Source organism: Chroicocephalus ridibundus, chromosome 3, assembly GCF_963924245.1.
Source record: "Chroicocephalus ridibundus chromosome 3, bChrRid1.1, whole genome shotgun sequence".
NCBI classification, from domain to species: Eukaryota; Metazoa; Chordata; class Aves; order Charadriiformes; family Laridae; genus Chroicocephalus; species Chroicocephalus ridibundus.
In genome coordinates, this window is record NC_086286.1 from 70,267,353 (window position 1) to 70,327,540 (window position 60,188).

A 60,188-nucleotide genomic window follows, 5' to 3' on the forward strand; every position below is an offset into this window, starting at 1 on the left:
AGAGAAATGAGCTGGTTTGCTTGGGCAAAAGATGACATTCAACCCGGCCGGGTGACATTTTCCCATGCCGTGCTACAGAAAGCAGGTATTTCTTTGCCTTTTCCTCCAGCCATGTCTTGGTGGAGCCTGGGGTCAGCTCTGCTGGTTCCCACAGATCCCGCAGGAGGAGACCCTTAAACAACGTGGGCAGAGAATATCAAATCAACATTGTGGTAGGACTGGTATGGAGCTACCTGAGAAGAGCTGAGCCCTTTGTGGACATGTCCAGTGACCAAATCTTGTGTGGGATGCGGACATGTCCAGTGACTGAATCTTGTGTAGGAAATAATCCCAGTCTTGTGTGCTTTGATTCATGAGACGGACAAGTTCCTGATAAGGTTGCAGTCCCGAGGTATGCACGGTGACTGCCCTGTCCCCAACCAGCCCCTGCCGAACGAAATCAAACCAAATTTAACTTGGCATGTGGGGCTGTGTTTAGAAAGCTGCGGCAGCTCAGGGGCATCTCAGATATCCGCAGTGGGGACGGGACAGACAGCTGGGGCGGTAGTCTTGTTAGCTAGCCTGATATAAATTGTTTCTTCCCGTGAATCACAGCTGCCAGGCACCAACGGGATTTGGGAGCCTCCAGGGCTAGGCTGTGAGGACAAAGTGAATATCATGATTTTGGATCCCGAAATCTAAATTTTAGAAAGATTTCAGAAATCTAGAAATAGAATGCAGGTATCCGCATAATTTTTGTGGATGTAGTCTTTGGAGTATGCATTAGGCCGTCCTTTAGCCTGTTACACAGAGTTGATGATATTTGCCTCCTAAAAATTACATTCAAGGAACCCTTTATGAACTTGCGGTAGGGTTATGTGTTGGTTAGTATCCAATAATTCCTGAGATCTAAGCCCGGATCTGTCATCAGTTTGTTCCATGGCTTTGAAAAGGGTTTGTAAAAATAGCACCAGGGAGCTCTGTACCTATAGGAATTCAATATTTCAGTCTGGCAGTCTTGGATCCAAGAGTGAGGCATTGCTCTTTTAGCCAGCACACCGTCATCAGCTTCTGGGTCAGTGATGGGGAATGGGAACATTCTAAATAATTCAGGCGGTGACCTGACTCTCCTAGGGCAGTACTGCTTTAGCAATGCAAGCAGAAAGTGTTACTGAAATCAGCGGGATTATTTGCATGAATAAGAATGAGAAACTTTGCAGGATTGGGCATATTTTTCCTCTTTTTTGTTGTCTTTTTGGTCTTTTTTTTTCCTTCTTATTGTACAGTCAAACATGCAGGGAGTAGTGTCGCCATCCTGCTGTCGCCATCCTGCTGTCACCATCCTACAATAGTGTAAGGATCTTTAGTGTCTGTTTTCAAAGAGGATCCCATTTGTCTGTTCTTTTTCCTACAGTCCTCATTCTGCACTCTGAATGCTCCTAATATATCGTATTCTAATCATTATGTCGTATATGATACAATGCAATAAAAGCAAAAGTGAGGCAAACTGCCGTTTATGGAACTGCAGGTCAGGTTTGTGCTACTTTCACTAAGTGCTGCTAGGTGGCAATATGTTACCTAGAAAACCACGAGCTTCCCACCACCATCACTCTCCTCTGCTTCAGACCTAGCTGGGATGTGTCTGGCCATTGCTCTTCTCCAAAGGCGACAAGGCCTTGGGAGCAGGACCTGGTGAGAGCTGCTTCACACACACAGATTTCTAACTTGGTACTGAGATTTTCCAGAAACAAATGCAGAACTGAATCCTACTGGAAAAATCTCTCCTCTGTGAACACAAGAGGAAAAATTAAGAGGGAAGCCCGCGTGTTGCAGTATTTCTGTTTATATTGGGAGTGTCATAATAAGGGAATGAATCCTTCTGCTGTATAAAGATATTGCCACCTGGGACTAGAATATTTCATATCGTCATAGCATTCTCTTAACAATACAAAATTTAAAATATCTCTTCAGAGTGCAAAGATTTTGTTTTTCCAAATGTATGATTAATTGAAACCCTCTATAATTGAAACCCTCTACATATTCAATCATATTATTTCATCAACTGGACCAACTTCAGGATGTTTGTATTGACAGTCGCGTTGAAAAACAGCTTTAATAAAGGTGGAGAAGATGTATTTCCAGATACATCTTTCAGCCATGCTACAAATATTTAAAACTGAGTCATCTTATGTATGTGTATTAACAAGGAAGTAGTAATAAAGACTGGCTCATATTTGCATATTGCTTTGACTACACTAAGTGATCTGCACTGAAACAAGCATTTATTTCCCTTGGTCTGGCTCCTGGCATGGCAGCACACGTTCTTCCGCGGGGGAAAACCAGCAGCCAGGGGAAGGGCAGAGAGGGCAGGGCTGTGTGTGACGGTGCCATTTCATGCCAGCTTTAAGTTTGGACAAAATTATACCCAAAGGATTACTCCCTTTTGATGCCAGGGTAGTTTGCAGCCGGCTGGTCACTTTGTCCCAGCTGGCAGAGCATGGGTGCAGGTGAGCAGCACCTGAAGCTGGGGAGGCAGTGGCCAGGAGCAGGTCTGCGGGAAAGGGCTGACAGATAAAAAAGGGCTGATAGATAAAATAGATATATATGAAGATGAGGAGCCTGAGTCTCTCTTTGTGGCAGCATTAATGCCTCCCCAGCACGAGGCGGGAGGTCAGTGAGCAGCCCTTTTGCACCAGCTGAATCCCCCCGGCAAAGGCCTGTGTCTGAACCCCAGCAACCTGAGGCAAGATGTTGTTCTGGGACGGTGGTGAAATTAGCATCTTTAATTACACTGGCTTGGGTGGAAATCCTGGGCTTGCTTTTTAGCGATGCAGGCTACCGGGGCAGGAAACAAAAATAATAATGAGCTGCTTATGTGGTACTTAGCAACCTTGGAGCTAACAAGCACCTTCTGCAGCAAAACTGCTTAAATTTAGGCCGGTTTTGGTGTGTGGGGTCACCCCTAAGTGGATGTGGCATGGAGCAAGGGACACTGCTCCCCAGCTGCGGCTCAGGCCGCCCGGCTGCCGGCCCCCACGCAGCATCGGGCTCGCAGGGGCTCAATATTCTCTTTAATCGCCATTACTTCGCCCCGGGGCCTGCCCCGCACCTGCTGCTGCCCCCGGCGGGGTGGCTGCAGGCGCAGCCCCGAGGCCTCGGCCCGGCCCCGCCATCCCGGCCCGGCCCGGCCCGGCGCGGCGGCGGTTCCCGGCGGGGCCGCTTTCCCCGCAGCACCGACCGGCGACGGAAAGGGGAACGGCGGGGCCAGGTCAGTGCCCGGGCGCGGGCCTCTGCTTCCCCCGCGGCTGGCCCGAGACCTGCGGCGCTCGGGGGCTGCCCTGGCGGTTCGCCGGGGTCGCGGGGGGAAAGGGGATGGCCGGGGCTGGTGAGGCGGCTCGGGGCCTCTGCGGCGCCCTGGGGCGAAGGAGATGGGGAAGGGCAAGGGCAAGGGCAGGGGCAGGGTCCGGCCGGGGCTTCGGGCTGAGGAGGGGCCTGGGGCCTGGGCCCGGGCCGGGTGCGGCCCGGTCCCCGCGGGGCCGCTGGTGCTAAGGCGAGGTGACCTCGCCGGTGCTGGAGCGGCCGCTGGTGTTTCTGCCTGAAAATGTTATGCTCTTGCTCGGCTTCAGCCCAGAGACCTCGGGTGTTATTTTGGGAACAGCCGGTTATGGCCCCCTTCAGCTCTGCTGGGCACAGAGCTCTTCCTTGGCTGTGTATTTAAAATATATAAATACGTAAAAAATGGTCCGTGCCAGGAGTGCTTGCCCAGGTCAGGCCAAGTGCTACAGCACGCTTGTCAGGATTTTGGCATTGCACAAGGTCAGCGGCAAGAAACCTCTGCTGGGGAAGGAGCTTCCCCTCTCTCCCCCTCGAGCCTTTCTTCACTTTCTTCCCAGGGTGATACCATGCAGGATACCTTTGCTTCCCGAAATTTGGTGTGTAGAGCCAAGGAGCCAGGTGACAGGCTGTCGTGGTGGGCTTCTGCTGGTTCCTAGTGCTGTTACAGGGGAGCAGGAGATGCGCCCCTGAGAATCATGCTGCATGGCCACTTCCGACATCAGAATGCAGATTTCCTGCTGCTGTCAGCAGGAGCATTTATTCACTGGTGGTGATGGTGGTAAGGACACCAATAGTAAAGAACACTGTACCAAGTGAAATTCGGAGCAGTGCTCGACTACAAAACTTCTTACAGTTCTTAAGTCAAATTAATCCTTGGGAAAGCATCAGTATTTGCAGTTGCAACTGCAATGAATTCATCCTTATGCTTTTTATGCTTTAGGATTTAGCAATTAAAAAGTGAATGGTGAGTTAGTTGTGGTGATTTCCCTTCCTGTGAAGCAGCTCATCTGTTCATTTTAAAGGTGTCCAAAATACACGTAGCAGGCAGCGAGGTTTATGTGAACTTAAAAGTGTTTTCTGTCACTGTTACAGAGGCAAAGAGAACCTCTTTAGGTCAAAGCGTTAGAAAATAAAGGGTATGTGTGCTTTTTGCAGAAGATAACAGATTCCTGCTCTCACCTTCTGCTGTGAAACTCAAGATCTTGTACTCACCATGTGACCAAACCCAAATGTTTTTAGGTAGTGTCGTGTATTTATGGAAAGACTTCTTTTGTCAGATGTTTTGCATCCTTGAATGCCATTATTTTTCACTGGATGTGGGTATGTTTCTTTGTGATTTGTTTACTAGGTGTTCAAATTAATTAAAATGTGATTAAAAGAGTACATAATTGGTTAGGAATAGAGAGACAATTCACATGTAAACCTTATCCTGCAGGGACAGTTAAAAAATACAAAACTAAACAAAGAACAAGTAATTTGGAAAACACATAGCTTGCTGTCCCTGGAATTCAGCTGCTCAGAAACAATGGGAAAAAAAAAACCCAAGGAAAAAAGAGAGGTAGAAGCAGAAAAGAGGCATAAAGGGTAGGACAGCTTAAAACTGAAACCACAGACAAAGGGGGTTTTTACTTACACTGTTGAAAAGGGTTTTTTTTTACACAATTTATTTTTATTTCACATATGCATGATTTGAAGCCATTTCAGTTGGTTGATTTGGACACCTGACTTCTTGTTCTCTCAGTTTCTGAACAGGTAAACGTTGTTTCTAATGCTGACATCTAGAAACTAGGAGGCCTAAGCTTCTTGTTCTCTTCTCTAAGTAACGTAGAGGCTAAAAACCCTGTCCTTTATAATACCAGCTACTTCTAAAGCTGGCTTTTAGAGGAGTGACAAAGCTCTTTAAGTGTCATCACGCTGAATTGGAAAGACTACTGATCCCATCTCATTTGTCTACAATACGGTTACCAGAGACAATACACTAAAAACTTGAACGGGGTTCATCAAGTTTGAGAGCTGCAGTGTCTTGAGAAAGGCATGAGCTTGAGGTGGCTCCTGTTGAACTTAGTAGGAGTTCTGCTTTGTGTAGAGATGCCACAGACGAGATGCATTTTCCTTCTTGGGGAGGCAGAATTTCCCATGCTTTGTTTAGTTTCTGTATTTGTCAGTTGGTTTTCTGCTGCCGATCCTTAGCATGCTTAAGATCTGCTCACTGCTTTCTTCCAGCTGAAGGAAAGCCAGCTGGAGAGGTGACTGCCCTCAGCTTGCCTCAGCTGGTAATTATCAGAGTGGGAAGAACCTGTCAGGTAAGGTGTTTAAGTTAACCTAACCCACGCATCATTGAGGGAAAGAAGAGAGATGCATAAGCAGATGAGGTAGATGGAGAGCTCTGTAACCTTCAGGTGAGGGGTGGTGACAAGCAGCTGGCAACGGTGACCTGTTGAGCCACTGCTGGGGAGGAATCCTGCAGGTGAGACCTCCCTCCTGCACCTTTCTTGTGTCTGAAGGCAGGGTCTGGTGACTCCTGTTTGCTATGAGATCCATGCTGTTGTCTTGATTTGTCTCCAGGCTGGCCCCCTTTGATCTTGCTGTTTCTGAATTCCTTCTCTCTCTCCAACACTGGAATTATTTATTTTTATTTTTTTTCCTCTCCCCACAATAACCCACCAGCCCACTGGCCCAGGTTCCAGTCAGTTGGTGTTAATGATTTCCATGCATTTTCAACCTACTTTTTTTTTTTTTTTTGTACAGATAGACTATTTTCACGCTTTGATTATATTCTCTTTCACTCTGCTCTTCCTTCTTTCATGCGTCAGCTGTAGGGTCAGTTGTGCCAGTCCTCAGCACAGGGTCACCTCTTGCTTTCCATTCATTAGTCAGTCACTGCAGGAACCCGTTGAAGCATACCATAGTCACACACATTGCTCTGTAATACAGATGAATGCCTCGTACAGGGACTAGTAAAATACACAGGGTTGAACTGTGAGTCATATCATCATCATCTTCAGTTCACATCTTCCATCCCTTTCTCCATGCCCTGTCTTCACTCTTCTGTGCTCGTCACTGAAAGTGCAGCTGCTGAAGGTCTTAATCAAGTCAAATTCTGTGCTTCTTAACCCATCAGCTGCCTTTGGCAGTTTCACAAAAGTGGCTTTCTAATTGTTTTTTTGTTTTGTTATTTGAATATTTTCTTCTCCCTGAAATTTCTTTTGTGGATTTTGTGTGTTGGATCCCTTTATCTCTGCTACAGTTTATCTCAGTATACCTTCATCCAAACCCAGAAATGCAGCTGATTTTTTTTTTTTTTTGCAGGTGGCTTACAAGTCTGTATTTTGTGATACAGAGAGAGATACATTGCATCTCTCACTTCCTGCCCTGTGTGAAAGGCCATGCTTATTTCCCTGATGTATTAAAAACACATCCCTGCATCTTTTCTCCCCATCTTCTTGCTTGCGTCAATAATTCAGGCACTATCTTTGAGTTGGTTTTTTTCTTTTCTCCCCCCCCCCCCCCCCCCCCCCCCCCCGCTTGTGTATTTTAACTTGCCGATAATTTCTCTGTAGCTGCTCTGTAGGGCAGCATTTCTTGTTTGTGCATGCAGCTCAAATGCTTGTTTGGGCTCCCAGTGTCCAGTATTCTGGTTTGTCTTAGTTCTTCTGCCCACCCGGTAAGTTGCTACCTGCATCCAGTGCTCTGGCCGGCTATGGGTAAGATTGCTGGCAATTGCAACTGGCAACACTGCTGGAGGTCGCTGTTTAATCCAGCGTATTTTAAGAGGAAAAAATGGGGTTGCAATAGATTAATGGTGAACGGCGAGGGCAAATATTCAAGAGTTGGGGTTTATTAGTTTCCCAAAGAATCTGCTCAGTTAGGGAATATTAGTGCTGCTGTTATCCCTGTTATTTTTTTTATTAATGTCGTGAGAGCTGAATTTTAACTAGGCAGTTAACAGAGGCTTTCAGAAGGCATATGCATACACAAAAATACATATACTGTGTGTGAATATCTGCATGTCGATACATATGTTGCTCTTGTGTAATGTGTATCATTCCTTTGATACTGAAGTGCTGACATTGGATGTGTGCATATTAACCCACAGTCTGCTAGCCCACAGGCAAGGGTGTTATAAAATCACTTGAGTGCCAAATCGGATTTAAACTGTTTTTTTTATGTAAGAGGTACAATAACTGTGGAGTGAACAACTATTGATATCCATACTATCGGCTTATCTTAGTTATCACCAGTGACATGTAAAGCTGCAGCACTTCTTAAAACATTTGAAAGATGCTAATTGCCCACAGTGTTTGTTATTCCTGTACTGTCAGAATTTTTTTCACTGTAAAAACTGTGGATAAACTGTGTGTGCTACAGATGTTAATGGATATAGCATGTCTGACTTTAAAATTAGATTAAGACTTAATTTCTGTATCTAAATAGATGTAATTATGTTAAACCGAAAATCTGAAAATTTTAGTGTGATAAGTATCTCTTAGCTTGTCCTATACCATTGTGCAGGTTACTGCAATTTACTGGAGTTACTCTTGCACTGCTTTCACTTACAGTACAGAAAATCAATCTCAGTCATGCCGTGGATTGCAAGTGCTCCGTACTGATTGAAATTTTGGATGTTGTTTGTCAGAAGTCAGCAGAAATCCCTTTAGTTTGAGAGAGCTGTAGTTTAAATATCACACTTTTCCTGAGTGGTTAGCTTTCTCAGACTGAGCTGTTAAAATAATCTTATTTTTATTAAAAAAGTACTGGGTACTGGCCAGTACTGAAAGAGATGGTTTTAAAGAAAATAATTCAATGATAATACCTTGCATGAGTCATTAATCATGAGTCATGATCAGCAGGCAGCGATGTCCAATTTGTTTTCTAATCCCGCACTTGCTGATGCTCTTTATTACCATAGTGATAATATTAAAGAGCTGTTAATGCATATAACCACGCAGTTGAAAATGACAGACTTTTTTTTTTTTTTTTGTTGGAATAAAATTTCCATATCTTAAGTGTGTTTTCCTCTGTACGTTTTTATGACATGTGAAATCTAGGTGGTATAAAAGTGATCAAACAGCTATAATTTGGCAGAGTTCAGTTCACAGAACAGACTTTGCTTTGCTTTCAGGCCAATCATCGTGGCCTCCCAGAGAATTAAATCTAGCCTATCTTCTTATGAGGACTGGGGAGGCTTTGTATTCATTAAAAATTGGGAGCTAATTGTTCAAGCTACGCTTTGCAATGAGAGCCTGCACTATCCGTCTTTTTAATGTTTGTTCTTTCCTGAGCAAAAACTAGTAGCTGGATGGAAAGTTTTATTGCATGAATGTATGCTGGGGAATGACTACTGAAGTTTTCAAGAAAATGGAAGGCTGTTTCTCTTCTGAGTCTGAATATAAAAGAATCATTTAGCTGAGAAATGAGCTTTGGAAACCTGTTAACACTCTTAAATAAAATTTCACCAAGAGAAGCCATTTTAAAAGCTCTGCAAGGTGATGGCTGAAATATTGCAGACAATATTAGAGTGTGCATAGATGGAAAGTGTGGCGGGGTGCAGCAGCAGTCGGGTTATAGTCAAGAAGCAATGAATCTCGTATTCAATCAGATTTTAACTTGATTTAATTTTAATTAGTTTTGTTAGTTTACACTTGAGTGTAGGAACGTTGATAGTGACAGATTGAAACCTCAAATTTAGTAAGGAACTCAGAAGATCCTTTGAAGTGTCTTACCCGGTGTGAAAAAACGATCCCTTTAACTATTTCAGTGCATATGACGTTATAATGCATAGATTCCTATAGGCCTTACTAGTTTCTTTGTGTTGAACTTGTGAGATAGTGCTGTATTGGTGGATGTGATGTGACAGGACAGGTATGAATCTACTGGCATAGGTGGCTCTCTTTGAAATTGCCTGGTACGATGCATACTCCTCTGCAAGTTGTAATCTGGTTGCTGTGCAGACTCCCCTGTTTCCATGAGGATTATACCTGACCCAACAGAAGCATTTTCCACTTTAGTGTGGGATGGTGCAGCTAGAGACAAGATAAGTGTACACCTGACAAGATTGTTCATGTCTTTCATTAGAAACTAATTGTGTGTGTTTTTTTAACATGTGTTTGCTTGTTCATGTATTTCATAAATGTTTGAAAAACTTTGAGTCTGTAAACTGTAAGATGCCCTGAACACAGCACAAAATGTAGCTGTCACTGAATTCTGTCTCTGAATATGTTTGTGTCCTGGGTTCACCTTAGAAAAACTTTCCAGGAGCTTCTTGCCAATTTTGAGAGAGTCTTGTTTCTGCCGATACAAAGAAAGTCTTTTCCCAGTTCTCCAAAAGATTAGCATCTACGATGTCTTCTGAACAGCTGTATCCATTAAAAAGGGGGTTGGGGCAAAGCTAGGACTAGTCTAGCAGATTGCAATACTTAAATATAGTAAACATTTTTCTGTGTCCTGTGGTGGTTTTTTTGACTCCCACTCTGAGTGCCTTCTAAAGATGACTTGATTTTTTCAGATGAGCTGTCTCTGCTTCAGGCTTTACCCAATTTCTTTCAAATCACTTGTCAGCCACTTTCTCCAGTAGACCCATTTCCAAAGTAAAATACGGCAGAGCTGCTGACCAAGAATAATATTTGATAATGACTTCCATATTATTTCCTGGTATTATTTCCTGGTATTTTCCACTCTACATGCATACATTGTAGAGTGGAAATAGCAGAGGAATAAACCATGGGTGTACTTGTACATTAAAATAAACTACCGATATTATATAGCTGTATAAAAGGCAAATGTGATGCTCTGTGTATAATACTGTTTTTTCTCCTTTGGGTTACTGTACAGGTTCTAGTGTTCCATGTCCAAGTGAGATCAGTCCAAAGTGGAACAAGAACTACTGGAATAACTGGGAAAAACACATAGCTACCAGAGACTAGGAAGTCTAACTAGTGTTAAGATGGAGAGTGATAAATGTGCTAATGGAATTAGGTGACAGGGAACAGACCTCGATATAAGAATAGTCTTTGGTTCTTAAATTCTGTGTTCCTCAGGTATTTCTCTCAGAAGGGTCTTGAGGTGTAATAGTTGATAGTTGCTTACAGAAAATCAGGAGATCCAGATCCTGAAAACTAGGGGCTTTGATAGGATTTCGTCTCCAACACAGGTGTGTTGGTGGGGGTTGTGGGTTTTTTTTTTTTGTGAAAATTTTTGGAAGATTAGTACAGAGTAAATTGGTCTAATGGCATATGTAAGTGTCTTAATACAGTTTTTGAGCCTCTTTGATGTTCTGCACCCAAATACTTTTGGGTAATTTTTAGAAGACTTTAAAGGATGCTAATTTATTTTTTAACCACCAAAGTCACTTCATAAAACTCCTTCTGTTAACTTTGTGGGAATAGGTTCAAGCTAAGAGTTTTGCAAATATAGTCTGCAGTGATTTCTGTAGACTTTTGTGATTGCATCACCTTTATATTAGTTTCTGCTGTCCTCCTTCCCTCTCTGTCAAAGGACTGAGGTGAATCTCAAAGGGAATTTCCTGATTATTTTTTTACCCTCCGTTTATTTCCAGAAATGGCCATTTCTCTGTGGAAGAACTTACTTCAGACTACAAAGGAAAGGATATTACAACAGCGAAGGGTGTCACTGTATAATGGTGCTCATGGTTATGAGGAAGAATTGATAAAGAAGAAACTTCAGCAGTTTGCTGGTGGATCCATCAACCTCTCCAAAGAAGACAATGGCATTGGAATACTTACTTTGAACAACCCAAAGCTAATGAATGCCTTCACAGGTTCATTGATAGGGTTGCTGGTTTGTTGTTTTTTCTCTCCTGCAGTTCCCCATTTTAACATTTTGCCTAACCAAAATGAAAATCTATGCCTTACCGTTCCCTAGTTAGAAGAAGAAATGTTTAAGTTTTATTCAGATGTGCAGCAAATGCCCACTGTTCTGCGTAGTAGGTTTGCCATAAATGTCATAAGAATGTAAGAAATTCTCAGTGACACAGGGACTGTCAGGCAGAACATGCCTCTTCCCCCCCCCCCCCTTTTTTTTTTTTCAGTCAGCACAGTTCTGCTACTGTGCTCTTTCTTGTATCTCCTTTCATTTTGTCCCTACTGCTCTGGAAACATGTAGGGTATTTTTATGGGTGTGGGATGATGCCATCTTTGCTTTGTAGGTGGTGTAGAAAGAGTGAGTTTATTTCTTTATTCTCTATCTAAAGCCTTCCCTGTAACTTAAGCTTCTGTAATTTGGTCTTTTCCAGTCACTCAGACTGGCTTCCATTTCTTTTTAATTTGCCTTATGTCTTAAATACCAATGACTGGTTAATTAAAGATCGGATGAGCTTGGTATTCTCAGTTGTTACAGGTCAGGGATCTATTTAATATGCTTTTATACTGGACAATACTTAGCTATCAAAACCAAGTGCCCTATTTTATTAATCTTGTATTATGAGAGGCTTTGATCTCCAACATAGGTATATTTGCTTTCTCTCCTTAACTGTCTAGAATATTCCAATTTATGCCTTCAGACATAAGTGGCACAGGTTCAGGGTCTGCATCTGCCTGAGCCTGAGCTGTGCATAAGCCTTTACTCTAAGAACGCCTTTATCTCTTAATATTTTGAAGTGGATACATTTGTATCATCTTATTAATTTGTTTTTTGCTGTTCTGTTTTCTTGCCCACTTCTTATTGTTCCTTTGCTGTCAGCAAATATGTTTGCAACCCAGGAGCAAAGCATAGAGCTGTTTACATGGAGAATGTCAATCTGCTCCTTCCACTAATAATTGTTAGCTGAAAGGAAGAGAACGCAACAGAACAACAGTGTTAGTGGTAATGCACCTAGATGTCTCTGCAGTTTCTCTTTTGTTTCCCTTTAAAAGCTCATGTATAAAATCATTACCTAATTTGAGAAGTTGTAGCTAGAAGATATTAGCATGGAGATTGTCCTTCTGAATGCCTCCCTGTCAGCATACATATTATTATGCAATCATAATCACATTGTTATTTCCTCTTTTTCGACACATTGATTTTTATTTTTGACTCAAATCAGAGCTGTGCAATGTACAGCTCGTAGACTGTGTGTTAGCTTATTTGTTGTGTAAGTTGAAAGGGGCATGAGAAACGAGATGTAATAGCAAAACGAGAAAGGACAGATAAAGCCCAGTCTGCTAGGGAGATCAGATGTAATACAAGTCAAATTGCTTAAATCAGACCTTCATAGAAACTTACAACTTTGTTCTGTTTCCTGGGTGCTGGGCAGAAGGGGCTCAGAATTGATTTGTTGAAGTGCTGAGCAGTTGCAGCTGCTCTTTAGGCCACTGGCAGCTGTGCTTTGACTATACAAAGTGCTATATAATGTTAATGTACTGAAATCATATCACACATCTCAAGTTGAGCACCCAAAATCAGCAGATTATTTTCTCTCTGGCTCAGTTAGTGCTCTATAAAATATCTTCTCTCCTTATATGACTGCTGTGAAAATAAATTACTAGTGTATGTGAGTTGAATTAGATGCTCCAGTAGCAAAGAGGGGCTACAAAAACCTGTGAGTAAATTAATAGTTCTGTCTTTGTTGCAGACCCTGATTAGCATATAGCAAATGAGCCATGGGATCAGGCAGTTCTGTTTTACAGTAGTATGTAGAGCCCTGTAGAAAGCAGTACTCCATTTTGCTAGGTAATAGCCACAAAAATTTGCTCTGGAAGATCTTACTATGGCAGTTCAAGAGATTACTGCTGCTTTCTACTGTGCATTTCTGCCTGCCAGAGACTTTTGTTGTTACAGGCGGGAAGAGTAGAAGCAAAATCATGCTGGGCCCTTGGCCGCTGTCGTGGATGGTATGACATAGTAATTTATACTGCTCTTCATTTCATTTTAACGTTACTGTCTGTAAACTGTAGTTGCTGAGGAACTAGCAAGCACTTGATCCTTTTCCTTTTGTTGTGTATCAAGTAATACCCTTCAACAGAATTATGAAAAGGGATGGGATGCACAACCCCTAAATTGCCCTGGCAAGACCTGGTTGACTTCATCAGCCACAGTGTGTAAATACTCCCCCTCAAATACATTCTGTTGATTTTTGCCTCAGAGATTCTGGATAGTGGCAGATGTGAATTTCTGTATACGTGTAAGCTTCCTTTAGAAAGCTGCAAAACATCATTAAACTGTTCAGAGAAATCCTATTTCCTAGGCATTTACTTTACACAGCAGCTTTTTATCTCAAAGGAATTATGTTTATTCTAAGCTTGAGCAACTCATGGAACAAAAAGCAGAACAAAATTGTTAGCAAATTGCTAATGGGCAATGTGGAGGTTGTTATGCTTTTTTTTCTCTTATTAATTGGAATCTGATAGCCACCTGTTTGAAATGGTCTCTTTGGAAACAAATGCTAATAATGTCAGTTTAAGCCTGGTGGAACCAATTTCAGCAGCCCAGCCTCTTGCTGAACTAAGGTTGAGCTTAATTTAAAAGAGAAGGAAGCCAGCCTGCAGGAATTAGATAATAATGGTGATAATTTTATTTTCTAGAATTGACTTTAAAGCATTTATTCTCAGATTATAATTAAGATGCAAACAGATTATTATTTCAAGTGGATTTAGTTCTGTGAAGAGCACAGACTTACTGGTAACAAATACTGAAAGACCAAGACTGGCAGAATGAGGATTTGCTTTTGTATCTTGTCCTCATCATTATATCAAACATCATGGACTATGCGTGTTGGTAAAATAATAGTTCAGTGTTGTCAGTAATGGAAGGAGGATGGGACAGGCTCTGGCCAGTGTCTCTTGTCGCCTGCTGTTGCATGTAACTGGCTCATACGGTTCCTTTTTGTAAACTCCATTTTTCAGTTAACTAGATATTTGGCTTGTAATACTCCGTGGAAAGACTCTTTAATACCTCGCTGCTTTGATTATTAAAAGCACCACAAACAGTGGTTGTGCTGTATCTGACTCCAGTGAAGCTTGGATGCCAGCACAAGCACCTTTTTTGTAAGAAAACTTGGGAAATACGCAAAAAATTAAATCCCCGGGTTTCATGCACACCTATTTAAACAACAACATTTGCAGAAAAGTCATTGTTGAGTTTACCGTCAGGCTGGGAAAGCATTTCAAGTAAGACCCACAAAAATCTCAGCTAGGCCTAGTTCTGCTGGGTATTTTCATTCATGGCTTGGATGATGGAATAGAAGGTGAACTGCTGAAATTGTCAGATGACCCCAAATTGGGAGAGCTTGGAAGAAAATTATTATTTGGAGCTGAGGAGAGGAATTCAGTGTGATCTTGATTAAGTGCTACAAAGAGCTCAACATCAGCAAGGTTAAACTCAATGAAAGCAAATGTGATGTGCCACACACAAAAAGTATGACCGAATTATAAATGCAGAAGACAGTGCAAAAAAAACCCCGACCCAATGTCATTCTTGTATATAATACGTGATGTCCACTTAATTATTGCCCTCCTTGTGAACATTGTCAAAATGTGCTATTTCAATGCTGAGACCAAGCTCAAGGTGGAAGTGCTTGACTGAGAATTCGCTCTTGACCTGGTGCTGGGAAGTGTACTTCATAAGGAACTGCAAGGAAAACAAGCAGGAAGGGAAAAAAAAATAATCTCCCACATGAGGATGGCTGCTAACAGGCAATTTCAGAACAGAATGAGTTCTGTGCATGCGGGTGTGGGGTCAAAACACCCAACACTCTTTGCAGAAAAGGAAAGAGCCCTTGAGGGTATTAATGTAAAGCACATTTCTGTCTGAAGAAGGTAGGCCCGTCCACCTAAATTCTTGTCAAAGGAGTGTAAAGCTGAGAGTGTCATCAGCTTGTATGTAGCCTGCTTTCTGCAGTTAGTTTCTGTAAATGTTTTCTCTTAAGAATATAACTGAATGAGAGTCATAGACATTCAGAGAGGAAGAGCTTTAAGTTAATGCTGGGTAAGTTCAGTTGGTGTGGAAGATACTGCAGTCTAGGAAGAGCTCTATAAACAGGAGTTTGTAGAGTGCCATGACAGGAAGGGTACTTAAGCAAACATATCAATCCATATATTTGGAGCCTCAGATATACTTTGTAAAGACACCCTTTCTAGAAGGGTATCAGGGAGGGAATCAAGGATGTTTTAGAAAGATTTTTTTTTTTTTCATGTTCTTTTAAAAGATGAAAGGCACTTTACTCCTACTATCAAATATATCTTTATTTTCTTTTGCATGTATACTTCTAAATGTCTTTGTCTTCCAACATAGCCTGCTCTTTGGCCTTTTTTTTTAGGAATCTTTATTAACATTGACTGGTCGTACATTTACCCCACCTTGCACGTGATTCTTTTCTGTATACTTTGCCAGTTCTTTCAGCAGGGTGAAATTGCAGTAACATCAAAATGACTAGATGGACAGATTTAGATGGATATATACAAGTTCACGTGTCCTGAATGTATGCAATTGCAAACAAGAGTAAATCAGTTACAGTTTATGCTTGCCTCCCTGCACTTTCTTTTTTTTTTTTTTTTTTTGACAAATTTGTAACACAAATATCCTTCATGCAGAATATCCTTCAGAATTTCAGGAAGTGCATCTTTGAGGAAAAAAGTATGTCAGTGCTTGTGTGCAGGATTTAAGTTGATGATTTCCCTTGTGTTTTTAAGCCCATCGCTTATTAACGATAACTTGGTTTTGGTGGTGAAAAATGTAACATAAAACACGATGATGATAATAATTTCCTGTTAAAAAGTTCGCTTCTCCTCTATTGTGACAGGTACTATGATGCTAGAACTCCAGGAGAGGGTAACTGAACTGGAAAACTGGAAGGATGGCAAAGGCCTTATCATCTATGGTGCAGGAAACACTTTTTGCTCGGGATCTGATTTGAATGCTGTCAAAGCGATATCCAGCTCCCAGGCAAGTAGTGATACAAATTAAGTTTTTGGAGAAAAATGAGCTTTTTGATATTCTGAGATCCTTTTCAGACAGAGGTTCTATGGTTCTGCTGTAATTTTACATGCAAGTCACAGAATGCAGCTTTTAATGGTTGAAAAAATGCTGGCAACCCCTTTAAGCCATGGCTTAAGCATTATTGTAATTGATTCATAAGTCTGAATTCCTACATTACATACTCTGTTTAGCTTTTTCTTTTAAAAATGTCAGTTTAGTTTCTCAGAGAAGTTTATGGTGAATTTACACTTCAAATAAGCTGTACTTCAGTAGTTTGGCCTTTAGAAGCAGATGCAAGTAATGATTTCTCATATATTCTAAAGTCAAAAACAAATTTAAGTAGCATGGCTGCTATTACAGAAAGGTTTCGATTTTGTCAAAACTGTGCTTGGACCTGCATGAAATGGAAGGCCAGATGCAATTCTTGTGCTGTGGAGCTTTGGCATTGATCTTGTAGTTCAGTCAGGTGAGGTGAATCTTGAGTGTAACTATGCAGTTGAAGAGGTCAGGGTTTGATAGCAGTTCTTCCCTCGTGCCACCCGTCTTGACAACTTTGACACGTGCTGCAGTTCTTTCTGTGGGTTAGTATGTGGTTCTTGGCAATGTGTGAAATAGGACTTTATCAACTGCAGGGGAGGGGGGTCTTCCTGTGCTACTCTTACATCCTGGTTTGCAACTGTGGTGGTGATTTGTTTCTGTCGATGAAACTAAATATCATAAAAAACCCAATGTCTTAAATATTTCTGGCCTGATAGAATAAATACGATGGTCCAGTTTTCAAAAGGCGTAGGAGACTTTGTTTCCTTTGTGAAACACCATGAGAGGTAAGCTTTTTTTAATATGGAGACACCATGCTTTATAGATATAAATGGGTTTTTGGGAGTTTTCATTTGGATGCTTTATAAGCACTAGTAATTTAAAAAAAAAACCAAAACAATAAAAAAACGCCCAACCAAAATCACAGGTACATCTATATTTATAATCTGAACTTTAGTATTACAGCAACAGAAAAGGAGCTGAAACCAAGCATGGGCCAGTTCTTTTCTCATCTGCAGTCAGGTTCTTCTTCAGAGTTCTGCATTCAGTAATTCTCAGTGATACTGCTTCCATAGTCTCTTTGACGTTTAGTATTCTGTCTATATGTTTATACAAATTACTTGGAGCCACTGCAGTGGCAGAAAGGGCTCTTGTAAGGATTCGGGTCCATAACCAATCTACTGGGCAGAATGAAATGCATTAGCATGAATTATATCTCTGCTGAAAATTCTACACAAAGAATCTAGATCTCATGCTAGTACTGAAAGAGTCTCCAGAAATGCTCCAAGAGAAGTTAAACATGGTTGCTTTCTATTTCCTTGGGAGACTTCAAAATATTTATCCTGAACTGAAAGTTTCTTTATAATAGCCAACTCTTAACCCATCTGTTTTGTGGGATTTAATAGTCTTTATTAAATAAAACTTTAATAGAATAAGGAATAGCATTTGCTGCGCTTTGGTCTTGCAGAACTCTGCTCTCTAACTTGCTGCAGATGAGAAAGTTTTGTCTGGTTTCAGGTTAAAAGAACTTCAGGTTAAGTTTTCTGTCCACAGGCATCCCTAAGGCAAAAAAAAAAAAGTGAACAGCTTTGTGCCTGAACTGGTATGTTTTGCCTTTATTTTTTTTTTGCAAGGCTGCTTTACCTCATAGCTTTTAGTAATTACAGAAAACACTTTTATTTTATTCAGCTGGTTGGTTGGGGGAAGATTGTATTTCTTATAATCTATGATCCAGTTTGCCTTTCCCTGTGGTGCAGGAAAGGCAGAATAATGGACAAGAATGCTGAAGGATTTTCATGCCCCCTAGTGGCTCCTCCTCTTCCTCCTCCTCTTCCTCTTCATCCTCATCCTCCCATTTTCAGTTGTTCCTAACCCTGATATAAACCCAGGTCCCCTGCCTGGTCATCTTCGGTGAGTGCTAACATTATGTGAACAAATCACGGAAAGTAAATTAATAATGGAATTAAAAAAAATAAAATGTTTTTTTTCTTTCTTTCATTGTAATCCTGGCTCCCAAGAGCGATAACCTCATCCTGGAGCAAGTCTTGAAGAGCTGGCTAGCTTAAAAGCAGGAGCGGCTCTTGAAAGGGCAGCTGAGAGGAAGGAGGCACAAAGGAGAATTTCCACTTTCCTTGGTCCCTGTCTAGTAGCCCTAGGACAGAGGTTCCCAAGCAGTAAACTGCAGAGGGAGGACTTTTGAGCAGTTGGAGATGGTCTGGAAACACTGTTCTATCTGTAGTGAAAGCAGACTTTGAGCTCTTGCGGCAAAAAGAGCCAGTGGTACAGTTTTCTGCTTTGCAAAGTTGACTGTCTTCTTCCCTGCCTCCCCTAGCCCTACTGCAAACTATTAATCCTTTTCTTCCATATGCAGTGCATGCTGTATTTTACCTCACTTTCTGCTTGTTAGATTTCTTCTTACTCCAAGGACAGTATTAGAGCTGAAAATGTGATTATACCACTAGACTACAGTGAACACCTCTCTTTATTCAGGTAAAATACTCTGACTAGTAGCCTTATTTTTCTTATCAGGAAGGTTTGAAGGGTATGTTGGCCAGGACTCAAGTAATTGTAATTTTTGTTCAGAGTGTTTTCTGTGCAGGCATTTTTTCCATGTGATACGCAAGTAATCTCTCCACCACCTGAGAATATGAAGACCTTTCTTTTTGTCTGCTCAGCCATAACTGTGTTTATCAAGCTGGTCTGTTCTGGCATTAATCTTTAATTACCACTTTGGATCTTGGTATGAATTGAGACAGCCAATTTGAATGCAAGGGCTGTTGTGATGAAGTGAAAAATTACTTTCTCTGAAGAGCTTTATTGCAGCTTCATCCCGATGAATGTAGTACGGGAATTGTGCAAGTCCATGTCTGAGAACTGGTACCTTGTATGTTTGTGTGGGTTTTGAACTTACCTGTTAAGACAGCTATCATGGAGGATTTGATTGTTCTTTAATTTGGCATAGAAATACTGATACTGGTCTTAATGGCTGTACAAGGTAGCTACAGAGATAACTAAAAGCCGCTTTGTAAATCAGCATGTGCTGAAAGTTTCAAGCAGGCCTTTAATGTGGTGAAACTGAATTCACTGGTTCCTGTGTAGTGATTGTCGTGGCAGCTTATATCTGCCAGAGATCTGTCCCTAAACACTATAATGCAGGTTGGTGTAGGGCAGGGTAGGTCTTGGGAATGCATGCAAAAAAGGGCAATAAATCAGCTGAAGTTGATGTCAAGGTCTTATTCCAAGATGTACTGAAGAATTACTGCATATCTTCTCTTTCCCTGAGGTATGAGTCAGAAGCTTTTAATTAAGGCAGATTCTTTAACTTGCCAACGCCTGTAAAACTGTGTTTTAGAAATTACTAAATGCCAATAAAGAGACGTTTGCTTGTTCTTTTTCTTCCTACCATTTGTTTGGGGGTTTTTTTCGTGTTTTTTTTTTTTTTATCTGGATTAAATGGCACATGTGTAGTTCAGTGTACGCAGTTCAGTATGTATATGAACATGGTCATACTGGGTCATTTAGCCCAGTAATTTTTTGAGTTTCTGATTAACACCAGATATCTGAGAAAGAATATAAGAACAGGGAAGGCAGATAGATAATGATTTTGCTTCAAAATATTCTCTTAGTCCCCAGCAATTTGTGACTAAAATTGCTAGAACTAGATGTGTTACCTTGTATTTAATAATTTTTTGTTGATTTTTCTGTTGAGAGTTTATCTAGTTGTTCTTGAATTCACGTGGAGGTTGCTGTGTCCTGCTGCAAAGTGTTCCACAGTTTAACTACAAGTCGTAAGACCTAGCAGTAACTGAATTTGTAGCCCCTTCGTTCTTGTTCTGGAAGAGAAGGGAACAATTGTTCTCTATTCACTATTGTTTGCAAGCTGATGTAAAATATGAAGGAGGAGAGAAATAAGAAGAATCTTCTTTCAGGGTTGTTTGGTTTTTTGTTTGTTTTTTTTTTTTTTTTGTCTGAAGTGCTTTTGGCCCAAACAATAAATAATGAAGTTAGTAAATTGTATCTGTCTAAAACTTTATGGGTTTGGAACAGTAAAAAGTATGCAGTGGTCTACGGTCCTGTACAAACTTTTAAAACTTCAGCTTTATGGGCGTTTAACTGGGAGTGAGAAGAGGAAATTAAGAGGGAAGGATGTAAAATTTCACATCATAGAAATTCAGTTTGGCAATTACTCTAACAGTGGCTTAATTATAACTGAAATTCATATAAATTGGTTGAGTTCTGATATTTTTTTTTTAACCTAATTTATACCAGGGTTTCTATTTGTGCGTAGTGGGGTTGGGCTGGAATTTGGGCAAGATTAACCAAAGAGAAAAAACCCAGCTAGAGTAAATATAATGAATACTCCTGTCTACTCCATCTGTGTGTTTAATTGCTTCACATTAGGATTACTTAACATTTTTTAATTTCCTATTCGTTGTAGGATGGGATGAATATGTGCATGTTTATGCAAAACACCTTAACCAGACTTATGAGGTAATATGTTTTATTTACCCTTCTTTATGAAATAATTATAAGGATTGGAATATGTTTTGGCTAACTCTTTAACAAAATGTTTAAAGTTAAATACATAGTTTTGAGTATGTAATTTTGAATCCCAGAGCTTGTACTCACACGTGTTAATAGTGTGGGTATTTATGGATTTAAATTAGGTCTTGACATTTTGCAACTATTAGACTTTCCAGAGATTGGAACAGAAAAAAACCCAAACCTATAGGCTTATATAGTGTTAAGTTAAGCTAGAGTTAAGGAAATCTAGGACTTCAAAGTTTTTGAAGCTGACTTCTGTAACTCATTGGAAATCGGTAGCTCTTAAAAAACAAGCAGGGCCAGCTTATGCAGCCTACACGGGTAACATTTATTTAATATATTTATTTAATCTTCCCACTTCATAAGAGGAATGTATTCAGTTCTACCATCTGGTACTTCTGAAAAACATTTTTTCCTTTCCTTTATATTTAGCTTCCCTTCAGAAATCACATTTCTATTAAATCCATGTGCGGTAGTGTCTGTCTCTTTCTGCTCAGAGCTCTTTGAAGATAAATATTCTTTGTTTTCAAATAATCTATATGAGAAAGTGTTATGAGTTAACAGTATTCTTTAAAACTGCCCAGGAGATTGGAGACTTAGTAGTACTGTAAGGAATCCTCAGGATCGGAATCATTCGTTTAAGTTGGTCTCCGTATAATCAAAATCGATGGGGCAAGCAAAGACGAGGAAGATGTATGAAGGTTAAGCCCTCACCTCAGGTGTCTTGACTTAGAGTATGTTGAAGCTGTGGTTCAAGGGGAGCGCTGAACTGCTGTCTGGGGACATCTATTGTAGGTGGGATGATTCTCCCCCAGAGGGAGCTGAGACCAGCTGTGATCCTGGAGGAGGCACCTCAAATAGATCAGAGCGTGGATGTAAAGGACTTGGACCCATATCTTCTGATTCCCCATAAACCACAGGAAAAATGAGGTTACCTCCTTCTAGTGGGTTCACTTAGGCCATGTATTGTATGAAGTGTTCTGCCATAAGTGAATTTAGGCCAAAAGAAATTGTTGGTGCTTCTGTTAAAGTAGAAGTAAAACCAAACATGTGGTCATGATTGGGAAGCTCACTTCTGAATGTGGTTTCAAAACTGCTCAATGAGTTAAATGTGTCTTTGTAGTAAAAGACAAAACAGCTGTATCAGCATGCAAAGTCTGGGACTAACCAGTTAGCTGCATTTCTTAGGGAACTTGATTTATCCTAAGTCAGTCACTGTTCATTAGTATTCATCTCACAATGGCAGTGGGGAAAGAGGTTCTCCCTACACACTCTTCCTTCCCTCTGTCCTTTGAATTACCTTGAACAAGATTAAATACCTTAAGCATCATTAAATACAACACCATCAAAGGTAACAGATTGTTGCTATCCTCAAAGGATGCTTTTGTCCTCCAAAAAGAAGTTCTGTTGATGACTGATACGGTAGCACTCTGAAAAAGCTGCTGAAGGTATTATGCTGGATCTCATTGTTCTTAAATAACCCAACCATGCAGTTCTTCGTGTCCCTTTCTGCTGCTTTCTGTAGTGTACTGGCTTAGTGTAGGGTCTTGTGTCGCAGTGCTGTTACTCCTTCTTGCAGATAGTCTTTCTAGGTATAATCTGTAGGATGTATTTTTATAACATAGGCCATGTTCTTTACTTTGATTCCATTTGATATCTGTCTTGCTGTTTCATTTTAACATTAGTGGAATTGGTATTGTGCTACTTATCTGCAAAGGTGTAGTTATTTGAATGAGTTGGAACAGTATATTTTTCTGATCTTTTACTGTAGAGATGGTTTGCTTGAATCCTTTTGTAATTTCTAGAAGACTAAAAGCATGAATTTTTGTTACAAAACTCTCTTGTGTAGATTGCCTTTGATCAGTGTTGCACTAGTCCAAGGAAAAGCTGTTGGAGGGGGAGCAGAGCTTACCACAGCATGTGATTTCAGGTAAGATCCACAATTTGAGTAGCTGCCATGTTGGGTCAGTGATTTAATGACGGCACCTATGAAGTGTGGGAAGCCTGAGGGTACCACTTTTACCTGAATTCCAAGGCACTTGGAACTGGGCTGTCAGCAGATTTCATGGGGCGGGGGGGGGGGGAAGTTTGGGTTTCCTGATAGTACAGAGGAAAGATTATTTACTGTCATGTTACACAGTTTGGATCACTGTGTCAAACAAGAGCAGTGAGGAGCTTAGCAACTGACTGTGTCATAGACCAAGTGGGTTCAGCTTCTCACCCCCAAGTGAGAGGTAGGAGGACCACTAAATTGTATATCCTCTTATGTCTCTCTGTGTGGCTGTCATATGTGTGTATGGTTGGACTCGATGATCTCAAAGGTCCTTTCCAACCATGAAGATTCTATGATTCTATAAGTAAACATAAATAAGTAAAACTCTCCATTAGTCTAGTACTTTGTGTTCTGGGTTTATTATTTGTAACAGAACTTTGTGCTGTACAGTTTCTGAAACAAGAGTTTGAGATGCAGAGGAAGGCAAATGAGGTTCTGTCCCTGTTTTTTTTCCATACAGGTGCAGGGATTTGCAAGCATGAAACCACTAGTAAAAAACAGACGGCTTTAATTAAAGAGGTTGAATGCAGAACAGGAACTGGGAGAAACTAAAATAATAAAATGTCACTTTATTTAAACAGTTGCTAATGTGCAAACAGCCTACAGATGTAACAGGATAAGCACTGTGCACAGCCTCTCTGAAAATGAGGAGCTTTTAGTGCAATTTCTGTCTAAGAGAAGGAAATGCTCCCTTTAAGAGGGCCTCAGCTCTTGCAGTAGGAAAGGAATTGTCCAGAAGAAGCTGAAAGTACTTACATTCAAAAGTACTACTAAGCAAAGTAAACTAGAGCATTACACTGCTGTTCTAGTTATCAGGAACAGCCTTGATAGAGGAGATGGTATCTGCATTGGCTGAGATGCTTAGAAGCAATCTTCCTTTGCTTTGAGACTAGATGCGGCCAGATCTTTCTTCGTGTCTACACGGCAGCCGGTGAACTGCAACCTCAGCTCTGGCTATGGCTTCCGAGTACAGGCTGTATTATAAATGCCCAGTAAACATGCAGAGAGGTACCGGGTTTGACAGCAGCAGCGCTGACAGGAGAATGCACCTGGGAGACTTAGTAGACCTTTCTGTATCTGTGAGTCCAGTGACAGAAAGTGAGTCCTGTTATACCTAAAGAGGAGTTTAGGGAATGTGAACATAATGAAATGGAAATCTTTTGGCTTTCTAAAATATGTACTCTCTACTTTTACTGCAGCTATGTTGTTTGACATACTGTGTAATTATAGTCATTGTCAAGTAGCTCTTATTTGCATGAATTGAGCAGCTGCAATTCCTCTGATGTGCTGCCATAATTTTCATAATAACTACAGCTGTTGATCCCTCTTCCATTACTTTCTAACACACCCATCCAGTGCAACTAAATCATAGCAATTCAGGAGCAGGAAATAGGACTTAATTAATAACAACAACAAGAAAGAGAAACATACTCTGTGCTTCTATTGCTCCTGAATTGGACAATTGTAATACTAAGGGAGAAAATCCGGGGTTTTTGGAGGACTATCAGTAGATATTAGCTGAACAGGTATTCTTTCCTGAGTCACTAGATGCCAAAAGAGGAAACTGAGAACAGAAATCGGAGCGGTTTGTTTTCTTCCTTGAATAAACTGTTTAGACATTTTATTTTATTTTATTTTATTAAGAACAAAATGAGTGACTTTTAGCTGCTTTTAATTCTAAATTTTCAAATCTATTTTATTTTTCACAGTTACCGTGTAAACTACCAAACTGCATGGTATTGGCCTGAAATATTTTCTTATTTTTATCTCTGCCAGTTTGCATTATGTTAACTATACTGATATTGTGGAAGGGATTCACTTAAACCAAAATGGCTTATGTCCCTTCTCTGAAATGTCCCCTGGCAGTATGATACACATCTCTACTAAAGTAGGGGTGTGGACAAATCCAATTTTAAAATAGCTGGGGTGATTTATGATATTATTGATGTATTCTTCCAGTGGCAGTTCTTGTGGCTAATTGTCTCTTACTCTGTTTTAAGCCATCTCATTTAAAATTGGATTAGGGAGGGCTTGCATGAACTCTGGCACGTTTATTGCTGACACAAAGGAAGTGATGAAAAGTGAAAGCATCTTGGGTCACTCCACCTTTGATCTGGAGGAAGAGGTCTTCTCAAAACATCTTCTTCAGTCTTAGCTGCTTTATGGATTGTTGCAGTATGACTCTCCATAACAGCAACATCCTTATAAAGATCATAAACACGATTGGAAAAAAAAAAAAAAAAAAATCATTGTCCAGACAAGTGCAAGGTAATTAAAATCTTTTCAGTTTTTTTCTGATATGAAAATTGGGAAGATAAGGCTCTGACACTGTAATTATTTATCTCAATTGTTTCTGTAAAACAGTAATGTAAAACCATGCAGGTATGAAACTTGTTTGGACAGCTGAGCTTTTTAGTACAGTTTGAAGAAACCTAGACTTTTTCAGTGTGCCGTAGCCCATGAAGATGGCTCGTGGGTTCTGCTGCCAAATGTCAGTGTATGTTTTGGTTCCGCATGACACTTCAGTGAAGTGCACAAATAACTGATGTTGGATTTGGTGATGCAATTTTACAAATAATTGCAATGAAGTACCTGTTCTGAGTTCCCTATATGTAGAAACTTGAAGTGTATCTTGTACTTGCACAGTGCGTGAAGTTAAGGAGAACTGATTTGTCAGGGTTGGTTAAGGAATTTGGACAGGAATTGTAGTGGGTTGTTGGGCAATAAGCTAACAGTTAGATATGAGGCAGAGACAGTTTGGTAATGAATCTATTAGTGCAATTAGTAGATCACAGTAATCTCTGAGCACCGTAGGTGCAGAGTGCTACCAGCTGATAGCCAGAATAACTAACTTTGAACTATGAGCTGTCTTGTCTCCTATTTCACATTGGTGCCTTTGAGAAATCTCTCTGGGGCAGTGTCTGTGTAGGTCTTTTAGCACATCTACAACTTTGAAAATTTGGTCCTATATCACTTAGCGAATGGGCTTCCATTGTACTTGAGTGCTTCTGGAAAATATAGTCTCTTACCCTTTCCTGTCTAATGCTACTGCAGTCAAAATAGAGATATGTTGCTGCCTTGTGAATCCAATTTAATAGATGGTGTCTCCAGGTAGAGGATGAGAATGCAACGATGGAAAGCTACCTATTTCTCTTACCATTGACCTCAAAACGGGCTCATGGGTAGAGGCATCAGTATTTTCCTTTTCATTTTTAGAAAATAAATGAATCAACTATAATTTCTTCAGTTGGAGTTGATGTTGCACAGTGAAATCACAAAGGGACAGTTTCATTATTCTTGTTAGTGCCGAGCAGTATCCTGCTTTGCTTAGAAAGCAAGCACCTCTTTAAATCGATGGTGCTTTTTACAGACTCCTGACCTGTATCTGTAGGAATGGCAGAATCAAGCATTTAACATGGGATGAAGCTTGTGCTAACAATACTGCATTTATCAAACTGGCCTCACTGTGTTTTAATTGGCTATTTTCTTTATTTTTGTGAAATATATAGGCATGTTTAGTTTTATGTTTTAAGGCGTTAGGCATGTTCCAAAAAATGCCTAATAAGAGATAAAATGAAATGCACTATTATTGAATAGCTTTTGGTGTGTGTGTTCTTGTGATGACTTGTGTTTGTTTACTTTTACAAGCATGCGTTTAGTGCATTAAATGTAATTTATACAAAATGAAGGGAGCAGTAAGTAATATAACCACTACATAGATGTAGGCCTGCTATGACCAGCTTTTTAGTTGTTGCCCCTTTAAAAAAGAGGGGGGGAGAAACTGTAAAGACGTTATTTTTCTACAGTAAGCTTTTCCAAAAATAGGTTTCAGAATGTCAGAGCACAAGACACGAACATCTCTGGAAATATTTTGCTGTATGCAAGGATTTTGGCTTTTAGTTTTATCAGGAGGAGCTTTTAGGTGCACAAGATGCTGCTGTTTGAAATAAGGGTGCCTCAGTACATAGTAGCTCTTTTCACTGGGCAGAGCATGATATGAATGTAACAGGATGGGACTCCCATATTCATGAGATCTTGCAAAGTCCAGGCTGACAAAACACTTGTCATTAGATGTGACTCCGTAACGTTGCTGCACATCATCAGGAAAAGAATCAGTAGCCGAATCTGAGAGTGGGTTCTCACAGCTTCAGGTGCTTGCTATATGCCACAGATAACTTTATTTTAACTATATAAAATTTTCCTCTCTACTATATATATGTATGTGTATATGTGTGTGTGTGTGTATATATATACACACATATATATACAATATATATGTATATATATACATATATATACACATGTGTGTATAGTATATATACATAAATATATACACGTGTGTATATATATGTAAAACCTCCTTCATATCATTTGGCAATTTTAGAATTCTGTTGCGGTCATGCATCACTTCACATTTTTAGAGCCCTGGGAGGTTTGTTAGTACAATTTTCTGATGAATTTTCAGGGAGATGGATTATGGTTTTAAAAGTTTCACGCTGCCTGCCTTTAAGAAGGCTGCTCTTATTTTTGACATGGCACACTTGACATCTGGTTAAGTAATCGCAGCACTGCTAGAAATGGACTTGAGGGCTTGTGTTTTTGGGCTTGTATTTATGGACTCATATTGTTTTTTTCTTTATTACCAGTTTTCATTTGGGTTTGAATTTAATGTATTTACAATATTCCAGGCAGAGAATTTTTTACGTAGTCTACAATTCAAATTTACCACTGTTTGATTTAATTGGTAGTGTAAATAATGGCAACAAACCATGAATTTGAGTTGACGTTTTCTTTCTGAGATTGTATTTTTTTTAAGAATTTACTTAATTCCAAGTTGCTTTTTTTTTTTTTTTTCCTTTGGGAGGCCAAACCATCTTGTCCTTATCCTGGGTGAATGAGGTTTTTGTTATCAGCATGTGTCTACATTTTAGACCGCTTCTACCATTCAATCTTACTTCCTTTCTGTTGAACAATCCTGACTGCAGCTGATTCTGTGCTTCACAGTAATAATAAACAGAGATAGCCCAGGTAATGGGAAGCTTAGGTGAGGCAGATTTTAGGGAATGCAGAGCTGGACCCATGCTGGTTCTCACTGAGACACTGGGCTGGTGGTACACTGCAGGGAAGCATTCAGGGTTCAAGGAGAAACAGTTTAGGAAGAGTACAAATGCACTGGAATTGTCCATTATGCTTGCATCTGTGAAGTGATTAATTCCCGGTTTAGATAAACTGCCTGCAGGTATGAGTTTGACGCTCCACTGCTGATCTTCCCTACCAAAATAATCTTTTTAAAATACACGTATATAAGCAGATAGCTCCACAAGTTGGTTGATGTGAAGTCTGAGAAGAATTTCCCTGGGTTTTTGCAAGTGTAAGCAGGTGTTGCTGTGTAGGTCTCAACCTACTTTCATTGTAAACGTTGCCTTCACAATTGCAACTTCCAGTCTCCCCCTTCACCCCCTGTTTCTTTTTTCCCCTCTAATCTAAAGCAACCCAGTGTCTTAGTGAAGACTTGGAGCCTTGCAGGCTCGACCTCTGTGTCCCTGTTCCTTACAAACTTACCCAAATTGTGTGGAATGACTCCAGCCTGAACCTTGTTTGAGTCTTGGTGGCTTCAGCTTCCTACTTCTTCCTGGATTCTGGAGTTAATAAGAAATTAATTACTACTCAGCAGTCACAGTAAGAATAAATCAAATTATAAGTTCTTATATTAAATAAAGTCCTATTATGCTTAAACTGTTTATGTGTAAGAACTTCTACTGTATTCATAGTCTGTTACTAGGTGTTATCTTTCAGGTCTGTGTGCTGATGCCCTCATAAACGCAAAGAAAATACGCAGACTGAGGAAAAAACAGTAATATCAATTAGTGCAGGTGTGTGTGTGAGAGAAAGATTGTAAATAAAAAGAAAACAGGAAAAATTATACTTAACTGGTTCCCTGTCAATATAACTAATGTGCTGTATTAAAAAGTAGAGGTGAAGAAGCTAAATTACTGTTTTAATGTAGAATTGTAATGTTAAATTGTCTATCTCATTTATGCCTTTTTTGAGATATGTCATTGTGTTACATCCCTCCCCCCGCCAAAAGAAAAAAAAAAAAAAAGCTCTGAAATCATGTATCATATCTGGAAAACTTAAAACTTAGGTCCCAGCTACTGTGATGATTTAAAAAAGAAGCCCACACCCCTCAGCATTTTTTGTTTGACATTATTAACCTGGTATACTGACAAAATGGCAGCATTTCATTATAACTTAATCACCAGTGATTTCAGATAAGTGTATGTTCTCTCTTTGCTTTAGTCAGAAATTGTTGTGTAGGATGTGCAAATGCAGCATCAGTAGCAGTGCATGCAGAGACAGATGAATTTCAAAGTGTGTCTTGTTACCCTAGGTCTTGCAAAAGCTTGTTAGTTACTGTGATGTTACGACGTATTTTAAATCCTTTAATGCTGCGGGTTGCAGAAATATGATATATCAAATCCATCATAAAGTCTTAGAGCAGCTCGAACCTTGCATCTCTTAGGGCTGATGTCAAGAAATGCTGTTCCTTTCCAGTCAGCTGAGTTCAGGCAAGTGAGGTGATCTTTGCCTTTTTGACATTTTAGATGCCAAGCTCTGATGCTCCCCCTCCCCTTTCTGTATGAGCAGCAGAGATGAGCAAAGAGTATGACTGAAATGTTCCTGCTTTAAGAGACTCTTGAATTTGGTCCAGGAGGCTTGTTCTGTTTTCTTTGGTCTTGATAAACATCTATGATGGAAATACAGGTGTGGGAAACTGATGTTATAAACATGGGGTTGTACACTGCACGAATGTGTGCACATAATTTAAAAAATACAGTATTTTCAATTTGAAAACAAGCTCCATTGTACTTTTTTGATTTCTAGATGAATACTGCCATTCAGATTTGACAAAAAATTTCAATTATTGAACAACTTTACCTCCAAGTGGTCTTTTTTCATCGAAGAATTTGGTAAAATATCATTGGATCTTTTCTAATGGAAATTTTTGCTTTAGTCTAAAAGCTGTATCTGTTGTTGAAAATGCTTGCTTGAATGAAATCCAAATAGCTGTAGTTCCTTTTTTGGAAAGAAAGACTCATGTAACATTTTAGACTTCCAGCATGAGTAATTTTTATGTGAGCATTATTTTGGCGTTCACTTGCTTGTGTATTGAGACTTTGGCAGCCTGTACAGAATAGCTAAAACCTGCTTCATGAGTAAGACCTGAGCGCTATGTCAAGATGAAAACTACTCTGGAAATAATTGTAGGGTAACAGAGGTTGCAGTGTGCCTGTGCCTGGGACCCATTGACACCAGGGTAATAGATAGAAAGTCATTGCGGGGAATTAGAAGAGAGACAGAGTGTTAGTAAGACATTGGTCATTAGCAGGGGAGGAGAAATGGAGTGGTACCCCGCGGATTGCTGTCGTACAACTGCAGGGACAAAGGAGGATCCAGGCACTACATTTTGAATGATGGGTCTTCAGTCCCATGTTATGGCTCTGGTGACTCATGCCATTTTCAGAGTTTATAGTACACACTTCAGGGGAATTAACAGCTCCGCGGTGTAACTAGCTGCTTTATTCTCTTGGTTCTGTGTGCTCTTAAATTGTGGTAGGAGCCTTGTGTGCATTCATAAGCCTTTGTAAAGCCATGCTGCTCCTTCCCCCTGTGTGCACAGGGCGTATTATCAAACAGATAATGGGGTAGCACCCATGGACTGGGGAGTCTTTATTGCTAACTGTATAATTGTAAAAAGTCTATGTCTCTCCCACTTGGGAACGGCCTTTTCGTTTACATTTTTGGCTGGTTTTTGGGTGTCTTCAACTTACTCGAGCGATCAGGCACCAGAGTGGGGATGAGGGAACGGTGTGTTGCTCACACAGCTTTCATGTCGCGTGGCAGCTTGCAAAGGGGCTGCATGATGCGTGTGTGCAGCACTCGCAGCCTTGTGTGACAGCTGTGGGGGGGGACTGCACGAGCCCTGCCCAGCCCTCTTCCCATCTCTGCAGCCCTCCTGCACAATGCTGCCCACCTCCTGGGACCCCCAGCCCGCCATGGGGTGGGGGGGAATAGTACCCCGGGCTGTGGGAACCCCCTGTAAGCATCGAGTGTGGACCTCAAGAAGTATCAGCCTGGGAAACGGGGCAGATTTGCTTTGTGGTTTGACCAAATAATTTTCTTTCCTGACAGTTTATTGAAGAATGAACGAAAAAAACCAAAAAGGCTCATCTTCCTTTAATACCGCTTGTGGAGTTTTAATCAGTCATGCTTTTTTGGGCCCCTATTTCTTGCCCTGTGATCTGTCATCTAATTCAATTTTTCATTCCTGCTACAGAAGAAGTCTTCTGGTAACTTCCAATATTCAGCTTCATTTATCCCTTTTAGAAGAAATGTAGCTTTTTATAGCATACTTTTCTCTCTCCAGCTTCAGTGAAGCCACAAGCGAGAAAGTGTCAAGCCGGAGGTAAAGCATTAGATTTTAAAACCCTAATCCAGCTCTGCTGGGCGAACCTCCATCTGTAGCCGACTTGTGGGAGATTCTGGTCCAGAAATGAGATTGGAAGAGCCGTCTGTGCGGATGGCAGCCAGTATGACAGCAAGTGTCACTTGCAGGAGACTTTTGGAGGGCCCTTGTTTTGTTTGAGGCTGCACCAATCCCCTTGCAGGGTGTTAGCAACAGCTTCTTGCCCTGTGTTTCTTTCTTTCCATAATCCCTCTCTCAAATTAACAGTCTGTCTTGGCCACTTCTTTTAGCCACTCTCCTTTGATCAGGGAAGTGCTTGAGAAATAAACCTTTTTTTCACTTTTCTGGTTGTTCTTATGCAATCATGTCTGGACCAGTTTTAGTCTGGGTCTTGCTGGGTCACAGAGTGCTCAGCCACTTTACTCCTGTTTTGCTGCTGATAGGCCTTTTTAAGATTTTTCTCAGTGCAGGCTTTGGTATTGATGAGATGCTGTTTTTTGGGGCATGCAGATTTCTGTATCTGCATGTTATAATTTAACTGCTGTTATCCATGGGATCGTTTTGTAGTAACAATATTATTTTTATGCTTCTTCCCTGGGGTGGCTCCCTTTGAAATTGGTAATCTTGCAGCCTCTTTCGGTTGACTCTCTTCCTTTTGGAGGCTTATCTTTCATCGAATATCCAAATGTTTGGGCAATAAGCAGTGGAGTTATCCACACCTTAAGCTCCTGTTTATTCTTGGGAGACCATATTTCTCCTAAAAACCCTTATGTCTATTGAGCAGCTTCTGCACTGATGTCCCTGTTTTCCATCTCTGCTTGAGTTTTTTGTTACCTCAAACTCTTCTCTTCTTACCACATCTTCCCTTTTTATGATCCAGGACTCCACTTTTCAGGATTTGAGCATCAACCAAATGTTTTGTGCCTTTACATGAAAATATGACTCTGTCATTCTTTTTTCTGCATTTCGTTTGACTCTGTGTGATGTGACAAAGCATGATAGAGTCACGTTATAAATGGTTATTTGAAGGTTTCCTTTGAAGAGTGCATCTCTCACTGTTTAGGTTCACCTGCTCCCCTCTGGGAAGTGGCCTGGGCTTTCCCATCCAACCCAGGAGAATGTTAACTCTTGCTCAAGAAAATGCATCTGTAATTAGGGTCTATTTTTGGATTGGATTTTGACCCTGATTCTTAAGGCTCCATAAAATGCATTGGAAAATCTGACTGGAGGGCAGAAAATAAGGTGGTAAAGGCTACATGCTAGGGAGACTTGAGATATTTTCCCCTAGGCTACTTTATGTAAACCTTGATTGTTAGCTTTTGTTGTGAGTGGGGGGGAAAATGGAGGCACTGAGTGTTGCAAAATAATTCAGTAACTATAAATAAAATTCCATATAATCTGTAAGGCAATCTGAAAAGAGCTGTGAGAAAAGAGAGCTCTCGTGTTGGTGAGATTTCTTAGGCTGGCATCAAGCCTACTCCTTTGACATCGAGTTTTAGAGCGTGGCTAGAACACTCTGTACTTGGGAGGCTAGATAGGATTTTTTTATTTTGGTTCATTTGGGTATCATTTTAATTTATTTAAACCTCAAGTAAAGAAAGTGTCTTGTCTTGTTTTAATCACTGAAAGGATTTGAAATGACTGACTTTCTGGTGGGTTATTATAAAATAGCAGCTGGACCTACTTTTTTCCGTTGCATTCCTGTAGTAAAGGTTAGATTAAAGCTCATAAACAGGAGAGATTGTTAACAGTAATGTGCACAGTCTTCTCTTATCCCGCTGAAATTTGGGATTGCAGAGCTGCTTTGTGCAATTGTATACAAGATACGCACAAGGGACATGGTTTCCCCAAACTCTCTTAAACCATTTTGTCTTCATTTTTACATTCTTTAGTGGTTACCATTTAGGCATCTGTCAAGTGAATATTTGTGACTAAAGGATTCTCAGAAAGAGCAAAATTTAGGGGGTTGTGTTTATGATGCCAGTCTGCATGGACTATCACCAAAAGCATGTAGGACAAATCCTTAGTTTTATCAGTTTTACGGTATTTTCACTTTGGAAATCTCATTTCATGTTGCCAGAGCTCTGAAGCAGCAATTTCTGTAATGTCTAGTGATCTTATTCTTTCTCTGCATGGGGCAGAAACATGAGAAGCTCTCCATGAGAGAGAAGATGCGGGAGAGGAGCAGGGGGAATTAATACTAGCAAGCTGTGCTGGGAAAGCACAGAGCAGTCGTGGCTGGCCGATATTCACTGCATTGTTATAGTTTGAAAATCTGCTAAATATAATTAGCAAGGAGTTATTTATTAAATGTATAATCGAGGCTTTTTGATCCTTCAAAGCCTATCCAATTAATCAAGCGTGATTGAAAGGTAAGTGAAATTATGACTGACTATTCTCAGGATGAATCCACTTGTTAATATTTTTGGAGGATTAGGTGGTTTTTTTTTTTTAAAAGATAGCTGAATTTCAGAAAAATCTTTAGCTGTTTTGTCTAGATAATCCCTTTACAGAGTACCTGGGTAATTATTTGATGGTGTAGTGATAAAGAGACTGACAAGACACTGCACTGGATAGGCAGGAACAGATTAATTAGTCCCAACTTGCTTTTTGGAGGAGACTGTCTTATTCTTGAGGGTCTAATTCTAACAGCATCTGTCATGAAAATTGAAGTAAGGACTAGAAACTGCTCATCAGCAGCATTGCTGACTAGCTAAATTATTTTAGTGTAGCACTGCATATTTCTTCTGCAGAACATCCTTCCCACAGTACCTTGCTGCTTCAAAATTCATTTTTTATTGTAAAAATGACTGGTTAATGCAGTTGTTCTAAGATGAGTTTCTGTAAAAACCATGGAAGGTTTTTGTGTTGTAATATTGAACAAGGTTAGAACTGTTTTTCTTTAAAAATAAAAGCCTGTACACTCAGGAATTAAATACTGATGAAAGTATTCCTAGCATTTCCAGTAAGATTTATGGTCCTAAGAATGTTTTGAGAGACTAAATACTTATACAAGACAAGTTGTCACTATTAGAACACAATGTTGTCATGTGGTTAAACTATCAGTATTTAGGTTTCCAGGTGAGGTCTCTGCAGGCGTGAACTGTAGCCTTAACTTTAGTCAGTACTTTTAGTTTTGGGCTTTCTGTGGCTTTGTGAAGATGTCAAGGCAGTGGTTTGTATTTAGGCCTTGTATTCAAGGCTATACTCAGAAATTACTTTTGTTGTGAAAAAGATTCTGGAGAAGGTAGGGATGGCAGCAAATTGCCAACGAGCATTCTTATATGAGGCCTCAAGAATTTTTATCTTAATGCTAAGGAAGTTCTGTATTTTCTTACGTGTGCGTTAACACCTGCCTGTGCGTGGTGGGAGGGATAGGTTTTAGATGTATTAAATGGGAAAGGTACATGATTCCTGGTGTATCTTTCTGACTATAAGATTTGGAAGGCAGATATCAGAGGTGGATTGAGTGCTAGGTACCATGTTAAAACTTGCAAGGCCACCTGCCATGTTAAAGCAAACGGGGAGGAGGCAGCTAGCCTGGAGGTTTCCAAACAGCAGTGTGTGCTACATGAACTGTTCAAGACAGTGTGCAGTTGCAACAGTGCTTGACTACTTGTGGGGTGGTCCTTTCCCAAGCTTCAGGCTAACAGCACCTGGAGTCCCAATTAATTGCTCCTTACAGTCCAGCTTGCAGGGCTCCCACTTGCCAGGGCAAGATCCTGGTGCCCCTGCCTACACCAAGGAACTGAAGCTCCAGAACTGGCTGGCCACATTTGCAGTGAAGGGGCTGGAGGTATCAGAGGAGACCACCAGGACTTGGGGTTTTGGGCAGGACAGGTGCTCCCAGCATGTGCTGCAGACACTGCTCATAGGTTTGCTCAGCCCTTTTGTCGTTGTGGGAAGATGGGAAGAGCTTTATCCTGCTGTTGGCTGAAGACCCTTTTGCACACTTGCATCTTGTCAGGCACAGATGGACCTGGATTTTCATGTGCCATGAAGGGACAGTATGGGAGATCCCACATTCAGATCCTATAGTTGTACTGAACTCTAGATGCCTATGGCAATGCTTTTGCCTCCAATCAAAGATTCAAGGTGACCTTTTTTTTTTCTTTTTTCCGCAAAGCCAGAGATGTAGAATGCTGCCTAGAAGATATTACTTGATTTATCTGGTGCACTGTGCCAACCTGAAATAAAGGGCTTCTGTTTAATCTCAAATCAGGGATTTTGTTGTACAGATAAAGGAACAGGTAGTTTAGTTCTTACTCTGATGCTACAAATTCAAGAATCGCAACTCTCCCTTGCTTTGTTTTAACTTACTGTAACACTGTAGTTGACTAAAACCATCACATCTACTGCATGTGTTCAGTAGCACTTTGTGTGTAAGAGCTGCACTTTTTTTTTTTTCCTTTGGGGGCAGGGGGACACAGGTTGCATGCATCAGCAAGAGGAGGAGATCAGGTTACAGATATTACCTGTGTAACTCTCTATCTGTTGCCTGAGTCGCAGTCACTTGCTGCAAGAATCCACTACCAATAGGTAGTGGGTGTCAGGAGGATGGGGCCAGGCTCTTTTCAGTGGTGTCTGGCAACAGGACAAGAGGTAACGGGCACAAACTTGAACACAAGAAGTTCCACCTAAACACGAGGAGGAACTTCTTTACTTTGAGGGTGGCAGAGCACTGGAACAGTCTGCCCAGAGAGGTGGTGGAGTCTCTCTCTGAAGAGATGCAAAACCCACCTGGACGCATTCCTGTGCAACCTGCTCTAGGAGACCCTGCTCTGGCAGGGGGGTTGGACTAGATGATCTCCAGAGGTCCCTTCCAACCCTACCATTCTCTGTGATTCTGTGTAATACTGGGATCTCCTGTGCCCCTTGGGATGCTGAAGAAGTGTAAGGAAGATGAAGTGAGACTATGAGGTCCAAAGTGCAGGTGAAGTGATGGGACAGGGACTGTATTGTGAGTGTTGTGAAGGTGCAGTAGGAGAACAGGGAAGAATTGGACAACGGATTCCAGCTTTGTTGCTCACTGAAGGTCCAGCGTGTATTTGAGAGCTGCTGCTGCTGCGGTGGATGGTCCTGGTAGCATTTGCCAGGCAAAGTTACAAAATCCTGAACTAGTCACACCTGAGCTTTTGTCACTTGCAAGCAAGGTCATCAAATTTTCATGCCCACCTGGCAAAACAAGTTCCATTTGCATGATAAACACCATCCACAGATAATGTCATATGTCACCTCTAACAAATTCTTGAGCTTGCATTCCCCAGCAGTGTGTATTTGAAAAACCTGGTTTTGCCACATGTCAGCATAGCATGGCTGTTACTTAATTTAATAAGAGTTAATTAAGCTGATGTCATATTGATTAATGTATTAGAAAAACATGCACGTTTGGGAAAGTGTATGACTGGATTGTACATGAACTTTGTTCTTCTGTTGTTTGCTGGTTAAAACAAATGTTTGGCCCTTGATAGCCTTTTTTCTGTTACCATTTTCCTGGTAGTTTTCTTTTTTCTTTAATGTCTGTCTTTTCCTGTGCTTAAAATAGTTGCACGTGTGGTTTGGATGGTTTTGAAAGCCTTTGATATCAATGCTGTATTCTTGCTGTCTTCACTGAGTGATGACAGTCGTCCAAAATGCACGTGTGGCTGACCATGGCCATAGCTTTTCATGTGTCTGCATGTCTTGCAACTATGTTTTGCAAAAAAGTCTAGTTGTATTTGAAAATTTATTATTTCCGGTTCTGTAACTCTTGCTTTACAGCATGTTAAAATTATGGTTGTCTTTTAATTGTGTTGCAAGGCCTTTCACTCTGTCTTTGGAGAATTTTCCACTTTGTGTTGTTTCAATCACCTCATAGATAGGTGTTACCAAAATTTATAAAAGGCAGCAGATTTGATGGGGGAACTTACCATGACCCAAAGGCATAAACTTTGCTTATCACTTATGTTGATTGGTGGTTTGAGAGCAGGAGACCAGAGTATTTGTGGGGAAGATGACTTACCTCCTGCAGTTCTGGCTGCCCTCTCTCGGTATAACCGTAGCTGAGAGCCAGGTGCTGCAGCACGGCGTGATGCCGGCTGCCTCTCCCCATGGTGTGCCAGTCTCACGCCAGCTAGGAGGAGAGGATCGGAAGTCAGGAGCTGTGTCCTTACGTGACACTGGGAGTCAAACAGGGATGGGAACAAAATTCAGGTTGCTGACAACACATTTAATGTTTCAGGCATCCTTTTTTACATCGTGGATTTCAGAAACATAGTGGTAGGAGCTCTTAAAATGCAGAAAATTGAGCATGGTGTTTGTCCCTCCCTAGTAAACTCCATTAGTGCCCTTGCCTTGTCAGAATGCTGAATAAAATTCAAACCCTGAAGTCCAGGAAATGATGATGTAAGGGCCAGCACAAACCTTAATATAATCTTAATTAATTCTGCCCAAGGAACTGATTATACCTGTTGGAACAGTTCGGTAATGGGAGTACTATAAAAGGCAGGTATGAAAAACAGAAATACATTCTTGTTTGCATTTTCAGCTTTCATTGTATCTACTCCAGCTTCAAGTATCTGGGAAATTCGTTAGCAAAGGAAAGCATAGCTGTTAGCTCACAGCAAGTGTCGCCTTTGAGGAAGCAAGTGTACCTGTTTAAGGATGGGATTTGTTAGGTTGCAGTGTTAATGGCAAACAAGCTTTTCTTTTCACGTGCGTTGCCGGTGATATGATGTGATGTGACAGTGGGCACAATGAGATGCCACGGAGTGAAGGAATCCTCTGATCAAAGGTGGAGGGTTTGTAACATTTAGTGCTTCTGAGAACTTTTTAAAATGTACAGCAGGAGCATTTGCTGTAGCTCTTGTTTGCTTTAGATGACTAACCCAAAATTGGATGTGGCCCATGGTGCCTGTGCATTCTTCCTAGGGGTGTTGTATTGCTTGTAATATAGAAATATAACGTTCCTAAAGAAGGTTTCAGCTGCACTTTGGTGCTTCTATTACCTTAACCTGTTTCCCATTTAAGTTATGACGATTTTGCTACCCTTCATGTTTCTGAAGGATGTTTCTTTGCTTGCAAGGTCTTCAGTTACTTTGTACATGACTTACATTTAACAAACATTTTTTTCACTACTGTCGTGCAACAGATTTTCTCCTTTTTTTTTAGGGCGGGGGAGGCATGTGTCCAGGAGCCTCGTGGTGTGACCTTCCCCTGGGATACAGGAGACCCAGATTTTAATTCCCTTGACCTGGAAGACAAGAACAGGCACATTGAGTCAAGTCAGGGTTCATTTTGTATTCATCTCTGTCTCAGGCAGGGCCAGTACTTGAGTGAATAAGGTATAAACAGTTTAGGAACAGAGTAGTACTTCTGTCTTTTCAGCTTTTTGATGTCTGCCTCTTTGTGTTTAGTAATGCTTGATGTACTTTTGTTACATAAATTCATCTAATGGGGGATCAGATCTATCATGTCTCAGAAGGTAGGCTCAATTCCTTTCATAAAATAAAAAGGGAAATATTTATGCAAGGGTGCAGCTGGTGATGTTCAGAGGCTGGTCCCAGGCTAGCTTGGCAGAGGCATACGCCGTTGCAAATCTGAGCTCAGGTCTCCATTGCTTTGGGCCTGGGGGACTGGCAGTGAGTGCGGTACCTAACAGAGAGTGTGATGGGTCATTTCTGTAAGAAATGGCGTGACTTCAGGAGAAGATTCATAGTTGAAAAGTCTGGAAAACCACAGATTATTTTTTTAAGCCTGAAGGCAGTCCGGGACTACCTTTACACGTTCTACTGACCACCACTTATTTTAGTATTTTTCTGAGAAGCATGTTCAAAGGAGTACTGTAGGGAGGGGTGAATCTCAGTGAGATCCGGGAAGGTGCAGCCTCGTGGTCTCTCCATGGATTTAGCTGTCAAGCATTTATTTTCCTTTCATCATCTTTGGTTCCATTTTCTCGGAGAGAGGTGAAAACTGTGCAGGGTAACAGAGCTTTCCCCATATACTAAGTGCTTTCAGCTTTTTCTTGTTGGTGCTCATGGATTGGCAGTGCTTCTAATGTAAAATTTGACTTCCTGTGCAAACTTCAGAGTGCATTGACCCACCTTCCCAGATAAGTCCACGTACTGCCCACAGGACACTCACTGAAATGCCTGCTCTTTAAGGCCTGAACCCAGGTGCCTGGGACAGACTCAGATTCAACAAACACAACATCGTCCTTACTGCCCTGTGGTGGCTGTCTTACGAGACTGCCTACAGCTAATCTAGCATCAGATATCTACCTGCCTATGACCCCTTTTTTTTTTTTTTTAACGCTTCATGTTGCTCAGCGCAGCTAGAATTAAACCCTTAATAATGTTTTCATTATTGTGTTCCCAGTGGGACACTGGGTGTCAGCACATTGCAAAGTATGCTGAGCCAGTGAAGGAGTTTTGGAACACTTGCGGACTCTTCCTTGTGGAGAGGAGAGACCTGAGCTCCCTGGGATTTGCTGGGTTTGGGAAGCAGTTGCTAGTGTTAGCTAAAAGCCTCTCCTCCCCTGCAATACTCTGCTTTCTTCCTTTTGTCACACAACCTTCCTCCGCTATCTCTACAAAAAGGCTTTCATGCAATCTGGCATGTCAGCTGTTGCCTTTGTGCATTGTGTTGGGTCTGGGATAAAGCGTAAGCTCTTCAGCCCCGGTGCTTTATAGCACAGCATGAATGCTGATGGTGCTCTGGTTAAGAAAAAAGCAACCAAGCAAACTTACAATTAACAATAACTAAGCAGATTTGGGAACAGTGAGTTCCTAGAAGTAGTTGCATTTTTAAAGGTTTTCCTTTTCTTTCCCCTTTTAAAGCTGTTCACCTTGGTATTTTCATTATGGAAAACTGCATTGTTAGGCAACAGGCTTGTGTGTAGATCTTAGTATTACATGATTTATCTTCAGAAAGCCAATTAGTGCTTGAAGTAGAAGCTAATCTACTTCACAAGTGTAATTTACATGCCTTGTCTTATAAACAGCAGCAAACAACCACACTGCAGAACATAGTCTTAAGGAAGAGGAAGTACCGGTCTGTTTCTGTACATCTTTTCTGTATGTTTCTATTTCTAGAGGCTTTTTCCACTAACCTAATGTGTGTCAGTGTGAACACTGTGCAGAGAGAGTACAATCCGCTGCAGCAGAGCTCCTCCAGGGAGGTAGCTTAATCAGCCCTAGGGTGAGTTCTTAAATAAGGGAGGTGGCAGACTGTAGAAAAGAAGCAAAGATGTGAAATCTTTGAACAGAGGAATGTGACTTTACCTTCTGGAGGGGAGCAGTTCTATTACACACTGTAAGGCATAAATAGAAAGCAATTCTATTACGTGTTGGGAGCCATAAGTCAAGCATCCATCCTGACTTCCCTTGCTGTAGTGAGCGGTTAAAAATCAAACTCACGTGGACCCTCTAAAGTATGGAACAAACGAAATACCAGCTATGCTATAATTAAGCACCAGGGTGCTGGCAGAACCTCCCCAGCACAGATCCACGATTCACCCTCTTGGGAAATAACGTTTTGTGCATTAGTTTGCTTGGGTTTTACCCCAAACCCTGTTGCTTCAGGCATGAATTAGCAAGGCAGTTCTGGCACTGTGAATAAGCGTAATGTGCCCTCCATCTTCGCAATTCTGTTTTCAAACACTTTTTAGAACTGATTTCTGGCTACAGGTGTCAGTGTGGGCACTAAGCGTCTTTACTTGTGGCAGCCTACGTCTCTCCTTTTGAGAAGGGCCAAAAGCTGCAGCTAAGGCACGAGGCGATGCAAAAATTAAGATACTGCAGCTCTGGCTGTAATCAGCGTGCTGTCAAGTTGTATCAGCCTTTGGAAGCAGAGGGGAGGAGAAAATAGAAAATTGAGTGCGAGCGAGCTGAATACGGACGTCGATGCACAGATTGACCTCAGCATGTTTGTTCTTCATTGACAGGTTGATGACGCCTGGGAGTGAAATTCGATTTGTCCATAAGCACATGGGTCTGGTGCCAGGCTGGGGAGGAGCTGCCCGGCTGGTGCGGATTGTCGGCAGCGGGGCTGCCCTCCGGCTGCTGAGCGGGGCTGCCAGGGTGGACCCCGAGAGAGCTCTGCGCCTCGGGCTCTCGGAGGAGACGTTGGCGTCTTCAGATGAAACCGGAGCACTAGAAGAAGCCCGCGCCTGGCTGAGCCAGTACACAGAGGGTCCAGCCAGCGTGATTCGGGCTGTGAAAAAGGTGGTGACAGCGGGAAGAGAGCTACCACTGGAAGCTGCCCTAAGGACGGAGAAGGATATTTTCGGAACTGTATGGGGTGGGCCTGCCAATTTACAGGCATTGGTTAGAAGACCAAAACATAAATGACAGTCAATGCATAAGAAATGTTCTTGACCTTTTCGCAAACAAAGCTTTCACTAAAGCAGGTATTAAACGGAATCATTTGAGGACTTGTTCATTTAAACTGGCATTAACATTCCTGTCATTCACGTCAGGCAGACATATTTGGTGTGCAACAACAGAGAAATCCCTGGCAGATTCTTTACTGTCCTAATCACCAACCGAATGGAGATTAGTCAAATTAGTATGTAAAGGTAAATACTGTGCTGAGAATAGAACTATAATTCTTTTGGAATGAGCCTGAAGATTACTTTCTTTGGAGTTTTGTTTTTCTGGCTGGTATGGAAATGAATTGCTTGAAAGATGTGAGGTTTATTTATTTGCAGGTGCATCTAAGGCTGCAAAATATGAGTTCCCCAGCATGAGACCGGTGTCTTTAAGCAGCTTGGAAGGGATGATAACTGATGAGATGATAGTTTTTATTTTTTCATCTTCGGTCAGTTCTTTATATAATTGTTGAGAAAGTATCTAAGGGTACTTCAATTTTAATGATGATTTTTACAGGAGAAACTCTAACTCACTGAGGAGCTTATAGCCCTCGGTCACTGACACCAGTTCAGGTCTTTAAATGCATTTAGGTGTCTCCTTACTGCTTGAGGAACCACCTACTTACACATCTGCACATTCCTGCAGCCTGGACCAGTGCTGCTGAGCACATGGCAGAGCTGCTGACCCGATTCTTTACACAGAATCTAGTTGAAACCTCGAAAGGTTGTGATGTATCGTGCCCCGACATGGGATGTCCTTGACTGACTGGGTGGTCTGAGTACTTCAGCATGCTGGAGAGAACCTGGGTGTGGATTTGTCTATGTCTTACTTCAGAGTATTTTTACCGGTAGGGTGTATTTGGGCTGACCAGAAGATTTGGAACTTGGTCTCCACTTCAAGCCGGTGAAGCTGCAAGTAATTAGATAACTCAATGGGGACAGTTTTTCCCTTTAGAAATTAGAAACTGTCACCAAGTCCCTGCTTTGGCAGATGATTCTTAAAACAAAACATCTGTGAGAGCAAAACCACACAGATGTATCCATAATGGGGATTGAGTGCACCCTCAGTAGGTTTGCAGATGACACCAAACTAGGTGGGAGTGTTGATCTGCTTGAGGGTAGGAAGTCTCTACAGAGGGACCTGGACAGGCTGGATCGATGGGCCAAGGCCAGCTGTATAAGGTTTAATAAGGCCAAGTGCCGGGTCCTGCATTTTGGTCACAACAACCCCATACAGCACTACAGGCTTGGGGAAGAGTGGCTGGAGAGCTGCCTGGCAGAAAAGGACCTGGGTGTGCTGGTGGACGGCCAGTTTAACATGAGCCAGCAGTGTGCCCAGGTGGCCAAGAAGGCCAACAGCATTCTGGCTTGTATCAGGAATACTGTGGCCAGCAGAAGCAGGGAAGTGATCGTGCCTCTGTACTCGGCACTGGTGAGGCCTCATCTCGAGTGCTGTGTTCAGTTCTGGGCCCCTCTGTACAGGAGGGACATTGAAGTGCTGGAGCGTGTCCAGAGGAGAGCTACCAGGCTGGTGAGGGGTCTGGAGACCAAGCCATATGAGGGAGCTGGGCATGTTTAGCTTGGAGAAGAGGAGGCTGAAGGGAGACCTCATTGCCCTCTACAGCTACCTGAAAGGAGGTTGGAGAGAGGTGGGTGTTGGCCTCTTCTCCCAGGTGAATAATGACAGGACCAGAGGAAATGGTCTGAAGTTGCGGCAGGGGAGGTTTAGATTAGATATTAGGAGGAATTACTTTACTGAAGGAGTGGTCAGGCACTGGGACAGCCTGCCCAGGGAGGTGGTTGAGTCACCATCCCTAGAGGTGTTTAAGAAACGCCTAGAGGTGGCACTTCAGGGCATGCTCTAGTGGCAGAGATTGTAGGTTGTTTGGTTGAACTCGATGATTTTACGGGTCCTTTCCAACCGTGAAGATTCTGTGATGACTGAGAGTTTCCTGTACTGTTGGTTAGGATGCGCTTGTCTCTAAATCCAGCAGGGGCTGAGATCTGAGCCCAGGAACGAAGTACTCCAGGGGAGCCTGTTAAGGTGGAACCTGGACTACATGGCATTGACATGCATTCTTGCTCTGATCAGGCATAACTAACTCTAGATACATGCAACAAGCTTCCTTTAGGGAAAAGGAGGCGATTCCTTGGGTGGAAATCCATGTTACCATTTCTACAGTGTGGCAGGATTATGGATTTTTAGACAGCAAGGTAACTGTACATATGTTTGAGGAACTTGGGACAAATCAATGATGGGAATTAGGTCTGGATTGCCTGTTAAGATCCTGTAGCTTTTGAGCAGATGCTGTGCTCTGCTGGGGATGTTTTGCTATATGGCTTTCACGGCGGGGAGTGTGTATAGCCTGAAGCAACCAAAAGAAGTGCTGAAGAAAAGGATATGTTTTGAGCTGGCACCTCAGGGAGGATAAGGAACTTACTCTGCCTCTGCCTTCACACCTGAAGCTACTGCTAGAGGAAGATGTCAAACCTCTCTTAACCTCCCCCCCCCAAAAAAAAAAAAGAAAAGAAGTTCAATTTTTACTTCCAAGTTAAAGAAGAGACAGGAATGGGAACATGGGGAAAGTGTTCTGGTTTGCGCCTCTTTCCCCGCCATGCACCCATTTTTTTTTATCCAGTAGCTCAGCTGCTAGTGCCCTGTGTGGCTATATTCTTTCCCGTGCTCTAAAGGACTTCAAACCCATTACTTCTGAAATATGAATGTTTTAATATAGTCAGGCCGTACTTGACTGTTTAGTAATGAGGCTGTTCTGCTTTTCATGAAGTTCCTCAAGGCTTGTGAGGGATTCCAGACTGCCAACATCACTGAATCTTCAGAGCACGCTCCCGTCCATACTCCTCCAACTTTTTGAAGCAATAGCACATCACGTTGTCGTGAGTCAAAAAGTTAGTGCTTTAAAGGGTAACTGGTTATGTCTTTGCTGTAAGAAGAATAAACTTGCCATTACTAATACTGTGATTATGTTTTTAAAATGGGTATGAAAATTGCTTAGAACGTGAGCAAGCCCCTTGAATCATTTTTGATCTTTCAGGTGCCAGGCTGTAAGGCTCATTAGTGTATTCTCTGCACCGGGTGATAAAAATTTGAAAGGGAGGAAATAGCAGCAAAAAAGCAGAATCTGTTTTACTTGCACGTTTTGAACTAGACCTGTGCTGCCAGTAAGTGAAACTCTGTACCTACATCTATTAGGGGCCTCTTTCTATTTTCATTTGTAGACAATGAGCTTGCTTCTCACTGCAGCAAATGCATTTCCCCAGCCATCCTCTCCAATTTGTATGAAGGGCCAACGTTTGCTTCTAAGAACGGGACAAATAATTAACTAGTCCTGAGTAAGACACTTTCAGAAAAGGTTACAGAAACTCATTTTGTCCTCTGGTCTGTTGGAATCACAAATACACCAAACATAGCTGCAGGAGATTCTGAAGGTAATTGCAGCTGTTTGTTTTGATCAAGGATTTTATGAGCAGCTTAATACCATATTTCCTGGTTTCTCTTCTGTTTTAAAAACAAATACAGTCCTTCGTATGAAAACCAGCCCCACTAAATTACCGTGAGTGCTAGCACGAGAGCTCCAGACTGAGTGAGATGAAATGGAATCCCATTTTACCAATTTCAAACCTAAATGTTTTATTTCATAGAATACATGCTTATCATCTTCAAGTGACAAATATCTGTAACCAGCAGCTGATAAGCATTTATATTTTCTTTACAATTATTTAAGACTACACGCTTCATTTCAGTTTTTTGTTCCCCATCAGAAACGGCCTAAAAAAACCCAAGTGCTAAATGCACAAAATAAATTAGAAACCTGTGTTCAAAATTGATACTCCCAGTCTCCTAATTACATGGAGTGCTAGCTTTTGTATTTCCTAGGGGCTAGGTTTCCTATTATATTGTGAAATACCCATCCTGTTCCCTTGCCTCTGCATAGTGGGACAGCCTGCGTGCTTAATGGGGGTGTGGATTCTGTCCCAAGCGTTTAAAGGGTTGATGCTGGATATCGCTTTTAGCATTACAGATACTTTATCATATTTGCTGCTGACAGAAATATACTTACCAAATGGGCACCCTGGGTAAGCTAGGTGTTCTTTGCTGAATGCTTGATGCACTATGTGATTTTTTTTTTTTTATGATGACATAGAATTCCTGTATCTGTGGTTATCTGTTCTCCTGGAAATGAAGAGATGCGGTAGATTTTATAGGATTTTAATTTGCTTTTTCCTTTCCATTCTGCTCCACTGTGCATTTCTCTAGCTATGCTGTACAAGTTTAAAATCACTTAATGCATGGAGTTCCAGAAAACCACATAATGCAGTGTGGCCCTGGCTTAGCTAAAATTGACACGTCTCCTGCTGAAAGCAATGGTGTAAATACAAGATAGCAATTACTGGTTACTACTTTTTCCTGGCTTGATCGGGGGAGTGCATATGCCACTCTAATGCTTGGCTATTAAGCTCTCACCAACCTTACTTTAACTAATTTTAGTACTTCACAGCTGCAGTCAGGCAGCAGGAGCCAAAGGCAGCATCACAAGTGTTTGGCTGAACAGAGGTCTGCCTCTCTACTTGGCCGTTCTTGACCGAAGGATAATCAATCACTGATAAAATTATTTGTAGACTGTTTGGGCTGAAAGTCCTGAAATTAAGTACATAGCCAGTCAAGTTCTTGCTTCTTACTCTCTTTAACAGTACATACCCTCATATGAAGTAAAATACACGCACATAGCAGAAGCGTTCTTACTGAAGGTTTCTGCAGCACAAAGTCAGGCTTTGATTAAAGCCACTGCGTGCTAACTCAGAACAGAGAAATAGGACAGCTGGCACCTAATAAACAGAAGAAAAAACATTCCATCTTCTTTCCTTCTGAAGTCCGCACTACTGGCTTTGCCCAAGATTAGACACATCAGCCATCATTACAGTAAAAAGAATATTTTAGAAGTTTAACATTTTTAAAACCAGTCTATTTAATTCCCTTCAAACAGTTATATGCCTACAGCACCTTTTGTATGAAGATATGTAGTACTTTCATGTATCAGCTGCTGTCCCTTTCTATTCAGGGAAACATGTATGAAGAATTGGAGTTTAATTAGCTTTATTGTAAAGATTGAGTCCAGAATCAGCTGATGGTGTTTCTCATTTAAAAAAAAAAAAAAAAAAAGTAAACCAAAATAAAACAACTGCCATAGACAGAAAAGACAAGCTGTGCTTTTCAAGATTCTAACCTCTAACACGCAGAAGTCAGTTTGCAGAAGTGGGGGCCGATCCAGGAGATGCATTTCTAATACAAGCACAAAACTACCTTTCCTGTGCTGCCACTACTTTTGCTACGAAGATCAGATAAACAGCAACATAGTCCTTAACATCTGTGTTCTTTGTTATAGGGTCAAGTTTGATAACATTTGCTCTTTTATGTCAACATTTCTGCTGCTAAAATAAGGCTGTGTGTGATACTTCTGCCCACCATAACAGTGAAGCAAGTTATTCAGCTCTTCAGATGAGAAGTGAGCGTTCAGACTGCAACTCATGATTTTTCAGCAGAAAGACATATTCCTGCAGTGCTGTGTTTGAGAGCCAGCCAGCCAGGGATGCAAGAACTTTGAGGTACCACTCAGAGCCAGTCCTCCCTTTTGGCGGCAAACACAGGAAGCTGTTTTATGATAGTTTTCTTTAAAGTTCCTCCAGTGAAGTTCAATTAAACCGGAGACATATCTAAGATTGTTACTGATAAAATGTAGTTTTATTAAATTATAAATTCCGTAACAAAAACGAGACAGATCAAGAAAGACCTCAAAAACAAAACTACAAGGACTAGATGGCAAAGCCAGTGAAAATGCCATGAAGAGTGTAAAGGTAAGAATTTGCAACAAAAGTTAACAGCATTTTTACATTTCCATTGAAGGAAGGTAAATGATTGCTCTTGTCTAGTAAAAACACATTTTAACTCCAAACTCACATCTATTTTCTCACATTAAATTAAGCATCCTGCTCACACCCAACATCTTGCCTGCTCCCACATTGCTTTAGTGTTCTTTTCATACATCAATCCATGCAGAAAGTAGTAAGACACTTAATGCAACAGTCAGATAATGAAGACAATTCAAGTTGTACAGTAGATACACATTGGCCAAAAAGGGATCGAGTATCTCCAAGGGGAAAATGCTACAAAATAAACACAAGACATTTTCAAGAAAACTGGGTATTGCTAAACAGCTTTCAAACCATTAGCAGGACAACCCAGTTTCCTACAGTTAGAGTCTTCCAGCTGAGACATGTTAAGAGACTTAAGTTAAACAGGCCAAAATCTGTTTCTCCCCTTCACCCCACCCTCCCACCAAACACACTGCTAGGTTTGAGTGCAATGCCAACGTGGACAGAAAATTTACAGGTACAGGACTGAGTTTTTATTCGCATGGCTCTAGATTTAAACTTCAGTGACTGTGCACTGTCCATCTGGCCTTCTAGATCTTACGCTTGTGTTGACCACCCCGCCCCCTGCCACTGGTCTATCTGCTCCTGACTGGCTCGCATTCGCGTTCAAGTGTCTCTGCTGGACAGAGGACGGGCGTTGCTGAAGGTGGGCAGACACATCCTCGCTATCGCTGCTAGCATCCGATTCGGTCTCCTCCACAGAGGTGTCAGGGGCTGGCACCCTACCAGAAGATGATGATTCGTGGTCTTCTTCTCCCTCTCCCCTATGACTCCTTTCAGCCATACTGTCTGCATTTATTTGTAAGTGGGCAAAAGAGTTCTCGAGAGAATTGCTTGCATCAGGTGATGGCGTTGAAGGACTCACCAGCTGACCATCTAGTGAGGGCAGGGGCCTAGCAGAAATGGATGCTAGCGCCTGCACAGCTGCGGCCCCCGGAGCGGGCGTGCTGTCTGCGCCGTCAGCGGAGCTCTCTCTTGCCAGGTTGACAGTGTTAGCGTCACAGTCCAACCTCAGCCCAGCCACTCCCTTCTTTGGTATATCTATTATGTCCCGTTTTATTTTTCTGCGGCGTCCGTGCTCATTTCTCCTATACTGAACCATATTTTCAAGATCTGCTACGTACAAAAACCCAGCGATTAGCATTTCAGTGCTCTTTTTACCCTTGGAAAAGGCATCTTCCAGCTCTCTGCTGGTACGTTCATCATACTGCCACCAACCATTTCTACCTTCGTAGTACCAGGCATATTCTCCATTGCCTCTGCTTGCCGCTTTGAGTTCTTCTGGTGACAATAAGGTTGGCTTGTCAAGAAAATCCTCTGGAATCTCCTGCCGGCAGAGTGCACATCGTTTCCCAAGCCAAGAAGCTCCCTTCACACACAGATAGCAGAAAACGTGTTTACAAGGCAGACTTACTGGATGGACACACGTTTGCAGACAGATAGCACATTCGGGGACTGTCAGGGAAGGTGCTGCGTTAGCACACGACTCATTTGTCTTCCTGTTTGTGGGAAGCATGTTGATCGAATGATCTATTTCGCCACAGCCAGCCATCCTGCAGAGGATCAAAGATAGATTTAAATCAGTTTATTGCATCAACCTAAACCAGCACCTTACATGACCTTTGACCTCAACATCCACAGAATGAGATGCTTACCCTAAATTAAGGTAAGGTATCATTTTCGAAGCTCAGCTAAAAGAAACTGACAGGTTAACATTCTGCTTCCTGAGCTGACAGACTAAATTGAGTACTGGGAGAATTTCTTTTGCTAATCACCAATCTTTATCTGTTTCATTTTCATGCCAAGTTAGAAAACAAATTTTGGAATTTCCTCTGTTCTCTCTGAAGTAAGTGCTGGTTAATGAACCTCCAGCCAGCCAGTTACTGTGGAGCCTCCTCAGGAAATTTAAAGAAGCTACAATTCTTTCCTCAAGAGGTGATCTAGCTGCAAACATTGACCTTAAAAAAGTCTCTCTTCACGGTATTGGTGATCATCCATTTGATTAAGGGATTGCCTGAACAGTACCTCAGGCTACGTTTCCACAGTGGAAAACACGTCTGGCAGCAGCACCCAGCTGAAGTATTCCCCCACTCGGTTTCTTAGTCCCTATGCACCACTGAACACCATCCCTCAGACTGGGCTCACAACAACCACAGTGCTGCAGAAAGAACCAGATTTGAAAACTAAGGTGGCTTTTTCAAAAGTTACCCTGTATTTCTTTTTCCTAACGACCAAGTGATATAGCTGAGTGCATCTCAAAAGCAATCGTTGCAGCCCAGCAGAAGGAGCAGTATATCACAGAAGACACACAACCAGGATTTGATTGGTTTGTGAAGTCACTGCCTCTGCCTTCTCTGGCCATATCTTATCTCTGTCATTAAAAATGATTTTTGTAGCAACTGTAAGAGAGCAGGGAATGCAAAACTGTGTCAATTTAGCATTGCATAGGATTTCAGTAGTTGAAAAATTCTAGCCTAAATATGCAAATGCCTTGTCAACTACATTTTTGCCATGGCAATCTTCCACAGTCTGTTTCATGGTAATTTCCCTTTTATGTTCTTATTTATTAGCAATCAAAACCAAACACCAGATATCAAATGAGGGAGAAGAATGGGCTTTGGGGGATGGGATCTAAAAAGGTGCCTTTTTCATTCAAATCCCCAAGGAACTTTGAGGCATAGGACTAATATTCAGCAAAACAGCCTTTCAGTGAAACTAGTCTTTGTTGTACAAGCAGCTAGGAATAGTTAATGCAAAACTATCACAGGCATGTGGGCCAAAAGGGACCTTTAGAGGTCATGTAGTCCCATCTCCTGCTCCTCATGGCACTACCACCACTAGACCAGATCAGCTGTACTTTTGTCTAGCTGAGTTTTTTTGAAACCTGCAACGATGGAGATACCACAACCTCCCAACCTCCCCAGACAGCCTGTTCTAGTGTTAGAGACATTTCCAGCAGACTGCGTTACCTCAGGAGAAAATGCCTAGTGCTGCTGTAAAAGCCTTCACCACTTTAAACATCTTATGAATACATGCTGGGATTAAAAAAACAAAACAAAACAAAAAGATTTAGGCTTTAGTATCTGTATTTAGCTTCACAGTAACATATAAGTGCTATTTACTTAAAAATGTATTTCTGTATGCTGTCTGTTCCCTTCTATCACTGTAATTTCCTCTTGGAAGACCAATGCCTCTTTAATCCCATTTTTTTTTTATCAGATCATTCTTTTAAAAGCTCTATAGCTCAAATATTTTTTCCTAAAGTAGCACATAATTGTATCTACCTATGTTTCAGTTTCGTATCTGAATTTCTTTCTCTGAGATTAAAGACAAATCTGCATACCACTTCTTAAATCAGCATGCCAGATAGAGACACAGCATTACCTACCACCAGATAACTGTCTTTTTACTGTACAGTACACATCTATCTGGGAGATCCATGCTAACATTGTTGTGAACAAGTTGATTTCTGGGAGTCTCACTCTTGAGTTTATATTTTGCAACAGATTTTCACACCAAAACTAGGGGTTTAGAGTGAGAAACTCATTAGAAAAAAGGGGGGAAGAAAAGCTATTGAGACTTCAGAATACCCACAAATACAACCCAACCAGTATCTCACAACAGAAGAGCTGAAAGAGAAATCCATGTATTGATTAATGTGCGCTAACCATGGCTGAAGTAAAGGATCTGAATTTTCAAGTGCTCCCACCCACAATGAGATACTATTGTGCAAAAAGGCATGGCAGTAGAGATTTTTACTTCCATGCTACAGTTTTACAAAAGGCTCCTTCTTCCTGAATACACTTTATAAGGTTATACTTTTCAGAGTCAAAGATTAAAACAACATGTAGATAAGTAACTTCTATACAAGTCACGTATCATAATTAAGATTTTGGAGGAGATTAAAATGCAATGCTGTGATTAAAAATGCAATGCATTTTGACATATCAAATTCCGATACCATGAGCTAACTTATTCATAACCTAAAAGCAGAGTGAAAGTTCTCACCTGTTCACCAAAAGCACAAAAATGCAAACAGCTGAACTGTGCTCAATAGGTCACCCATCAATGTGAGGGTTCTTTGACTCTTACTATATCAAGACAATAATGCAGGATATGAAAAGAAAGGAGCAAATGCCTTATCTTTAAATTCCTATGTGATTTTTAATGCTCAGAGGAAAATGTGATGTGTAAAATGAATACAGCTGGAGGAATAAACCCTTATCTCTAAGCAAGCGCTACCCAGCAACATAAAACTCTTAAAAGATAAGCACAACTGCACTTGCATGTGCTCAGAATGCAGGACAATTATGCACTTCAAGATTCGTATCAACTAAACTGAGGCTGTCTCACTTTTTATTTTTAAAGGAAGATCCTAATTAATCCTTTTTTGTTTACCTTTTTAAGTATCAAATCTAGGTCGTAGAGAGTATTTATAAGCTGGTATGAGAACGTACATGTAGATTCTTATTGAAAAAGTAATCCTTCAGAAAGGAGGAAAGACATCTAGGACTGCTATTCTGCTACATTATGGCTGTGGAAGCACTTCCATTGCAACTTCATGGTATTAAGAACTAAACAAAACTGACTGCAGAATATTTTTCCTGAAGTTAAGAGTAATATTTCATAACAACGTTTAATCAAAACAGACTTCATATTAGAACTGTTATCAAACAGTAAAGCTCTGGGTTTTGGAGGGTTGGGTTCCCTTAATTCACTTATGGCAACAGGGAAAATTACATTCTTGAATAGGGAGACTAAAAATTAATCAAACTGAAAGACAAGTTCTAAAAATTATTTTATCTGAAGTAGTTAGATCCTCAGTTCATGTATAAATAAGGGAAAAATAAGCATCTGAACACTGCATTTTAACATAAATACGGCCTAAAGCCAACCTAGAAGCAGCTAGTCCAAAATCTTGTCAGATCCCACCTCTCTATTATCCTTTTGTGGGTTTGTTTTTTTTTGTTGTTGTTGTTTTTGTTTTTTTAATACTAAAACATATTTAATTTGTAAGCTTAGGATGCACAGCCTAGAGCACCTTCATCAACACACCAAGTATGGAAGAGGTGATGTACAAAATCTATATGAAAAAGCCCTGGGCCTTCTAGGACTCTACTCAAGGAAAAGTAAATTCCCACAAAAGCACCTCAAAACTGAGTAGTTTTTCAAACTCCAGGTCAAATTCTAGCTGCAACTAAGCAGTCTGTCAAGGAGATGACATGTATAAGTCCATTAACAAAACAAGAGCTTACTTTTTCTGAATAATTCCTACTGGAGCATGCCACAAGACTAAAATGTCCTCTCTTCAGATGTCTCCAGCTAGGATGGCAGGTCCTCTTTCCCAAGGCTGGCTCATTCCTTACTTGTCCTGCCCAATGGTACGCTACGGTGTTTCAGCTTCTCTGCAAACTAATGGAAAGCAAATAATATCACCATTACAATGTTGTAGTACAGAGGTATGAGCAAGCAAAATACAATGCCACGGTCCTGTTAGAGACAAGACATTACTATGCTTTCATTGACCTGATTTTCACAAAAAATATCATCAGAATTCTGTTTTATTTTTTTGCAATAATCAATTTTAGCCCACAGCTTTGATGTTAATTATTTTGATGTCTGACTTAAGCAAAGTATCTTTTTCTAAAGTATTACAAAAGGCAATTATCTTTAACTATAAGTTAATGGCTCATTTCCATAAAGTGACCACGTACACAAAAGGAGAAACCAAAATTAGGAGCACGTTATGCATATGCAAATTTAACCTCTAATAAATGACTCCTTATATTCAGAGAGTTTAAAAAGCCACAACACCTTCCTAAACCTGTTTATAAAACCATCCATATCATATCATTCCAAAGGACTACCTGGGCTTGTATCTTGTCTCTTAACAGGGGCTAGTGTCAGATGTTTGAGGAGAAAACAGTGCATGCAAACAGCTGATTTCCCTTAGGTCCTCTCCATATTTCAAGCAGTCTGTAGCTCAGAGCCTTGCATCCTTGTCCCCTTTTTCAGAGTCCACATGCATTCATTTCATGAATGAACCTCAGAACCCTTCAGCACATTTTTTTCTTAATGAGTCTACATATGTATGTCCTCATACTAGCTTATAAACAAACTCTATGACCTAGATTTGATGCTTAACAAGGTAAACAAAAAAAGGATTAATTAGGATCTTCCTTTATTTCTTGAGAAAGTGCTGTGAGGTTCATTCATGTAATGAATGCGTGTGGTCTCTGAAAAAGGGGACAAAGACACAACTCAGCCTCCACACCTCTGAGGTAATATACCTCTCTCCAGGCTAGCAGGTAATGTCAGTCACAATACATTTTATGTATGTCACCAACCAGAATCTGAGCTAAGGCATTTCACAAATACATAATAATCACTGGAAACCAGTGAGTGTCTAACAAATACCTAAATAACTCTACCACAGGGAAGCAGGAATCTGCAAACTCAGAGAAGGCAGGAGGACCATCAAGATTTCACTGTTGCATCCTCACACCCTAACCAGGAAGGTCTTGGCCTAAAATAGTCACCCTTAGTTACAGAAAGTAGTTGGGAATCCTCTGTAAAAAGACTGATGAGCCATAGGGTTATATCTTCTTTCTGGGCTGTAGCTTTCAAGATGATTTTTAAGCATTTTGAACCACAATTTCCAGTTGCTGCAAAATACAGGAATGATCTGATGCAGACCCAAGAATGTCACATCTCGGATTTCAATTTGCTCAAGGAAAGAATCATTTCAGTATAAATACAGTGCAGATCAGACATGTACAGAGTCGAGTAAAGTCAAGGAGTGGTAAGTCCCTTGAAAGAACATGGAGCACTTAGTATTATAGTATTCTGTGTTACAGTCCTTCATCAAAGGATTGAACATTTATCATTAATAACATCAGAGTGAAACGTTCAGAGAACTTCAGTATAAGACACATTACTCAACTATGTTATTTTCTTTATAGCTGAGCTCCAAGTAACATTCTGTGCAGCTATTTTTAGAAAGAGCTCCTGAGGAAAAATGCGAAAATTAACAAGCCTATCCACACCTTTTCTCCCCTCATGGTTCTAGCAGCTTCCCCTTTCTTCACACATCAATCTCAAACCAAGAGCTGCAATTGCATTAAAATTTTGGCTCTACTAATCCACTCAGACAAGATACTATGTTTGCTACGATCAAAGGGACAGTTGCAACACGCTTGATGCTGTGGGTGTGGTGTTCAGGTCTTCATCTTAGGAGCTGGCTTTCTGTTACTTCTGTAGGTAGCACTGAAGCCTTTTATCTACTACCTCTCGCAATCCACTATTAGAGGTGGCACATCATAAACCCAGATCTTACGTGGAGATGGGAGAAAAAGGTTGGGTCAGTTCTGACAGATTTCTTAGGAAATAAAAAAATATATGCACGTATCCAAGGTATGTAATTATACCTAGAAGAATCCAATTAGGGCATAATTATAGGATTATGGTAAGGCAACTTTCTAATTGCTGCATAGCTTTTAAAAAGAACTAGTTCACAAACTGACTTCATGTAACCTCTATATTTCATGACATTGTTATTTATTTAATAAGCCAGTCTTGAAAATCTTACTAAACGGGATAAAAGACACTTGTGGTAACTTACACACACACCCTTTCCTGGATGATGATGACTCCTTTAAAGTCAAGTGGGTAAGGGCCATGTTCTAAACTTAGCAATTAATCTTCTATGCTAGCAAAGCACATAGTATGAGGAGTTACGCTATCTGCAGTAACCTGCAAGAATCCCTTCCTTCTGCACACTCATTAAATCCATGCATCCTATCACACACTGATTTTGAGACTTTCATTCAAGGTGCAACAGATAAAAGGACAACCCCACTGACCAGGAAAAAGAATTTAAACTGGGCAAAATCCCCGCCCAAACTGAGGCTCAGCCACCATTTAACCGCTCTCTCTGTCCCCTTGAAAGTCTCTCAGGATGCTGGCTGGGAGAAGTCACATCTGCTTCTTCCACCCAACTTTAAGACACTGACGTAGTGGACTTCCTACCAGACCGACCTCCCAAAAATGATTTCAAGTTCTCCTTAAGAAAAATTTCAAGCTTTTACTAGACCAAGATGGAATGAAATAATTTCTTGTTCCCAGTGGATTCCCAGCAAACTATCAGACCAAACACAATTTTTTCCACTTTTCCACTTCTTTGGAGAAGACAGTAACTTACATATTTAAGAAGCCAGCTCTAGATGTCGATGAAGTGTTACCTACATTCTTAAGAAGTCTTTTCTGTAACTAAAAGCTTAGCTTTTTTAAAACAAACAAGCATAAATCATTGATAAATTCAACTAACACCAGCTCCTAACCAAACCAGCCAAAGACTATTATTTGAGTCCTACCCCAAATGACACATGATCTCACAAATTCTGCAGCTCTGTACACATTACTCTAAAATATCTATCACAAATTCACCACTCCCCCCCTCCCCGCCATAGGTTGAAAACTCAACCGCTACAGCATTACTTCAAAAGAGTAAATATTCTTCTGTAATTAAATACTTGGGATTTTTCCATCAAGCTCCCTAACTCGTAGCTCAGTTATTGGGGGAGGGGGGAGGAGGGGAAAAAGCATCACAGATTTCTGCCCTTCCCTACAAGCCACCACAAACCAAACGCTGTGGGAAAAAAGAAGGAAGGTGGCTGGCTTTTTAAATAGGAAAAATCACTCTCCTGTCTGAAGGTCCGCTACTGTCAGTATAGTATTGGCTCAAGGTACTGAGCCTATTGGGTATTTTTTTAAACTGTCCCTGGCACTGGATAGCACAACAGATAAATAACCTCACTGTTTCCTGTTACCTACTTTTCTGTATCTGTTCCTTAAATTTAGAATATCTTCAGGAATTGCCAAATGCAATGAGGCTTCAAGTTGCCTGTCATTCCTTATCCTTTGCTATTGCACATTTATAAAAAAAACGAACCCGTATATGTACATTTGGAACTGAAGCACAGAAAAACAGTCGAGTACAGAACAGTCAACCATTTCAGTATTGAACTGCTACATATTAATTCAAAATGAGGTTCTTCTCCTGTGCTACAACTGGAGCGCTGAATTTGAATTTTGAGCATACATCCCATTTCAATTTATTTAACAGAGCAAAATGTTAGTTTTTCACACAAATAAAATGATATTGTGTGGAAAATGAAGCAGAAACTGGTTCATCTGAAGTTATCAATGTTAGAAACAGAAAGTAAGTACAGGAACATCTCTTCATATATATATAGACTTGATTAGCATGCACAGAAGAGAGGAAAAAAAAAATATCGATTTCAACAAAAAGACTTTTCCCCCACCAATTCCAGCAGTCTGCTCTTCAATAGCCTTTAAAAATACTGCACTTCCAGCTCTCTAAATAAACGACAGTTCAATTAGATCTAAATTGATGCAGTATATTTTGAAGGAAACAAGAAGAACAGAACTTTTCCTTTCACTCAGTACAGATTCTGCATTATAGCAATTGAAACAATTGGTACTTTGATTCGCTTGGAAAGAAACCACGGTATTAACCACACAAGACTATAAAGCACGTTCTTGCAAACATTCAATATTTAAGATTCACTCAAAATGACCAAATCAATATTCAGATTTCACTGTGTCTTCAATACTATTACAAACTGTAATTTTTGGTAGTGCATTTTTAGAGATGCTTTAAGAACTATTTTTAAATAGCCCGCTGTCCGCAGGCAGCAGCTAACAAAGTCACAGGACCGTATTTTTAGCGTTACAATCTGACAAAAGCAGAGCTCTACTCCCTGTAATTACTGAGTGTATGCTCGCATACTACACCTCCAGTAACAAAACCTACAGCATTTCTAGTTTATATCACTGAAAATTTATACTAGGATTTTAAACCCCCACACCTTTATTTGGTTTTAACTATTTCACCATTCTGATTATCGGTTTGTTGCTGGTTGGGTTTTTTTGTATGAAAAACTCGTATTTACTAAATACTTTGTAATAATTTTTCAGTGGTGGCAATATGTACTGCACCAAAAGCTGGACCTATTTCTGTGTCCCATTTTACCGTGCTGAAGGGACACAATCCCAACACTTGAGCCGAAGCCACTGAGCACAAAGAAACACAAGCACTTCCATGAAAAAAAACCAAACAAAAACCAAACAACACCAAAAACCACCAGTTACTTCTTTTTACGTGCTTTGCTCTGCGCTCCCGTGCCTGCCTGTAGGACTGCCCTGCCAGGCTGACACCGCTCCTTACCAGCCACCAAAGTGACATTTTGAAAGGCAAGTGACAACCCGCAGGGACTCCTTTTGAAGCATCTCAGCACACCGGTGCGAGAACCACGTCTCCTCGGGGGACTCCGCCACGCGTGACGAGGCCACAGCGAACGCTCCTGACCTATTTCACCACACAACGCAACGAAACCCGGAGATGCGGGCCCCGGCCCGCCGCACCGCCCGCACCCTCCTTCCGCACGGGACGCCGCCTCTCTCGGAGGCGAAGCCCCGCCGGCAGCAGGAGGGACCCCGGCCCGGCCGAGGGGACCCGGCGGGGACGGGCAGGCTCGCCCCGGAGCCCGGTCCCGGCTCTCCCCTCCCAGCACGGCGGGGGCGGGGGCCGGGCCTGCCCGCTGGGGCAGCGGGGCGGCCGGCAGCGCCCTGCGCCGCCGCGGCCCCGACACCGTCACGTGACCCCGCGGGCGGGGCGGCGGTGGGTGATTCCCCCCAGCCGCCGCCGCCGCCGCCAAAACAATAACGGGCACCCGGCCGTCCGCTGGGCCTGCCGCCCCTCAGCGCGGCCGAGGCGCCGCGGCAGGACTGCTCCGCGCCCCGCCGCTCGCCGGCCTTTTGTTCTGGGCACCCACCCGCACGGTGAGGCCTCCGCTCCCCACCGCCGCCACAGCCGGCGGAGGAGGAGGAGGAGGGGGGGGGCAGCCTCGGGCGGCGGCGGAAGAGGGGCGCTGCTGGAGCGACCGTTGGTGGCGGCCTCCTCTTCCTCCTCCTACCATCCCCTTTCCTCCCCGGCGGCGCCGCCATAGTCCCCGCCGCTCAGCACTCACCCGCCGGACCGGCCGGCTCGCGCCGCTCCGCCCGCACCTGCCGCCTCCTTCGGCCCCGCCGCCGGGACAGCGGGACGCGCCGACGTCACGCGCGGGACGGAACGTTTGGGGCGGGGGGGGGCCGAACGCGCCACTGTGACGCGGCGGAGGGGGTGGGGTGAGTTCACCGCGGGGAGGGCCGCGCGCGCGCGGGTGTGACGCCGCTGCGTGACGTCGCCTCGCGCCGTCCCGTCCTCGCGGCGGCGCCGCCGCTGCCGCCATGGCGCCGGGGACTGCAGTGCCTAGGCTAGCGGGGAGGGGGCGGCTCCCGGGCGGCTGCGGCCCCTCCGAGCAGCCCGTGGTGGTGGGGCCGGCGAGGTGCTTGGGACTGGGGGGAGCACCGCGCCCGGCCCGGCCCGGCCTTCCCGGGGCCCCTGCTCAGGTAGAAGCCCCCTCCCTCGGAGAGCAAAGGTGTGGAAGGGTGGGAGCCCCTCAGCACAGGAAAGACATGGACCTGTTGGAGCAAGTCCAGCGGAGGGCCACGAAAATGATCAGCGGGCTGGAGCACCTCTCCTATGAGGACAGGCTGAGAGAGTTGGGGTTGCTCAGCCTGGAGAAGAAAAGGCTCCGGGGAGACCTTATTGCAGCCTTCAGTACCTAAAGGGGGCCTACAGGAAGGATGGGGAGGGACTTTTTACAAGGGCAGGTAGTGATAGGATGAGGGGTAATGACTTCAAACTGGAAGAGGGTAGACTTAGATATCGGGAAGAAATTTATCACAATGAGGGTGCTGAGGCACTGGAGCAGGTTGCCCGGAGAGGTGGTAGATGCCCCATCCCTGGAAGTGTTCAAGGCCAGGCTGGATGGGGCTTTGAGCAGCCTGGTCTAGTGGGAGGTGTCCCTGCCCATGGCAGGGAATTTGTAACTAGATGATCTTTAGGGTCCCTTCCAACGTAGACCACTCTATGGGTCTATGATTTCCTGGAGCTTTCTGCATAGAAAGTAGACGGGCATGCTTCCTTGAGGTTTGTCAATTGTCATGGCATTGGTGACCCAGGCAGGTGACAGGGCTGGGGGAAAATGAACTGGCACAGCTCCATTACGCTTGATTGAAGGCGGATTGCAGGTGTAACTGCCCACCGATGAGCCCAGAGAGTAGAACCAGCAGGAGACAAGAAGGGTTGCCGGCCTTTCCAGGAGCACATCTTGTGGCTCATTTGCTGGAAGATTTTAACGGCGTGGCAGCCTGGCAAAGTCACTGCTCCAACTTAACCAGGCCAGTGACTTGTGCCACTGTATGCTGCCCAGCTGTGTTTGGGTGGCTGGTGGAGGGCTGGTTGCTTCAGTGGCCTCCCACAGGTGGAGACGGACCTGGGCACGACCCAGGTGTAGCTGCAGGGGCTCGTACTGTCCCAAAGCTGATCTACTCTCTTTGAGATGGGGTGCGGGGAGGAGGCTTGTGTTGCCCGCTGTTGTCAGAAACAATTGAAAAGTCTGCTGTATTAATTCTTGAATAAACCAGGGTGGGAAACAATA

General features: G+C 41.9%; 2 protein-coding genes across 14 annotated transcripts; one reads left to right on the forward strand and one right to left on the reverse strand.

Annotated features, from left to right (window-relative positions):
• Window positions 1-2,985: 2,985 nt before the first annotated feature.
• ECHDC1 (ethylmalonyl-CoA decarboxylase 1) lies at window positions 2,986-47,289 on the forward strand. 11 transcript variants are annotated; one of them, XM_063329658.1, is made up of 7 exons: window positions 3,210-3,247; window positions 5,539-5,618; window positions 10,871-11,092; window positions 16,049-16,191; window positions 20,699-20,751; window positions 22,655-22,735; window positions 41,248-47,289. In XM_063329658.1, exons 3-7 carry the CDS (start codon window positions 10,873-10,875, stop codon window positions 41,651-41,653), a joined length of 903 nt encoding a protein of 300 aa, XP_063185728.1. In that variant the 5' UTR covers window positions 3,210-3,247; window positions 5,539-5,618; window positions 10,871-10,872; the 3' UTR covers window positions 41,654-47,289. The 11 variants fall into 11 exon arrangements, with proteins under 11 accessions (XP_063185729.1, XP_063185728.1, XP_063185736.1 ...); XM_063329661.1 differs by having other exon boundaries at window positions 3,231-3,247; window positions 5,539-5,588; XM_063329664.1 differs by lacking the exons at window positions 3,210-3,247; window positions 5,539-5,618 and adding exons at window positions 12,013-12,135; window positions 13,090-13,142 and having other exon boundaries at window positions 10,954-11,092.
• A 115-nt stretch (window positions 47,290-47,404) lies between these two features.
• Window positions 47,405-58,806, reverse strand: RNF146 (ring finger protein 146). 3 transcript variants are annotated; one of them, XM_063329655.1, is made up of 3 exons: window positions 58,674-58,806; window positions 52,878-53,034; window positions 47,405-49,175 (listed from the first exon to the last, which is right to left on the reverse strand). In XM_063329655.1, exon 3 carries the CDS (start codon window positions 49,172-49,174, stop codon window positions 48,116-48,118), a length of 1,059 nt encoding a protein of 352 aa, XP_063185725.1. In that variant the 5' UTR covers window position 49,175; window positions 52,878-53,034; window positions 58,674-58,806; the 3' UTR covers window positions 47,405-48,115. The 3 variants fall into 3 exon arrangements, with proteins under 3 accessions (XP_063185725.1, XP_063185724.1, XP_063185726.1); XM_063329654.1 differs by lacking the exon at window positions 58,674-58,806 and adding an exon at window positions 57,872-58,294; XM_063329656.1 differs by lacking the exon at window positions 52,878-53,034 and having other exon boundaries at window positions 58,674-58,801.
• Window positions 58,807-60,188: the final 1,382 nt, after the last annotated feature.

Bases quoted from the DNA above. Each gene is read 5' to 3' on its own strand.
- ECHDC1 (XM_063329657.1), top strand. The intron at 11,093-16,048 runs GTTCATTGATAG...CTATTGTGACAG, and splicing joins GCTAATGAATGCCTTCACAG to GTACTATGATGCTAGAACTC. The intron at 20,752-22,654 runs GTAATATGTTTT...TCTCTTGTGTAG, and splicing joins ACCTTAACCAGACTTATGAG to ATTGCCTTTGATCAGTGTTG.
- RNF146 (XM_063329655.1), bottom strand. From the start codon at position 49,174: ATGGCTGGCTGTGGCGAAATAGATCATTCGATCAACATGCTTCCCACA.